Source organism: Oncorhynchus mykiss, chromosome 9 (genome assembly GCF_057628025.1).
Source record: "Oncorhynchus mykiss isolate SJ-2025 chromosome 9, ASM5762802v1, whole genome shotgun sequence".
In the NCBI taxonomy this organism is placed as follows: Eukaryota; Metazoa; Chordata; class Actinopteri; order Salmoniformes; family Salmonidae; genus Oncorhynchus; species Oncorhynchus mykiss.
In genome coordinates, this window is record NC_143030.1 from 42,665,070 (window position 1) to 42,737,158 (window position 72,089).

A 72,089-nucleotide genomic window follows, 5' to 3' on the forward strand; every position below is an offset into this window, starting at 1 on the left:
ACAATTAGTCTGGGTTTGGCTGTGGTAGGCCGTCATTGTAAGTAAGAATTTGTTCTTAACTGACTTGCCAAGTTAAATTAAGAAAGACTATGCGTACTTACAGAGGGTAGCTAGTTTCTGTATTACAGTTCTAACAAGTATGTATACCACTGACAGACTTTAATGAGCTGATTTGACTGCAACAAAGCATATATTTAAAGTCATTTTGATTTTGTACATGCTCATACCTAGTTGTAACCAGTTATGCTAAATAACAAAAAATTTAAAACCATGTATAATAGCAATATTCGAGTACATAAGGTGTACCATCTTTGCCGGAGAACTGTCTATCAGGTCAAGATCACTCCAACAGGTTCCCCTCCATCCTCTAAGGTTATATAACTTCATATTATGTCTCCTGAGAAACCTGGGATAAAATATATACTTTTTTAGATTTGCCCTACACTAATTTTCGGAGAATACATAGCTCCCCATCTGGTCAGAATCACTGACACAGGTCCTCCTCCACTGTCACGCCCTGACCTTAGAGAGCCGTTTTGTTTCTCTATTTGGTTAGGTGTAATTTGGGGTGGGCATTCTATGTTGTCTATTTCTTTGTTTTGGCCCGAGTATGGTTCCCAATCAGAGGCAGCTTTCTATCGTTGTCTCTGATTGGGAATCAAACTTAGGTAGCCTTTTTTCCACCTGTGTTTGTGGGTAGTTATTTTCTGTTTAGTCTCTGTTACCTGACAGAACTGTTCGCTTTCGTTTATTATTTTTTGATAATAAAATAAATCATGAACACTTTTCAAGCTGCGCTTTGGTCCACTCCTTCCGACGACAGGCGTAACATCCACCCTCTGGTCGTATGGATAACTTATTATTATGTTTCCATAGAAACTATAGATTAAAATATAGGTCCTATCTATCAAAATACTCTAAGCAGCATTAGGTGTTTTTGGCTGGGGTCAAAACGACCCCAAAGGACTTATTGTTGAGATTTATTAAGTGACAAGTTGATTGACAAAGTCATGAAAAATGTAATGAATTGAAAGGTTATTTGGTTAATGATCAAAAACATGAATGTGGTCAAAATGAACCCAGTCGGCGGTTTGAGGGTTTTTAAAGTTGTAATATTGTATAATATTACTAAGTGTAAAGGAATTCATCTAAACTATTCAAATGTCAGCCATCATGTTATAACCACCTCCTGGTTTATTTCAAGCTATTACTGTCTAAGAGGAAAAACTCATATAGAGTAATATGTGCGTGTGTGCGTAAGTACGTGCGTGTGTGTACAGTCGATTTTTGTGTAGAGAGAAGAAGTGTGGTGCATGAATGTGGCTGTATAAGAGCAGTATTAAAGGCGTGTTTAACGCTGTGCTGGTTTCCCTTGGCTCAGTGCATGTTGTTTCTGTGTGGGCCTGTGTGTGCGTGTGAACACTGTTCTTTAAATGCTGCTGTAATATTCACTGACATGCTAAAACACTGCTGCGCACCGGGTGGGTTCTCCCTGTCACATCGCCTCATCCTCCTCCATCTTCCCCCTTTCTCTCTCTCTTTCTTTCTCACCCTCCCCTCTCCTTCTCTTCTCCCTCTTTCTCAATCGGTCTCACAGACACTCCCCCCTCTCTTTCTTTCTTTCTCTTTCTTTCTTTCTTTCTTTCTTTCTTTCTTTCTTTCTTTCTTTCTTTCTTTCTTTCTCCACCCACTGTCTCTCTCTCACCCCCCTCTTCTCTCTTCCTGCCCTCTCTCTCAACCCCCCCCCCTTCTCTCTGCCTGCCCTCTCTCTCATCTATAATTGAGCATTCCCACAGTACCAACTTAATTTGCTGCCTGTGAATAATGAATGAGACACTTTTTACCCTCCGCTAGTTTGATAACTGATTAGTAGTTTATCCGTGTTATCTGTGACCAGGCCTCGCGGTGCGGATATCACCCAGGCCTCGCGGTGCGGACATCACCCAGGTTTGGGGGTGCGGGCATCACCCACCATGTGCCACCAAGGGAGGGAGACTACCAGGCAGATTACGTGGATGGAATCGCCTTGGGAAAAAACAAAACGGGCCAAAAACGCATGTCTCCCTCTTTAACAGCATTATTAGGAAGACGAGACAGATTAACAGTACTCACATAGAAGCCCATCATATTGCTACGTTATACTGTATGTTATATTGCTTTGATTAATAATTAGTTAGGAGGCAGGGCAGAGAGCAGACATTCACTGTACGGAGTTCGAGATGGTGCACTCTTTATGAAGAGTGCATCTGACAAGGGCAATGAATACGTTAGTGCAGGTGAACTCTATAACTTTACTTTAGTTTTAAACCCTAGTCACCTTATTATCTTTGGCCTACCTTAATGCTGTTATACAGTATGAACATTGCACACACACATATACACACACACACACTCATACACACTCAGTCATAGCACACTACTGTGGAATTCTATTGAGGCAAAAACAACAAAAACAACAAAACCTTTTAGGCTTTAACACCTCTGATCTGCTCAATGGACTTTCAAGCTGTGCTCTACACACACGTTTGCACACACACACACACACACACACACACACACACACACACACACACTCACTCACTCACTCTCGCACAGGCACCATGCTTATTAATAGCATGTTTCAGCTCCACAACGCCACGGAGAAGTGCAAGCGAGGCGGTTTAGAGCCGGGGGACCATAGATGACGTTACTCCTCTTGGGGTAAAGTTACGTAAAGTAACAGCTGATCACCGCCCCTTCCTTCGCAGAAGGCAAGTTGACATAAAGTGTAGTCAACTTTGTTCTGAGGGAAGAAAGAATCTGATTGGTTTACGGCAGCACAAATTGGTTTCTAAAAGGTCAATGGGCGGTGTTTAACAGATAGGGGTGGCAGGTAGCCTAGTGGTTAGAGCGTTGGGCCAGTAACCGAAAGCAACATGCTTAACTAATCAGAGCAAGCTATTGAGCTCAGCATTTAGCAACCTCTTAGCTACTCATGATAAATAAATAAATATAGTTAGCTAGCTAACTAGGTGTAAAATATAAAACCAAGTGAGCTAACAGTTCGTTTATTGAAATGTTAAGTTGAATAAGCCAATTGAATGTAAAAAACAAAACAAACAGGGCTTGACAGTTATGCTGCCCCAGGGACCGCAACGTATATTTCTACACTGAACACAAATTTAAATGCAACATGCAACAATTTCAAAGATGTTACTGATTTGTAGTTCATAAAAGGAAATTAGTCCATTTAAATAAATTTGCTGGGCCCTAATCTATGGATTTCACATGACTGGGAATACAGATATGCATCAGAAAACCAGTCAATGTCTACTGTGACCACCAGTGCAGCGCGACACATTTCCTTCACATAAGGTTGATCAGGCTGTTGATTGTGGCCTGTGGAATGTTGTCCCACTCCTCTTCAATAGGTGTGCGAAGTGGCCAGATATTGGCTGGAACTGGAACATATTGTCATACATGTCGATTCAGAGCATCCCAAACATGCTCAATGGGTGACATGTCTGGTGAGTATGCAGGCCATGGAATAATTGGGACATTTTCAGCTTCCAGGAATTGTGTACAGATCATTGTGACATGGGGCAGTGCATTATCATCCTGAAACAGGAGGTGATAGCAATGGATGAATGGCATGACAATGGGCCTCAGGATCTCGTCACGGTATCTCTTCGCATTCAAATTGCTATCGATGAAATGCAATTGTGTTCGTTGTCCCCAGCTTACCTTGCCCTGAGATTGTCGACTTTATTGTCCAGGGACTGAACATTAGCAAGTAATATATCCGGAAATGGTAGATGGTGTGCAGTCCTCTTGAGTCGGACTAAATGTCCACTCCAAATAGCTCTTCTCTGCAGGTGTCTTGGAGCAGCCTCTTGGATAAGTTTTAATCACCTTGGGGGGTACGAACAAAGGATCCAATTCAGAAAAGTCGTATTCCTGGTTGAAATGCTGGTGAGTTACCACCGCTCTTATATCCAAAAGTCCTTCCCTGCTGTATGCAATAATGCAAACAACAAAAAATACTGTAAAGTTGCTTAGGAGCCAGAAACATAGCGGTCATGTCTATCAGCACCATTTTTACTATGTTAGATGGGTAAAATTAATCATATCTGATATTGAATATCCCATTGAGCACGGTGAAGTTATTAATTGCACTTTGGATGGCATCACCACAATGATACTGGGGAGTTAAGGACTGGGGTGTTTTTCAGGATAAAAATGTACATAATGGAACTAAGCACAGCCAAAATCATAGAGGAAAACCTGGTTCCGTTTGCTTCCCATCTGTAATGTCTGCTTCCAACTCACACTCTCAAACACGTAGATCCCCTGAACGCAGCTCACTTTCCAGCCCACTTTCCAGCTCACAGGCTCAAACACATAGATCCCCTGAACGCAGCTCACTCTCAGGATCCCAATCAACTGAATTCTGATCACCTGTTCACACACCTGTATGTCATTATCACACAATATTTAGTTCAGTTCTTTGCACGCCATCATTGTGAGGTGTTGCTTGGTTTGTAACACATGGCTTGTCGGAGTGATGGGTTTCCTGTAATGTCATCATACCGTGTATGATAGTTTTGGCCTGCCTCACTAATGATGCCTTTTGCCTATTCCCTGCCTGTACTTTAGCCTATTGGATTTCCTGTTATCAACCTATTGCCTGATCTCCCGGATGACGTTACTAGTCTTTTCCCTGCCTGTACTGTTGCCTTTTTGGACCCCCTGTGTATGACCTTCTGCCTGCCCCTGGACCCAGCTACCTGCTTCCTCTGGTGTATGACCTTCTGCCTGCCCCTGGACCCAGCTACCTGCCTCCTCCGGTGGGCCTTAACAAATTAACACCTGCAGCTCCCTGCGCTTGAAACCAGCTCTCTGTCTCCCATCGGGTTCATTACACCACCAGGCACTGGGAGATGAATTCACCTTTCAGCAGGACAATAACCTAAAACACAAGTCCAAATCTACACTGCAGTTGTTTACCAAGTATATAGTGAATGTTCTGGAGTGGCCGAGTTATTTAAAAAATAAAAAAAATCTACTTGAAAATATATGGCAAGACTTAAAAATGGTTGTCGAGCAAATGATCAACAACCAATTTAACAGAGATTGAAGAATTTGGAAAAGAATAATGGGCAAATGTTGCACAAACCAGGTGTGGAAAGATCTAAGAGACTTACTCAGAAAGACACACAGCTGTAATCACTGCCAAAGGTGCTTCTACAAGGTATTGACTCAGTGGTATGAATGCTTATGTAAATGAGACATTTCTGTATTTCATTTTCAATAAATCTGCAAAAATTGAAAAAATTGTAGCAAACACACACTCGGACACACACACACACACATGTAGGCAGACACATGCACGCAGACACTCACACACACACACACACACACACCAGCAAAATAGCCACCACTCCCCACCACACTTGTCTGACAGCCTGGCCATTAAGGCCCAATATGGTGAGTCACTGTATAATGACACAGCAGCTGATCATCTCACTGGCTGTTGATGGATTGCCTGTCATTCTGTTTGTTTGCCTTTGTGTGTGTGTGCGCTAGATTGTGAGCGTGCTTGTGAGAATGTGAGCGTGCTTGTGTGTTTGCGCTTGCTTCCATTGTTGCATGTGTACATGATTAGCGCAATTATGGTGGGGATGATGATGGTGGTTATTGTTATTGCTCCCAGAAATGCACCGATGACTGCTCAATTCTTCCTTGACATATTTTTTGTCCAGGGTAATCTTAAAATATACATATAGTTACGGAACAATTTCTATTGAGTGGAGCCCTCACAACCGTTTTTCAGGGTAAAACCTAAGTTATGTTGAACATAATGTATCCCTGAAAACCGTAAATATCCCTTTTCTGCTGAACCCACGGCGAGTGCACCTCCAGAGACCTAGAGACGCACCCGAATCAATCCAATACAGCATGTCTGACAATGTCAGCAAACATTCACACAAAAACATTTTCTCTCTCTCTCTCTCTCTCGCTCTCTCTTTGTGTGTATCTCTCTATCAAATCCATTCTACCTCTGTTTCCCTTCATCTCTTTCTCTCTCTCCCTCAAAAAAAAACACACACACACACACACACCAAACCACACACACACACTTTATTTCTGAATCTAATATCCAATGTCAAGCCTGAGTCTGAATAAGTCTAAAGCTGCGGGGGCAGAGAGAGAGAGATAGAGGTGGAGGGAGAGATGGAGGAAGGGTGAGAGAGAGAGAGAGAGAGAGGAATAATAGAGAACATGCCTGCTGCTGCTGTTGAGTTCAGCGGGTTTACTAGTGGAGAAGAGAGCCGTGAGTGGAGAGAGAGGATGAGAGAGATGGGCATCAGAACTGAAAACCCAGCAGGAAAGACTTGGTGCGTGACTTACACACACACACACACACACACACACACACACACACACACACACACACACACACACACACACACACACACAAATAAGTTCAGGAGTAAAAACGTGTGCAATAATAGTGTTTAATGTGATTTTTGAATGACTACCTCATCTCTGTAACACAAACATACAATTATCTGTAAGGTCACTCAGAGCATTGAAATTTAAACAGATTGCAACCACAAAGACCAGGGAGGTTTTCCAAAGCCTCACAAAGAAGGGAACCTATTGGTAGATGACAAAAAAGCAGACATTCAATATCCCTTTGAGCATGGTGACGTCACTACAAAGATACAGGAGTCCTTCCTAACTCAGTGGCCGGAGAGAAAGGAACCTTTAAAACAGTTACAGAGTTAAACATTTTAGGGATAGGGGGCAGCATTTTCACTTTGGATGAATTGTGTGCCCATAGTGAACTGCCTCCTACGCTGTCCCAGATGCTAATATATGCATATTATTGTTACTATTGGATAGCAAACACTCTGAAGTTTCTAAAATTGCTTGAATTATGTCTGTGAGTATAAGAGAACTCATATGGCAGGCAAACTTCCAAACAGGAAGTGGAAATTCTGGGGCTGGTAGATATTCAACTCATCGCCTATTCACATCCCAGTAAGACATGGATCTGTTCGCACTTCCTATGCCTTCCACTAGATGTCAACAGTCAGTAGAATGTGGACTGAAGCCTCTAGTGTGATGTGGGACCGGATGGCAGCTATTTAAGTCAGTGGTCTGGCAGAATGCCAGATCCTGGTCAGGCGCATTTCTCACGATATCGCCATGCATTCCATTACTCAGTAGACAAAAACGAATGCTCCGGTTGGAACGTTATTGGATATATATGATAATAACATCCTGAAGATTGATTCTCTACCTAGTTTGACCAGTTTATTCGACCTGGAATATAACTTTTTGAAGTTTTCGTCCGAGTTCGCCTGGACCAGCGCCAGCTTTTGGACATGTGAGCTAAACGTGCTAGAAAAAGTAGCTAATTGGACACTAGTAATGGACATTATCGAACAAAACAACGATTTACTGCGGAACTAGGATTCCTGGCACTGCATTCTGATGAAAGATCATCAAAGGTAAGGGAATATTTATGATGTAATTTCGTATTTCTGTTGACTCCAACATGGCGGAGAAATGTTGTGTATTTCTGAGCGCGTCTCAGATTATTTCATGGTATGCTATTAAAAAAAATCTGACACAGCGGTTGCATTAAGAACAAGTGTATCTTTAATTATATGTAAAACATGTATCTTTCATCAAAGTTTATGATGAGGCATTTCTGAACGTGGCGCCAATGTAAACTGACATTTGTGGATATAAATATGCATATTATCGAACAAAACATAAATGTATTGTGTAACATGATGTCCTATGAGTGTCATCTGATGAAGATTATCAAAGGTTAGTGATTAATTTTATCTCTATTTCTGCTTTTGTGACTCTATCTTTGGCTGGGAAAAATGGCTGTGTGTTTTTTTTTATTTTTGTGGTGATCTAACATAAATATGTGCTGTGTTTTCATTGTAAAACATGTAAAAAATCGGACATGAAGGGTAGATTAACAAGATGTTTATCTTTCATTTGCTGTATTGGACTTGTTAATGTGTGGAAGTTAAATATTTCCCCAAAATATTTTTGAATTTCCCGCACTGCGGGGGCTGTGTTAATGGCTGTGATAGAAAACTGAGGAGGGATGAACAACATTGTAGTTACTCCACAATACTAACCTAAATAGCAGAGTGAAAAGAAGGAATATTTTTCAAAACATGCATCCTGTTTGCAATAAGTATAACATCTGAAGGATACAATTTGGCAAAAAGATGTACTTTATGTCCTGTATTCAAAGTGTTATGTTTGGGGCAAATCCCCCACAACACCTTATTGAGTACCACTCTTCATATTTTAATGCATGGTGGTGGCTGGATCATGTTATGGGTATGCTTGACATCGGCAAGGGCTAGGGAGTTATTCAGGATAAAAATAAACAGAATAGCGCTAATCACAGACAAAATAATTTTAAATTAATGTCAATTAATTAACATGTCTAAAAACATGTTTCAACTTTGTGGTCATAAGAAATTGCGTGTAGTTGGGTGAGATTTTTTATTTATTTAATCACTTTTGTTTTCAGGCTGTAACACAACAACATGTGGAATAAGTCAAGGGGTATGAATACATTCTGAAGGTACTGTACATGCACGCACTCTTACACTGCACACATGCACCTACACTACTGGTCAAAAGTTTTAGAACACCTACTCATTCAAGAGTTTTTATTTATTTTTACTATTTTCTACATTGTGGAATAATAGTGAAGGAATCAAACCTATGAAATAACACATAACACACTCTCAACGATCTTCGTCTAGAATGCTTTTCCAACCGCCTTAAAGGAGTTCCCACATATGCCAAGCATTTGTTGGCTGCTTTTCCTTCACTCTGCGGTCTGACTCATCCCAAACCATCTCAATTTGGCTGAGGTCGGGGGATTGTGGAGGCCAGGTAATCTGATGCAGCACTCCATCTCTCTCCTTCTTTGTAAAATAGCCCTTACACAGCCTGAAGGTGTGTTGGGTCATTATCCTGTTGAAAAACAAATGATAGTCCCACTAAGCCTAAACCAGATGGGATGGTGTATTGTTGCAGAATGATGTGGTAGCCAGGCTGGTTAAGTGTGCCTTGTATTCTAAATAAATCACAGACAGTGTCACCAGCAAAGCACCCCCACATCATCACACCTCCTCCTCCATGCTTCACAGTGGGAAATACACATGCGGAGATCATCTGTTCACCCACAATGCTTCTCACAAAGACATGGCAGTTGGAATCAAAAATCTCAATTTTGGACTCCAGACCAAAGGACACATTTCCACCGGTCTCATGTCCATTGCTCGTGTTTCTTCGCCCAAGCAAGTATCTTCTTCTTATTGGTGTCCTTTAGTAGTGGTTTCTTTGCAGCAATTTGAGCATGAAGGCCTGATTCACAGTCTCCTCTGAACATCTCCAATCCAAAGTTAAATCTAGAATTGGCTTCCTATTTCGCAACAAAGCATCCTTCACTTATGCTGCCAAACATACCAATGTAAAACTGACCATCCTACAGATCCTCGACTTTGGCGATGTCATTTACAAAATAGCCTCCAATACCCTAGTCAATAAATTGGATGCAGTCTATCACAGTGCCATCCATTTTGTCACCAAAGCCCCATATACTACCCACCACTGCGACCTGTACGCTCTCGTTGGCTGGCCCTCGCTTCATACTCGTCGCCAAACCCACTGGCTCCAGGTCATCTACAAGTCCCTGCTAGATAATGTCCCCTCTTATCTCAGCTCGCTGGTCACCATAGTAGCCCCCACCTGAAGCACGCGCTCCAGCAGGTATATCTCTCTGGTCACCCCCAAAACCAATTCTTCCTTTGGCCGCCTCTCCTTCCAGTTCTCAGCTGCCAATGACTGGCACAAACTACAAAAATCTCTGAAACTGGAAACACTTATATCCCTCACTAGCTTTAAGCACCAGCTGTCAGAGCAGCTCACAGATTACTGAACCTGTACATAGCCCATCTATAATTTAGCCCAAACAACTACCTCGCCCCCTACTGTATTTATTTATTTATTTTGCTCCTTTGCACCCCATTATTTCTATCTCTACCTTGCACATTCTTCCACTGCAAATCTACCATCCCAGTGTTTCACTTGCTATATTGTATTTACTTCACCACCATGGCCTTTTTTGCCTTTACCTCCCTTCTCTCACCTCATTTGCTCACATTGTATATAGACTTGTTTTTCTACTATATTATTGCCTGTATGTTTGTTTTACTCCATGTGTAACTCTGTGTTGTTGCATGTGTCAAACTGCTTTGCTTTATCTTGGCCAGGTCGCAATTGTAAATGAGAACTTGTTCTCAACTTGCCTACCTGGTTAAATAAAGGTGAAATAAATAAATAAATAAAAACAGTTGATGTTGAGATGTGTCTGTTGCTTGAGCATTTATTCGGGCTGCAACTTCTGAGGCTGGTAACTCTAATGAACTTGTCCTCTGCGGCAGAGGTAACTCTGGGTCATACATTCCTGTGGCAGTCCTCATGAGAGCCAGTTTCATCATAGCGCTTGATGGTTTTTCAAACTGCACTTGAAGACACATACAAAGTTCTTGAAATTGTATGGATCAACTGACCTTCATGTCTTAAAGTAATGTTGGATTGTCATTTCTATTTGCTTATTTGAGCTGTTCTTGCCATAATATGGACTTTTACCAAATAGGACTATCTTCTGTATACCACCCCTACCATGTTACAACACAACTGATTGGCTCAAACGCATTAAGAAGGAAAGAAATTCCACAAATTAACTTTTAACAAGGCACACCTGTTAATTGACATGCATTCCAGGTGACTACCTCATGAAGCTGGTTGAGAGAATGCCAAGCGTGTGCAAAGCTGTCATCAAGGCAAAGGGTGGCCACTTGAAGAATCTCAAATAAAAAATACATTTTGATTTGTTTAACACTTTTTTTTACATGATTACATATGTGTTATTTCGTAGTTTTAATGTCTTCACTATTGTTCTACAATGTAGAAAACAGTAAAAAATTATGAAAAACCCTTGAATGAGTAAGTGTTCTAAAACTTTTGACCGGTGGTGTATGTAAATACATACAAACACATAAAGTACACAGACTGTACACACATGAACAAATACAGTGTGGCAATACTGTGTTCCAATTCTTCTTGTACTTTCTTAAGTAATGCAGACATGACACAACTTATTTTCTGACTGAAAGATCAGAGCACATTACAACATTTCCCTCTTTAATCATATACGATTCTTAGCAAAGAATAGTCACACAGAAATCTACAGTTCTACACAATAAGAATCATCCTATTGTTATGCCTTCCATTGACAATTTCAACATGTTTTTTGGCAAATATGTTCTCCTACTGCATTTATTCTACTACAATGGGTGCTTTGACTCCATACCACTACTGTTTATCACAATTGCCAAGGACTAATTTCACTCACTGCGCTCATTGTGAGTAAATGTGACTCAGAATGCCCTCTAATTTCACTGAATTAAACCCTCACACATATGGGATAGATATAGTGAGACAAAGAGAAAGTACGAGGCAGGGTAAGAATGAGAGACAGAGACAGAGACAAACCTTGGCCGCTGTAAGTTGTGTGTGTTTGTGACTGATATCTTTCACAGAAGAATATGAAGGTTGTTCGACTCTGCCCTGTTCGACAGGCAGAGTCAAACTGATACTGTTAGTCAGCCGGCCTCAACAGCTTGCACTCTCTCAATGACTCACCAACCCTCATTTAGACACAGGACACTGCCCGCTTTGTCAAATATCACCATCCCCGTCACAACACCTAGTTAACAGAGACAACCTAACCAGGGCCCTTAAAAATAAAGCTTGTCAGAGTAGCAGAGCTGATTTAGGATCAGTTTGGCCTTTTAGGTCACATGGGCAGGTGTGACCTGATCCTAGATCAGCACTAGTACTCTGAGATGCATGATACATACTGCCCCAGATCTCATACGACCACAGTGCCTTAGATACATACCGCCACAATGCATTATGTCAACCCTACAGAGACATAACCCTACAGATATATATTAGAAAACACTGGAGACCTGAACACAGATCCATCACACCTAACACAGTGGTCTCACCAGATCTCACTAGCCACGACAGAGAAGATTGTGATCACACAGAAGCCCAGACGCTCACAGAAGTGCACAGACAGACACAAATCTGACTTGCTTTGGTTAATTTGATGGCAGACCAAGCTATGGTTTCCTTGGAGAAAGTGTCAAATGGATGTTCAACCAGTTTCACGTGACGTGACAGGCTTTACTTACTTACTTACTTACAGGTAGTCTTTAGCCAACATATAAAAGGACAAGGAATACCTCTCTCTGCATTTTTCTCTCTCACTTCTTTCTCACTCCCACAGTAGGGAAGGTGAGGAATGTGCAGTGTCTTTTCACCATTCAGCAAGCACAATCCTCTCGACCTTCCAGCAACACAACAGCTAATTATCACCTTCTACAGAACTGTAAGAGCCCTCTATAGAAACAAAGACAGCTAGGGCTGCTCTCACCTCACAGTCCTCACAGACCTAGCAGACAGGAATGAACAGATGTCTGTTACCGTGGTAACATCAAGAAGAATTTATTTTTCATTTTTTTTAAAGAGAAAGAGAAGAAATATACATACAGTACCAGTCAAAAGTTTGGACACACCTACTCATTCAAAGGTTTTTCTTTATTTATACTTTTTCTACATTGTAGAATAACAGTGAAGACATCAAAACTATCAAATAACACAGGGAATCATGTAGTAACCAAAAAAGTGTTGAACAAATCTAAATATATTTTAGATTCTTCAAAGTAGCTACCCTTTGCCATGATGATAGCTTGCACACTCTTGCCATTCTCTAAACCAGCTCCATGAGGAATGGTTTTCCAACAGTCTTGAAGGAGTTCCCACATATGCTGAGCACTTGTTGGCTGCTTTTCCTTCACTCTGCGGTCCAACTCATCCCAGTTGAGGTCAGGTGATTGTGGAGGACAGGTCATCTGATGCAGCACTCCATCACTCTCCTTGGTCAAAAAGCCTTTACTACATGATTCCACATGTGTTGTTTCACAGTTTTGATGGCTTCACTATTATTCTACAATGTAGAAAATAGTCCAAATGACGATAATCTCTTGAGTGAATAGGTGTGTCCAAACTTTTGATTGGCACTGTATATTGACTCTCAAAAGTCATGCAATAAAACAGAACTTCTGCCGTACTTGAAAAACAGCTTGTGTTGTCTGATGTATTTACTGAAGTCCACTGTATTTATGTAGTGGTAGGAAGCCTAGCGGTTAAAATCAATAAGCCAGCAATCCCCGCTGGTTCGAATCCCAGAGCCGACTAGGTGAAAAATCTGTTGATATGCCCTTGAGCAAGCCACTTAAGTCTAATTGCTCCTATAAGTTACTCTGGATAAGAGCGTCTGCTAAATGACTCAAATGTGTATGTTTACCACAACATGACTCACAAGCCACATCTGAGATTATGTTGCAGCACATTGAGACAACTCCACAGTTTCATACAGGAAGCCAGCACTGATAGAGCCCAACAAGCACACACACACAATAGTGTGTGGAGCATGCATTTTGATTCTGATCATGGTGCAGTAAAAAAAAAAAAAATCCCCCCAAAATATTATTTAGAACCTTTTTCAAATTGTATCAATTTATTAACACTTACAAAGTAATACCGGTTGTTATTCTCAGGAATGTGTTTTTGTTTGTGAATATGCAGGCTAGCTTGAGAATTATCAGCAGGTAGCAGGTAGCCTAGCGCTTAAGACATAACCAAAAGGTTGCTGGATCAAATTCCCGAATAAACTAGGTGAAAAATCTGCGATGTGCCCTTGAGCAAGGCACGTAACCCTAATTGCTCTTGTAAGTCGATCTGGATAAGAGCATCTGCTGAATGACTAAAATGTAAACGTGGAATTGTTTCTGATGTGTAATACAAAATGACCACCACTAGGTGCCAATATACACCAGCAAAAACAACCAAAAGCTAAGGCAATCTGTAAGGTTGTAAAGTGAGTACAAGGATTCCAATAGTGTCAATGTGACATTGTGGTTGCTGGTACAGTCTCTGTGTATCACAACGGCAAACTGACTGGTTCATTTCGGATGCCATTGTAATGTAAACCAGTTTAATTCAGTGTTGACCAATCTGTCATCTCCTTAGCTTGGTACAGTATTTCTGTAACTCTACCTGTGACTCTTTCTAAGCTTGTAATGGCTCTAGTTAATCATGGTGTGGACCTGTCTTAGTAGGACTCCCTCTGGTGATTTCTCAGTTCCACCAGCTTCATCTGTGGCTGTTGTAAAGGAGATTATAACATCTGATTAAAAACACTCTTTCACCCCACTGTCTCCTGCAATTCATTTTGCCACTGTCATTTCCCCCTCGCTCCTGATTCTCTATCGCTTCATCTCTTCTTCCCCCATGTCAGTATCCCTGCCCCTCTTTTCACTCTCTTCCCCTACTGTCCTTGTCTTATCAGACATACAGTATGTTATCCCAGTAGAAGGTACTCTAGTCTGTTAGATGATGTGTGAGTAGGCAGCTGGGAGAATACAATCCCCAGAACAGACATCACAGTAAAGATGAGACTGTGTCATACATCATAGCCCTATTCCCCTGTATAATTAGGATTGTACACAGTGCGCTACACAGTGAGTGGAAGTTTTAAGTGTTGGCGGTTCGCTGTAGAGCTGCCTCGTAATTTCCAGCTGCACATGTGTGATGTAATTGGCTGTTAGTAGCCCCTTATTACAGAGAGGGGAGTGAGGCCCTGTCAGAACCCCTCAGGCTCAACTTATTATCAACTCCCCAAGTGACCGTGTGTGTGTGTGTGTGTGTGTTTGTGCAACTCTTTATTTCAATTGTCTAAGGTGCAGCAGTCAAACTCACAATTACCATACAATGGAGCAGGCCACTTACAGTAAGAAACATGCTGTTTTAAAGACATACGTTGGATATTATGCACAGCATTGGACCCTTACATCATGCCCACTTCTGCTTTGCGCTGAGCCAGGCTGCTCAAGATCCACTTCAAAATCTGACGTCTGTCCAGGTACCCAGGATGTTGGGAAATGCCTTCAAATCCGGCCACTAAATGCAACGGTGAGCGCTATTACCATCAAGTAGGCTTGGGTTTTGCTAGGGCGTTGTGGACAGTGGTGTCGAATGGGCGTAAGCCCCAAGCTCTGGCTCCCAGGGTCGCATGATCAATCCCAATAATAGTAGTGCTGTGATGATACCAATATCGCAATATTTTTCCCATGTCAAAAATGAAAACACGAAGCAGACCAAACTCTTTGGTCCTTTAAAAACCTTCTGCATGTAAAATATTGTGTGCTATAAGCTTGAAAAATAAATGCGACTCTGGATGACAACAGAATGATGTTTGTTTCCAGCATGAGGGCCTTTTTTCTAATTGAGTGAGATCCTCTTTGTGTTTTGTTGCTAAATATACTGTAGGAAACAATGTCAGCCGCAAACTCCCAGTCCCTGGGAGTCCCTGTTCGCAAGAAAGGCTACAGGAATGATGTATATTTCTGGAGGAATGGGCGGTGTGCAGAGATGCTGAATGTATTGGGTTAGAAGGTCAGAGCTGGTGACCGCTGAGTTCTGCCCATCCAGTCCTGTCCTGTCATTCACTGCCAGAACAGGAAAAATAAGTAAAAGGACATGGACAGAGGTGTAAACCAAATATGAGGATAATATAAAGCACTTCTTGGTAGAAAGTGTCTTTTTGGTTTTAACAATATTTCCAATTTTCCTTCACTACCATATTTTCCTTATCTATACTTTGTTAGATACACAACCTTCCATTTTTTTTCCCCCACAATTGTCTCTTAGAAACATACAGACTTTTTTTCACACACAAAATACTTATATTTTCACACACTAACCCTGGAACATTCCTCCATATTATGTAAAAAGCACGGCTCAACCTTATCCTATCACATGCTGTCGCCCCTGTGGGTGTCAACTTGGTACAAGCCACAATGCCTTAACCCACACTCTCTCCCTCTGTCACTAAGCTGCAGCTCTGCACCGCTCTGCACTACCCTGTGAGTGAGTGAGTTAGTTAGTGAGTGAGTGAGTGAGTGAGTGAGTGAGTGAGTGAGTGAGTGAGTGAGTGAGTGAGAGAGAGAGCTGCTGAAAGAAATATTCAAAAAAGAACACAGAGAAAGGGAACTTCAGAAGCAAATGAGGTGAGAGAGTAGAAAAGAGATGATAAACAAGAGGAGAAAAAGAAGAAGCGATTTTCTGAGGCATATCTTACATTTTCTTGGTTTTAACCGTTCTCAAAGGATCCGGAGAGGAGATGGACAGGCTTCACACACCCGTGTCCTGTCCTGGAGCTTTGACAGGAATGGACACAGACACACACACACACTCTCATACACACACTCTCGCACACACAAACACTCTCTCTCTCACATACACACACTAAACTCAGCAAAAAAAGAAACGCCCTCTCATTGTCAACTGTGTTTATTTTCAGCAAATGTAACATGTGTAAATACTTGTATGAACATAACAAGATTCAACAACTGAGACATAAACTGCACAAGTTCCACAGACATGTGACTAACAGAAATTGAATAATGTGTCCCTGAACAAAGGGGGGTCAAAATCAAAAGTAACAGTCAGTATCTGATGTGGCCACCAGCTGCATTAAGTACTGCATTACATCTCCTCCTCATGGATTACACCAGATTTGCCAGTTCTTGCTGTGAGATGTTAACCCACTCTTCCACCAAGGCACCTGCAAGTTCCTGGACATTTCTGGGGGGAATGGCGCTAGCCCTCACCCTCTGATCCAACAGGTCCCAGACGTGCTCAATGGGATTGAGATCCGGGATCTTCACTGGCCATGGCAGAACACTGACATTCCTGTCTTGCAGGAAATCATGCACAGAACGAGCAGTGTGGCTGGTGGCATTGTCATGCTGGAGGGTCATGTCAGGATGAGCCTGCAGGAAGGGTACCACATGAGGGAGGAGGATGTCTTCCTTATAACGTACAGTGTTACAGATTGCCTGCAATGACAATAAGCTCAGTCCGATGATGCTGCGACACATCGCCCCAGACCATGACGGACCCTCCACCTCGATCCCACTCCAGAGTACAGGCCTTAACATTAAAATACTCAATTACTTATATCTGAAGACTTCCTTAGAACATATGCAAAAGTAATTGAGATATTTGAAATGGTATTTGAACACAGGTCTGGTAACCTACATACATAGAAAGGGGTTAACATTGTTACACAATTCTCTCACTAAGCCGGGAAGGACTGCCTAACAAACTCAGGTTAGACACTCTAGCGCGTGCAGTTGAAGTCGGAAGTTTACATACACCTTAGACAAATATATTTAATCTCAGTTTTTCATAATTCCTGACATTTAATCCTAGTAAAGACTCCCTGTTGTAGGTCAGTTAGGATCACCACTTAATGTTAAGAATGTGAAATGCCAGAATAATAGTAGAGAGAATGATTTATTTCAGCTTTTATTTCTTTCATCACATTCCCAGTGAGTCAGAAGTTTACATACACTCAATTAGTATTTGGTAGCATTGCCTTGAAATTGTTTAACCTGGGTCAAACATTTTGGGTAGCCTTCCACAAGCTTCACAGAATAAGTTGGCCCATTCCTCCTGACAGAGCTGTTGGAACTGAGTCAGATTGCCCGCACACACCTTTTCGGTTCTGCCCACAAATTCTCTATGGGATTGAGGTCAGGGCTTTATGATGGCCACTCCAATACCTTGACTTTGTTGTCCTTAAGCCATTTTGCAACAACTTTGGAAGTATGCTTGGGGTCATTGTCCATTTGGATGACCCATTTGCCACCAAGCTTTAACTTCCTGACTAATGTCTTGAGATGTTGCTTCAATATATCCACATAATTTTCCTGCCTCATGATGCCATGTATTTTGTGAAGTGCACCAGCTTGCAGCAAAGCACCCTCACAACATGATGCTGCCACCCCCATGCTACACGGTTGGGATGGTGTTCTTCGGCTTGCAAGCCGCCCCTTTTTCCTCCAAACATAACTATGGTCATTATGGCCAAACAGTTCTATTTTTGTTTCATCAGACCAGAGGACATTTCTCCAAAAAGTACGATCTTTGTCCCCATGTGCAGTTGTTGAGCGGCCTTTCAGGTTATGTCTGTCACGGCTGTTGAAAGGAGAGGACCAAGGTGCAGCGTGATGAGCATACATTTTCGTTTATTAATCAAAATGACACCGAACAAAACAAATAAAACCACAAAAACAAACCGTGAAGCACAAAGGCTATGTGCCCTAAACAAAGTCAACTTCCCACAAACACAGGTGGGAAAAAGGGCAGTCTAAGTCTGGTTCTCAATCAGAGACAACGATAGACAGCTGTCCCTGATTGAGAACCCTCTCCGGCCAAAACATAAACCTACCCAACTCACGCCCTGACCAAACCAAAATAGAGATATAAAAAGGATCTCTAAGTTCAGGGCGTGACAATGTCGATATAGGACTCGTTTTACCGTGGATATTGATTATTATCAGCATCTTTTCAAGGTCTGTTGTTCTGGAATTGATGTGCACTTTTCGCAAAAAAGTAAGTTAATCTCTAGGAGAGACAGAATGTCTCCTTCCTGAGCGGAATGACGGCTGCGTGGCCCCATGGTGTTTATACTTGCATACTATTGTTTGTACAGATGAACGTGGTACCTTAAGACGCTTGGAAATTGCTCCCAAGAATGAACTTGACTTGTGGATGTCTACAATGACGTCCAGCAAAGAGGCACTGAGTTTAAAGTTAGGCCTTGAAATACATCCACAGGTACACCTCCAATTGACTCAAATGAGGTCAATTAGCCTATCAGAAGCTTCTAAAGCCATAACATAATTTTCTGGAATTTTCCAAGCTGTTTAAAGTCACATTCAACTTTGTGTATGTAAACTTATGACCCACTGGAATTGTGATACAGTGAATTATAAGTGAAATAATATGTCTGTAAAACAATTGTTGGAAAAATGACTTGTGTCATGCACAAAGTAGATGTCCAAACCTACTTGCCAAAGCTATAGTTCGTTAACAATACATTTGTGGAGTGGTTGAAAAACAGGTTTTAATAACTCCAACCTAAGTGTATGCAAACTTCCGATTTCATCTGTAGCTACCTCCATGTAAACTATAGAAAAATATGTCTGGTTTAGCCACAGTATTTGCATGCTAACAGTAATCTGGGAGGTGTCAAGTGGAGACAAATTGGTTAAACAAGCTAAGTCCTCTAAAAGAGTACTGTTTTTTTGCGTCATGAAGACAATATGCTACTGTTAGCTAGCAAAATTCCTAAGATGTGTTTTTAATGTGTTTGTGTGTAGGGTGGGGGATGGGGGGGGGATAACTGGAGCTAACTCCAGACCATTTAATCTCTGGAGTTTTACTATCTCTATGCTAAGTGTCTGTGAAGTCTATGGAGACAGAGTTAGAGTCATGCTCTAAATTGAATTAAATGGACAGCCGTGTGAAGGGCTGAAGCCTCCATCATGCATTTACCCCTCACTGAAGTGCTTTAACAGCTCTGGGAATACAGGACTACAGGATAGACCAACGGTTTGCGAGTTGACCTCCCTCTTCAGGTCCAGGGAGAATAGAGTCAGGCACAGGAATCTGTTTTCAATAACTTCTCCTTGGAGAAATGGAGGGATGAGAAAGATTGACATATGGTGCATTCGGAAAGTATTCAGACCCCTTGACTTTTTCCACATTTTGTTACGTTACATCCTTATTCTAAAAAGGTAATACAAAAAAATAAAACATCCTCATCAATATTAAACACAATACCCCATAATGACAAAGTAAAAACAGGTATTTTAACATTTTTGCAAATTTTGAAAAAAACAACCTGAAATTTAACATTTACATAAGTGTTCAGACCCTTTACTCAGTACTTTGTTGAAACACCTTTGGCAGCGATTACAGCCTCGAATCTTATTGGGTATGATGCTACAAGCTTGGCACAGATGTATTTGGGGAGTTTTTCCCAATCTTCTCTGCAGATCCTTTCAAGCTCTGTCAGGTTGGATGGGGAGCGTCACTGCAAAACTATTTTCAGGTCTCTCCAGAGATGTTCGATCAGGTTCATGTCCGGGTTCTGGCTGGGAAACTGAAGGACATTCAGAGGCTTGTCCTGAAGCCACTCCTGCATTGTCTTGGCTGTGTGCTTAGGGTTGTTGTCCTGTTAGAAGCTGAACCTTCACCCCAGTCTGAGGTATTGAGCACTCAGGAGCCGGTTTTCATCATGGATCTCTCTGTACATTGTTACGTTCATCTTTCCTTTAATCCCGACTAGTCTCCCCGTCCCTGGAGCTGAAAAACATCCCCACAGCATAATGCTTCCACCACCATGCTTCACCATAGAGATGGTGCCAGGTTTCCTCCTGTCGTGACGCTTGGCATTCAGGACAAATAGTTAATTCTTTGTTTCATCAGACAAGAGAATCTTATTTCTCATGGTCTGAGAGTCCTTTAGATGCTTTTTGGCAAACTCCAAGCGAGCTATCATGTGCCTTTTACTGAGGACTGGCTTCCATCTGGCCACTCTACCATAATGGCCTGATTGGTAGAGTGCTGCAGAGATGGTTGTCCTTCTGCAAGGTTCTCAGATGAACTCTGGAGCTCAGTCAGCGTGACCATCTGGTTCTTGGTCACCTCCCTGATTGCTCAGTTTGGCCAGGTGGCCAGCTCTAGGAAGAGTCTTGGTGGTTCCAAACTTCTTCCATTTAAGAATGACGGAGGCCACTGTGTTCTTGGGAACTTCAATGTTATATGCTTTTTTTTTATTGTTACCCTTCTGTAGATGTGCCTCAACACAAACTCTAAGGACAACTCCTTCGACCTCATGTCTTGGTTTTTGCTCTGAGATGCATTGTTAACTGTGGGACCTCATATAGACAGGGGTGTGCCTTCCCAAATCATGCCCAATCAATTGAATTTACCACAGGTAGGTGGACTCCAATCAAGTTGTAGAAACATCTCAAGGATGATCAATGGAAACGGGATGCACCCGAGCTCAATTTTAAATAAGGTATTTCTGTTTACATTTTTATACATTTGTAAACATTTCCAGAAACCTATTTTCACTTTGTCATTACGGGGTATTGTGTGTAGATTGATGAGTGGAATTTAAAAAAAATACATTTTAGAATAAGGCTGGAACGTAACAAAACGTGGAAAAAGTGAAGTGGCCTGTATTCTTTCCGAATGCATTGTAGATGGACAGAGAGTTGGCTAGACGGAGGATGAATGACCGATCTCGTACAGTACCCTATGACCACTAAGATATGCCTAAAGGTAGTCTTCATAGCCTCATGATATACTGTATATACAAGTATGTCTCACATAACAACTTGTGGCGGGAGGTTGGTGTATTTAAAGTGCCCTAATGGTGATGGTGGTTGGGGCAAGGACAGTAGCAGCACTGACCATTATCACTCTACTCCCCTGTGTGAGTGTTGTACTAATTATCTATTTTTCACTGACCCTACGCACACTCATTAGACTATATATACACACTCACAAACACTACATTGACCCTCCCACACAAAACCCACACACATTCACTACATACACACATGCACACATAACACATACACACACACGCATACCGACACAACACAAACACACACACATTACACACACACACACACACACACACACACACACACACACACACACACACACACACACACACACACACACACACACACACACACACACACACACACACACACACACACACACACACACACACACAAACACTTTAACAGTCATCATTTTCTGCTCCTACTATCAGTTTTTTTTATTTGACTCTTATTATTATCTATCCTGATGCCTAATCACTTTATTCTGCCTTCATGTACATATCTACCTCTAATCCCTTGTAACTCCGCACATTATTATATTCCTATTGTGTTACTATTTCATTTTTGATTTGCATTATCATTTTCAAGCTCTGCATCATTGGGAAGGGCTCGTAAGCCAGTATTTTATGGTCAAGTCTACATCAGTTGATTTGATTCAAATGTGTGAAGGAGTAGGTAGCAGGCTGTTGTGGTGCTGCAGTGAGCTCACACTAATACATGATTTATCACTTGCCAGACTGCTGTGGCTGAGGGGAGAGGGAGAGAGAGGGATTGGGTCTGTAAATAATGGCAGAAATATGTAGAGATGGTCCAGCTAGAGACCGTAAAGAGGGTGGGGGAGACTATCGCTGCATCCTCAGGGGAAGAGGAGTGGATGTGAGCCGGCCATCAACTATCAGAGTGATAGAGAATCTCTACACTCTCTATTTCTCTCACTCTCAAACAAACACACACACATGGACAAACACAAACACACACACACAGAGACACGCACATATACATGCAAAAAGGATGACGAAGGATTCATTTTTCAAACAAGGGAAGCCAAATAAAAGACCATGTGTACTGCTTGGCCCTCACGAGATATGGTCAGAGAGACAAGCCCATTGAGCAGGGGAAGCCTAAAGGTAGGCAGTTTAGAGCCAGAGTTAGAGTGGAGAGGAGGCAGACAGGTATGACCACAAATGGATAACCATGGGGATGAGGGGTAATCATGTGGTCAGTCTCCCCTATTGGCCCTGGGCCTTTTAACCTGTACTCCCTCCCTCATCCCCCTCTCCTCTATCTCCTCCTCTCTCCTCTACATGCTGGGGGAAATTAATGGAGAGACTGATCTGCTACCCAGAGAGAAAGAGGCAGAAAGCTGATATACAAAGGGGATGGAGAGAAAAAGCTAACGGGATAGAGAGAAATGACATCAGTCAAAAAGAGAGGGAGGAAACATTTTGAGATTTGGATGCAGCTCTATGGGAAAACAATTTGTTTCATGGCCTGCAGAGTTTTGTGCAGCAATCAAAGTGTTTCATTGTGCAGAGCACTTAACCTGCAAGATTCATAAATCCAAACACTCACCTCCTGGTTTTCTATTGCATTCTATTCAGTTCTAGTTGGTTCTATTCGGTTTTAGTTTTTTTCTCAGATAAATACTGTAGATTCTCTTCTGTGCTGAAATAATGACAAATATGTTCCACTGTAAAACTGTAAGTACAACTAATTACTGACTTTCTAGCATTCTTTTGGTTGACCTCAATATACACAACGGCATTAAAATACATGAGATCATATGTTCGCCTGAGTGCTATTGGGTTAAGCACTAAAACACAGCTCACAAAGCCTTACAACGAATCGGTCAAATTACTAAAACATCAGGCATAATGCACAATAAGGCACAGACGCTTGGGTTGAGTAAAGTCCCTTTTCTTTAACTGACATGCACATATACACACACACACACACACACACACACACACACACACACACACACACACACACACACACACACACACACACACAAATAAATAAACAAGCTAAAACCTAGCGCAGAAGGATTGTCTGTGTGCTATGTAAAGGACTAAGGGCTTTAAGGTAATGATGGACCAGTATTGGGTGAGACAGGAAGGAGAGGATTGGAGGTGGCAGAGGTCTTGTGTTGGATCAAAAGTGTTGGAGAATGACTAACTAATGTTAGCTCTGCGGATGGCTAAAGTTCGACTAATGGCCTACTACTATGGGCCCAGTTTCCCAAAATAATCTTAAAGCTAAGATAGAACCTTCATGGGAACATCGTTAAATAGTCATTTAATAGCGATTACCAACTGCCTCAGACCATTTTTAGAACAGCTAAGGGTGTGGTTAGATGCTTTTTTTGTCCTTTCCCGTCACTTCATGCATTGAAAATCTCTACGAAACACACAATCAATATGTTTATCCGTCTCAGATAACTTCAGAGCAAAGTTAAATACAAATGCAAGGTTGTTACAATCCAGCGACGGATACAAATACACTTCAAATATAAACAGAGATTATTGCATTAATATACAGTGCCTTGCGAAAGTATTCGGCCCCCTTGAACTTTGCGACCTTTTGCCACATTTCAGGCTTCAAACATAAAGATATAAAACTGTATTTTTTTGTGAAGAATCAACAACAAGTGGGACACAATCATGAAGTGGAATGACATTTATTGGATATTTCAAACTTTTTTAACAAATCAAAAACTGAAAAATTGGGCGTGCAAAATTATTCAGCCCCCTTAAGTTAATACTTTGTAGCGCCACCTTTTGCTGCGATTACAGCTGTAAGTCGCTTGGGGTATGTCTCTATCCGTTTTGCACATCGAGAGACTGACATTTTTTCCCATTCCTCCTTGCAAAACAGCTCGAGCTCAGTGAGGTTGGATGGAGAGCATTTGTGAACAGCAGTTTTCAGTTCTTTCCACAGATTCTCGATTGGATTCAGGTCTGGACTTTGACTTGGCCATTCTAACAACTGGATATGTTTATTTTTGAACCATTCCATTGTAGATTTTGCTTTATGTTTTGGATCATTGTCTTGTTGGAAGACAAATCTCCGTCCCAGTCTCAGGTCTTTTGCAGACTCCATCAGGTTTTCTTCCAGAATGGTCCTGTATTTGGCTCCATCCATCTTCCCATCAATTTTAACCATCTTCCCTGTCCCTGCTGAAGAAAAGCAGGCCCAAACCATGATGCTGCCACCACCATGTTTGACAGTGGGGATGGTGTGTTCAGCAGTGTTGCTTTTACGCAAACATAACGTTTTGCATTGTTGCCAAAAAGTTCAATTTTGGTTTCATCTGACCAGAGCACCTTCTTCCACATGTTTGGTGTGTCTCCCAGGTGGCTTGTGGCAAACTTTAAACAACACTTTTTATAGATATCTTTAAGAAATGGCTTTCTTCTTGCCACTCTTCCATAAAGGCCAGATTTGTGCAATATACAACTGATTGTTGTCCTATGGACAGAGTCTCCCACCTCAGCTGTAGATCTCTGCAGTTCATCCAGAGTGATCATGGGCCTCTTGGCTGCATTTCTGATCAGTCTTCTCCTTGTATGAGCTGAAAGTTTAGAGGGACGGCCAGGTCTTGGTAGATTTGCAGTGGTCTGATACTCCTTCCATTTCAATATTATCGCTTGCACAGTGCTCCTTGGGATGTTTAAAGCTTGGGAAATATTTTTGTATCCAAATCCGGCTTTAAACTTCTTCACAACAGTATCTCGGACTTGCCTGGTGTGTTCCTTGTTCTTCATGATGCTCTCTGCTCTTTTAACGGACCTCTGAGACTATCACAGTGCAGGTGCATTTATACGGAGACTTGATTACACACAGGTGGATTGTATTTATCATCATTAGTCATTTAGGTCAACATTGGATCATTCAGAGATCCTCACTGAACTTCTGGAGAGAGTTTGCTGCACTGAAAGTAAAGGGGCTGAATCATTTTGCACGCCCAATTTTTCAGTTTTTGATTTGTTAAAAAAGTTTGAAATATCCAATAAATGTCGTTCCACTTCATGATTGTGTCCCACTTGTTGTTGATTCTTCACAAAAAAAATACAGTTTTATATCTTTATGTTTGAAGCCTGAAATGTGGCAAAAGGTCGCAAAGTTCAAGGGGGCCGAATACTTTCGCAAGGCACTGTATGTCAAAACCATCAATTATTAATTATTACCTCATCAGTCTCATTCTGAACGTAGCACAATTCGTGGATATCTGCACAAACACTAACCTAAGTGATGAATCAGTGATACACAAATTGGCTTAATTATTTATTTACTAACTAAATCATCACACAGAATATGTAAACACACACAACCTCTGTTATTGATTACATACATAATACAGTGAAAATAGGTCCTAGTGGACTAACAAAAGCATGACCGTTTGGTCACACAATGGAAGGGAGGGGTATGTAATGAGAGGGGAGACAAAGTGAGTCAACTTATCGTACATATATTTGGAAGCTACACTCATGGAAATATGAATAATCTGCACATGATCGACCACTCTTTCGGAAAATAAATGCAATGCACACTACCATTCAAAAGTTTGGGGTCACTTAGAAATGTCCTTGTTTTTGAAAGAAAAGCAAATTGTTTGTCCATTAAAATAGCATCAAATTGATCAGAAATACAGTTGTAAAGTATTTCAGTTGTAGACATTGTTAATGTTGTAAATGACTATTGTAGCTGGAAACTGCTGATTTTAAATGGAATACTTCTACACCTGCATTGCTTGCTGTTTGGGGTTTTAGGCTGGGTTTCTGTACAGCACTTTGAGATATCAGCTGATGTACGAAGGGCTATATAAATAAATTTGATTTGAATACATAGGCCCATTATCAATAACCATCACGCCTGTGTTCCAATTGCACATTGTGTTAGCTAATCCAAGTTTATTAGAAAACCCTTTTGCAATTATGTTAGCACAGCTGAAAACTGTTGTTCTGATTAAAGAAGAAATACAACTGACCTTCTTTAGACTAGTTGAGTCCACCAGCATTTGTGGGTTTGATTACAGGCTCAAAATGGCCAGAAACAAATACATCTTAGTGGCGCAGTGGTCTAATACACTGCATCTCAGTTTAAGATGTGTCACTATAGTCCCTGGTTCAAAGCCAGGCTATATCACATCTGGCTGTGATTGGGTGTTGCAAAATTGGCCCAGCGTCATCCGGGGTAGGCCGTCATTGTAATAAAGAATTTGTTCTTAACTCACATGCCTCGTTAAATATTTTGTACATTTTTTAAATCCCACCAGGACTTAATGTATAACCAAAATCAAATCAAATCAAATGTATTTATATAGCCCTTCGTACATCAGCTGATATCTCAAAGTGCTGTACAGAAACCCAGCCTAAAACCCCAAACAGCAAGAAATGCAGGTGTAGAAGCACGGTGGCTAGGAAAAACTCCCTAGAAAGGCCAAAACCTAGGAAGAAACCTAGAGAGGAACCAGGCTATGAGGGGTGGCCAGTCCTCTTCTGGCTGTGCCGGGTGGAGATTATAACAGAACATGGCCAAGATGTTCAAATGTTCATAAATGACCAGCATGGTCCAATAATAATAAGGCAGAACAGTTGAAACTGGAGCAGCAGCACGGCCAGGTGGACTGGGGACAGCAAGGAGTCATCATGTCAGGTAGTCCTGAGGCATGGTCCTAGGGCTCAGGTCCTCCGAGAGAGAAAGAAAGAGAGAAAGAGAGAATTAGAGAGAGCACACTTAAATTCACACAGGACACCGAATAGGACAGGAGAAGTACTCCAAATATAACAAACTGACCCTAGCCCCCCGACACATAAACTACTGCAGCATAAATACTGGAGGCTGAGACAGGAGGGGTCAGGGGCCATTGTGGCCCCATCCGAGGACACCCCCGGACAGGGCCAAACAGGAAGGATATAACCCCACCCACTTTGCCAAAGCACAGCTCCCACACCACTAGAGGGATATCTTCAACCACCAACTTACCATCCTGAGACAAGGCTGAGTATAGCCCACAAAGATCTCCGCCACGGCACAACCCAAGGGGGGGGGCGCCAACCCAGACAGGATGACCACATCAGTGACTCAACCCACTCAGGTGACGCACCCCTCCTAGGGACGGTATGAGAGAGCCCCAGTAAGCCAGTGACTCAGCCCCTGTAATAGGGTTAGAGGCAGAGAATCCCAGTGGAAAGAGGGGTACCGGCCAGGCAGAGACAGCAAGGGCGGTTCGTTGCTCCAGAGCCTTTCCGTTCACCTTCCCACTCCTGGGCCAGACAACACTCAATCATATGACCCACTGAAGAGATGAGTTCAGTAAAAGACTTAAAGGTTGAGACCGAGTTTGTGTCTCTGACATGGGTAGGCAGACCGTTCCATAAGAATGGAGCTCTATAGGAGAAAGCCCTGCCTCCAGCTGTTTGCTTAGATATTCTAGGGACAATTAAGAGGCCTGCGTCTTGTGACCGTAGCGTACATGTAGGTATGTACGGCAGGACCAAATCAGAGAGATAGGTAGGATTAAGCCCATGTAATGCTTTGTAGGTTAGCAGTAAACCTTGAAATCAGCCCTTGCTCTGACAGGAAGCCAGTGTAGGGAGGCTAGCACTGGAGTAATATGATCAAATTTTTTGGTTCTAGTCAGGACTCTAGCAGCCGTATTTAGCACTAACTGAAGTTTATTTAGTGCTTTATCCGGGTAGCCGGAAAGTAGAGCACTGCAGTAGTCTAACCTAGAAGTGACAAAAGCATGGATACATTTTTCTGCATCAGTTTTGGACAGAAAGTTTCTGATTTTTGCAATGTTATGTAGATGGAAAAAAGCTGTTCTTGAAATGGTCTTGATATGTTCTTCAAAAGAGAGATCAGGGTCCAGAGTAACGCCGAGGTCCTTCACAGTTTTATTTGAGACGAAGAAGATCTCTTTGTTTCTTTGGACCTAGAACAAGCATCTCTGTTTTGTCCGAATTTAAAAGTAGAAAGTTTGCAGCCATCCACTTCCTTATGTCTGAAACACATGCTTCTAGCGAGGGCAATTTTGGGGCTTCACCATGTTTCATTGAAATGTACAGCTGTGTGTCATCCGCATAGCAGTGAAAGTTAACATTATGTTTTCGAATGACATCCCCAAGAGGTAAAATATATAGTGAAAACAATAGTGGTCCTAAAACGGAACCTTGAGGATCACCGAAATTTACAGTTGATTTGTCAGAGGACAAACCATTCACAGAGACAAACTGATATCTTTCCGACAGATAAGATCTAAACCAGCCCAGAACTTGTCCGTGTAGACCAATTTGGGTTTCCAATCTCTCCAAAAGAATGTGGTGATCGATGGTATCAAAAGCAGCACTACGGTCTAGGAGCACGAGGACAGATGCAGAGCCTCGGTCTGATGCCATTAAAAGGTAATTTACCACCTTCACAAGTGCAGTCTCAGTGCTATGATGGGGTCTAAAACCAGACTGAAGCATTTCGTATACATTGTTTGTCTTCAGGAAGGCAGTGAGTTGCTGCGCAACAGCATTTTCTAAAATTTTTGAGAGGAATGGAAGATTCGATATAGGCCGATAGTTTTTTATATTTTCTGGGTCAAGGTTTGGCTTTTTCAAGAGAGGCTTTATTACTGCCACTTTTAGTGAGTTTGGTACACATCCGGTGGATAGAGAGCCGTTTATTATTTTCAACATAGGAGGGCCAAGCACAGGAAACAGCTCTTTCAGTAGTTTAGTTGGAACAGGTTCCAGTATGCAGCTTGAAGGTTTAGAGGCCATGATTATTTTCATCATTGTGTCAAGAGATATAGTACTAAAACACTTGAGCGTCTCTCTTGATCCTAGGTCCTGGCAGAGTTGTGCAGACTCAGGACAACTGAGCTTTGAAGGAATACGCAGATTTAAAGAGGAGTCCGTAATTTGCTTTCTAATAATCATGATCTTTTCCTCAAAGAAGTTAATGAATTTATCACTGCTAAAGTGAAAGCCATCCTCTCTTGGGGAATGCTGCTTTTTAGTTAGCATTGCGACAATATCAAAAAGGAATTTCGGATTGTTCTTATTTTCCTCAATTAAGTTAGAAAAATAGGATGATCGAGCAGCAGTAAGGGCTCTTCGGTACTGCACGGTACTGTCTTTCCAAGCTAGTCGGAAGACTTCCAGTTTGGTGTGGCACCATTTCCGTTCCAATTTTCTGGAAGCTTGCTTCAGAGCTTGGGTATTTTCTGTGTACCAGGGAGCTAGTTTCTTATGAGAAATGATTTTAGTTTTTAGGGGTGCAACTGCATCTAGGGTATTGCGCAAGGTTAAATTGAGTTCCTCAGTTAGGTGGTTAACTGATTTTTGTCCTCTGGCGTCCTTGGGTAGACAGAGGGAATCTGGAAGGACATCCAGGAATCTTTGTGTTGTCTGTGAATTTATAGCACGACTTTTGATGTTCCTTGGTTGGGGTCTGAGCAGATTATTTGTTGAAATTGCAAACGTAATAAAATGGTGGTCCAATAGTCCAGGATTATGAGGAAAAACATTAAGATCCACAACATTTATTCCATGGGACAAAACTAGGTCCAGAGTATGACTGTGACAGTGAGTGGGTCCAGAGACATGTTGGACAAAACCCACTGAGTCGATGATGGCTCCGAAAGCCTTTTGGAGTGGGTCTGTGGACTTTTCCATGTGAATATTAGTCACCAAATATTAGAATATTATCAACTATGACTACAAGGTCCGATAGGAATTCAGGGAACTCAATGAGGAACGCTGTAAATGGCCCAGGAGGCCTGCTATATAAAGTGATTGAGTAGGCTGCATAGATTTCATGACTAGAAGCTCAAAAGACGAAAACTGCATTTTTTTTTTTGTAAATTGAAATTTGCTATCGTAAATGTTAGCAACATCTCCGCCTTTGCGGGATGCACGGGGGATATGGTCACTAGTGTAGCCAGAAGGTGAGGCCTCATTTAACACAGTAAATTCATCAGGCTTAAGCCATGTTTCAGTCAGGCCAATCACATCAAGATTATGATCAGTGATTAGTTCATTGACTATAATTGCCTTTGAAGTAAGGGATCTAACATTAAGTAGCCCTATTTTGAGATGTGAGGTATCATGATCTCCTACAATAATGACAGGAATGGAGGCGGTCTTTATCCTAGTGAGATTGCTAAGACGAACACCGCCATGTTTAGTTTTGCCCAACCTAGGTCGAGGCACAGACACGCTCTCAATGGTGATAGCTGAGCTGACTACACTGACTGTGCTAGTGGCAGACTCCACTATGCTGGCAGGCTGGCTAACAGCCTGCTGCCTGGCCTGCACCCTATTTCATTGTGTAGCTAGAGGAGTTAGAGCCCTGTCTATGTTGGTAGATAAGATGAGAGCACCCCTCCAGCTAGGATGGAGTCCGTCACTCCTCAGCAGGTCAGGCTTGGTCCTGTTTGTGGGTGAGTCCCAAAAAGAGGGCCAATTATCTAAAAATTCTATCTTTTGGGAGGGGCAGAAAACAGTTTTCAACCAGCGATTGAGTTGTGAGACTCTGCTGTAGAGCTCATCACTCCCCCTAACTGGGAAGGGGCCAGAGACAATTACTCGATGCCGACACATCTTTCTAGCTGATTTACACACAGAAGCTATGTTGCGCTTGGTGATCTCTGACTGTTTCATCCTAACATCGTTGGTGCCGACGTGTATAACAATATCTCTATACTCTCTACTCACCAGTTTTAGCTTTAGCCAGCACCATCTTCAGATTAGCCTTAACGTCGGTAGCCCTGCCCCCTGGTAAACAGTGTATGATCGCTGGATGATTCGTTTTAAGTCTAATACTGCGGGTAATGGAGTCGCCAATGACTAGAGTTTTCAATTTGTCAGAGCTAATGGTGGGAAGCTTCGGTGTCTCAGACCCCATAACGGGAGGAGTAGAAACAAGAGAAGGCTCGGCCTCTGACTCCAACTCGCTGTTTAATGGGGAAAACCGGTTGAAAGTTTCTGTTGGCTGAATGAGCGACACCGGTTGAGCATTCCTACAGCATTTCCTTCCAGAAACCATGAGAAAGTTGTCCGGCTGTGGGGACTGTGCCAGGGGATTTATACTACTATCTGTACTTACTGGTGGCACAGACGCTGTTTCATCCTTTCCTACACTGAAATTACCCTTGCCTAACGATCACATCTGAAGCTGGGCTTGTAGCACAGCTATCCTCGCCATAAGGCGATCGTTCTCCTGTATATTATGAGTACAGCGACTGCAATTAGAAGGCATCATGTTAATGTTACTACTTAGCTTCGGCTGTTGGAGGTCCTGACAAACCATGTCCAGATAAAGCGCCCGGAGTGAAAAAGTTGAGGGAAAAAACTAAAATATAAACGGTAATTAAAAAGTAGAAGCCGTAAAGTTGTCAGGTAGCAAAATAGGTTGGCAACAAAACGCACAGCAACACGTAAACAAGTCTGCAAGTTGTCAGGCATGTGTTAGGGTTATTATTTTCGACAGTTGCATATGACAGCGAGTCAGAACTGCATCTCAGGACACGGATGCCGCGGGGCACTCCACCGCCACAAACAACCCACATCCTTCTTTCTCTCACTCTCTTTCTATTTTTTTCAACAGCCAATTGAAACCTGGTGTGTCAATTTAAGCTAGAGATGTCTGTTTTTTTGCATGAGCTGCGTCTCAATACACCGCATCCGCCTATGAGCTAGAGCGGTGTTTGTCAAACCATGAGACCATGTTTTCTGTTTTGCCCACTTGGAGTTTGCCAAAAGACACCTACAGACTCTCAGACCATCAGAAACAAGATTCTCTGGTCTAATGAAACAAATATTAAACTCTTTGGCCTGTATGCCAAGCATCACGTCTGGAGGAAACCTGGAACCATCCCTACGGTGAAGCATGGTGGTGGCAGCATCATGCTGTGGGGATGTTTTTCAGCTCCAGGGATTGGGAGACTAGTCAGGATCAAGGGAAAGGTGAATGGATAAAAGTACAGAGAGATGCTTGATGAATACCTGCTCCAGAGAGCTCAGGTCCTCAGACTGGGGCGAAGGTGCGTCTTCCAAAAGGACAATGACCCTAAGCACACAGCCAAGACAATGCAGGAGTGGTTTCGGATCAAGTCTCTGAATGTCCTAGAGTGGCCCAGCCAGGGCCTGGACATGAACCCGATCAAACATCTCTGGAGAGACCTGAAAATAGCTGTTGAGCAACGCTCCCCATTCAACCTGACAGAGCTTGAGGATGATCTGCAGAGAAGAATGGGAAAAACACCCCAAATACAGGTATACCAAGCTTGTAGTGTCATACTTAAGAAGACTTGCCGCTGTAATCACTGCCAAAGGTGTTTCAACAAAGTATGGAGTTTAGGGTCTGAACACTTGTGTAAATGGGTTATTCCGTTTTTTTGTTTTAATAAATTATCAAACTTTTTGCTTTGTCATTATGGGTTATTGTGTGTAGATGTAATGAGGGAAATGAGATTAGAATGAGGCTGTAACCTAACAAAATGGTGAAAAGGTCCAGGGGTCTGAATACTTTCCGAATGCACCGTATGTATGCAGTACCAGTCAAAAGTTTGGACTATTTATTTTATTTTAGTAATTTTTTATTTTACCTTTATTTAACCAGGTAGGCTAGTTGAGAACAAGTTTTCATTTGCAACTTCGACCTGGCCAAGATAAAGCAAAGCAATTCGACACATACAACACAGTTACACATGGAATAAAGAAAACATACAGTCAAACACACAGTCAATAATACAGTTTTGTTCTACTAATACAGTAGAACAAAAGAAAACAGTTAAGGAGTTAAGGCAACAAATAGGCCATGGTGGCGAAGTAATTACAACATAGCAATTAAACACTGGAATGGTAGATGTGCAGAATATTAATGTGCAAGTAGGGATACTGGGGTGCAAAGGAGCAAGATAAATAAATAAATACAGTATGGGGATGAGGTAGGTAGATAGATGGGCTATTTACAGATGGGCTATGTACAGGTGCAAGTGATCCGTAAATTGCTCTGACAGCTGGTGCTTAAATCTAGTGAGGGAGATGTAAGTCTCCGGCTTCAAAGATTTTTGCAGTTCGTTCCAGTCATTGGCAACAGAGAACTGGAAGGAAAGACGACCAAAGGAGGAATTGGCTTTGGGGGTGACCAGTGAGATATACAGCAACAGTGTGTGAAAACCTTGTGAAGACTTACAGAAAACGTTTGACCTCTGTCATTGCCAACAAAGGGTATATAACAAAGTATTGAGATAAACTTTTGTTATTGACCAAATACTTATTTTCCACCATAATTTGCAAATAACTTCATTAAAAATCCTACAATGTGATTTTCTGGAATTTCTTTTCTCATTTTGTCTGTCATAGTTGAAGAGTACCTAAGATGAAAATTACAGGCCTCTCTAATCTTTTTAAGTGGGAGAACTTGCACAATTGGTGGCTGACTAAATACTTTTTTGCCCCACTGTACCCGCTGGAGCGTGTGCTACGAGTGGGTGCTGTTATGGTGACCAGTGAGCTGAGATAAGGTGGGGCTTTACCTAGCAGAGACTTGTAGATAACCTGTAGCCAGTGGGTTTGGCTACGAGTATGAAGCGAGGGCCAACCAACGAGAGCGTACAGGTCGCAGTGGTGGGTAATGTATGGGGCTTTGGTGACAAAAACGGATGGCACTGTACCCACTTGAGAGAATGCCAAGTGTGCAAAGCTGTCATCAAGGCAAAGGGTGGCTACTAAGAATCTCAAATATACCATATTTCTGATTTGTTGAAAACTTTTTTGGTTACTACATGATTCCATATGTTGTATTTCATAGTTTTGATGTTTTCACTATTATTCTACAATGTAGAAAATAGTAATAAAATAAAGAAAACGCTGGAATGAGTAGGTGTGTCCAAACTGTTGACTGGTCCTGTATATAATCTGTTTCACCGGTCTTGTGCTTGTGTCCACCCCCCGCTAGGTGTCTCCCATTTCACCCCTTATCCTCTGTGTATTTATACCTGCGTTTTCTGTTTGTCTGTTGCCAGTTCGGTCTTGTTTTTGTCAGGTCTTACCTGCGTGTTTCCTGTTTTAAGTCGTTTTCTAGTCGTCCCAGTTCTGACCTTTCTGCCTGTCCTGACCCGGAGCCTGCCTGCAGTCCTGTACCTGCCTGATTCTGGCCTGGTTTACAAACCTCGGTCTGCCCTCTATCTGCCTTTTGCCTGCCCATTTGTTATATTAAATAGTCTGAGAGTCTAACTATCCGCCTCCTGCGTCTGCATCTCGGTCATATCCTGAGTCGTGATAATATATATTTCCGGAGCTTTCTTATATCTCAGAGATATAGGACAAGCACTTCAAAACCTTGTTCCTTGTGTTTTTTTTTACTGTGTCTGATGAATGTGTTCTTCAATGTGTTTCTATGGGCTATAGTAGTAAAGGCCAAATTCAATATTTGATCAAATATTTTTTATATATTTTTGGGGGACACCTAAAGGGGTCGTAACATCCTAAATCAAATAGCTAAATGATCCATACTATAACCATCTTAAAACAATTCCATATGTCATTTTAGAACCCCCCCCCATTGCTAATTCATCTTTCTCCCTCAATCTCATCCAGTCCTGCCCTTTTGAGGAGAGGCGTCAACAAACGCACATTGAAAACACATCTAAGAACTTACATCGTTTAAAGCAGTTTCCCATACACTTCTGTGCATTACAAATCCCTGCGAAGTTGGGCACCGCATAGCTGATGAGTCTTAACATTTAATCATTGATGGTAAATTCAACAATTAGATCCCATACTAATGACTCAATCTAATTGCCCTGGAGTGAAATGTCCCTGAATATCAAGGCCAGGCTTTAAAGTTGCCCACATAGAGATTACACTGCGCTCATTATATGGGCCATTCCGCAGAATCGGTGCCTTTTCCACCCCCAGGACAATACATGCATAAATATGCATGAAATGTATATGTTTAGTACATTATATTTTCAAGCAAAGTGTCCTGCACTTTGTCCTAATTGCAATTTGAAGATACATCATATAAAACTGTCATGAAAACTACCTAGAACACTGAAAAATAGGATTTTAGCCCATCTCCACTCTCTACCACTACACTTCACCATGAAACATAATGATTAGAATCCTTCAGAAATCTTATTTTTTTGGTATTATTGTGTTTCCAATTAAGACATAAAATACATTTTCTCATTGGAAATTCATAATATGTTAGTTAAAATACACATTTTAGTCATGTCCCCAGGTTTTCACTCAACCCTGACACATTCCCCCCTCAAAAGATTTGGGACATTCCACAAGTCACATGATCAACAGGAAGTAGCATCATTTGAGTCTCCTAAAGGCGATGGGAAGACCAAAAGTAAGTTCTCTCACTTTTATTTTAATCCTATTGTAAGTATGACTGAAAGTCCATCTCAATGTACAGTCCTGTTACCTAAATTATTTCTTAGACGTTTTTTTTAAAGATAGTTTTGGTAAACCATTTGCAGGTGCTAAGTGTTCTCATGCTATTATTATCAAATCAAATTTATTTGATTTTATCAAATTTAATTTATTTACAATCCGAAATTCCTTTTTGATACTGTCGCAAAGCTAACTAAAAAGCAGCATTCCCCAAGAGAGGATGACTTTCACTTTAGCAGTGATAAATTCATGAACTTCTTTGAGGAAAAGATTATGATTATTAGAAAGTAAATTTCGGACTCCTCCTTAAATCTGCATATTCCTTCAAAGCTCAGTTGTCCTGAATCTGCACAACTCTGCCAGGACCTAGGATCAAGAGAGACGCTCAAGTGTTTTAGTACTATATCTCTTGACACAATGATGAAAATAATCATGGCCTCTAAACCTTCAAGCTGCATACTGGACCCTATTCCAACTAAACTACTGAAAGAGCTGCTTCCTGTGCTTGGCCCTCCTATGTTGAACATAATAAACGGCTCTCTATCCACCGGATGTGTACCAAACTCACTAAAAGTGGCAGTAATAAAGCCTCTCTTGAAAAAGCCAAACCTTGACCCAGAAAATATAAAAAACTATCGGCCTATATCGAATCTTCCATTCCTCTCAAAAATTTTAGAAAAGGCTGTTGCGCAACAACTCACTGCCTTCCTGAAGACAAACAATGTATACGAAATGCTTCAGTCTGGTTTTAGACCCCATCATAGCACTGAGACGGCACTTGTGAAGGTGGTAAATGACATTTTAATGGCATCGGACCGAGGCTCTGCATCTGTCCTCGTGCTCCTAGACCTTAGTGCTGCTTTTGATACCATCGATCACCACATTCTTTTGGAGAGATTGGAAACCCAAATTGGTCTACACGGACAAGTTCTGGGCTGGTTTAGATCTTATCTGTCGGAAAGATATCAGTTTGTCTCTGTGAATGGTTTGTCCTCTGACAAATCAACTGTAAATTTCGGTGTTCCTCAAGGTTCCGTTTTAGGACCACTATTGTTTTCACTATATATTTTACCTCTTGGGGATGTTATTTGAAAACATAATGTTAACTTTCACTGCTATGCGGATGACACACAGCTCTACATTTCAATGAAACATGGTGAAGCCCCAAAATTGCCCTTGCTAGAAGAATGTGTTTCAGACATAAGGAAGTGGATGGCTGCAAACTTTCTACTTTTAAACTCGGACAAAACAGAGATGCTTGTTCTAGGTCCCAAGAAACAAAGAGATCTTCTGTTGAATCTGACAATTAATCTTAATGGTTGTACAGTCGTCTCAAATAAAACTGTGAAGGACCTCGGCGTTACTCTGGACCCTGATCTCTCTTTTGAAGAACATATCAAGACCATTTCAAGGACAGCTTTTTTCCATCTACGTAACATTGCAAAAATCAGAAACTTTCTGTCCAAAAATGATGCAGAAAAATGTATCCATGCTTTTGTCACTTCTAGGTTAGACTACTGCAATGCTCTACTTTCCGGCTACCCGGATAAAGCACTAAATAAACTTCAGTTAGTGCTAAATACGGCTGCTAGAATCCTGACTAGAACCAAAAAATTTGATCATATTACTCCAGTTCTAGCCTCTCTACACTGGCTTCCTGTCAAAGCAAGGGCTGATTTCAAGGTTTTACTGCTAACCTACAAAGCATTACATGGGCTTGCTCCTACCTATCTCTCTGATTTGGTCCTGCCGTACATACCTACACGTACGCTACGGTCACAAGACGCAGGCCTCCTAATTGTCCCTAGAATTTCTAAGCAAACAGCTGGAGGCAGGGCTTTCTCCTATAGAGCTCCATTTTTATGGAACGGTGTGCCTACCCATGTCAGAGACGCAAACTCGGTCTCAACCTTTAAGTCTCTACTGAAGACTCATCTCTTCAGTGGGTCATATGATTGAGTGTAGTCTGGCCCAGGAGTGGAAGGGTGAACGAAAAGACTCTGGAGCAACGAACCGCCCTTGCTGTCTCTGCCTGGCCGGTTCCCCTCTTTCCACTGGGATTCTCTGCCTCTAACATAGCCTGGATCCTCTCTAGGTTTCTTCCTAGGTTTTGGCCTTTCTAGGGAGTTTTTCCTAGCCACCGTGCTTCTACACCTGCATTGCTTGCTGTTTGGGGTTTTAGGCTGGGTTTCTGTACAGCACTTTGAGATATCAGCTGATGTACGAAGGGCTATATAAATACATTTGATTTGATTTGATTTTGATTCGATTTCTAGAGTCTCAAACAGCGTTAACTACTTGCACTATGTACTTGAAATGTAATCTCAACTGCAACCCAGGTCATTTGGTTGTGCTATTAGAAGAAGCACAGTGATAACACATAAAGTCGTTAAATAAATACAAAATTGCTGACATTGTAATCCCATTTGAACTTTGTTGTGCTTTTAAATGGTTGAAAGTGCAGTAATAACACATTGGGAATTTAACAAACTTCTGTCTGTATTCTTGCGTGGGTGAATATAAGTTGAAATCTCATTAATCAGGGTCTCAACCAAATAGTACCTAAATGTCCACGTTGAAATGATGTTGTGTACCCTGTCGATATGGACTCTGAAGCAGGTAGAATTGACATTTTTGGCTGAACTGACAGCCAAATCCAAAGGTACAGCAAGAGACAGATATATCTGTGTGTTAACTGAATGTTTATGAACACAGGCTGTCTCCCTCTCCTTGTAAATCATCTCACATAATGATGATGACATGAGTCACAGTGTCAGGTCATTTGCATACATGTGGACACACAAACACACACACACACACACACACACATACACACAGGGATGACATTGTAAGTATCAGCTCATTGAGCCCAGTGGAAGTTTGACTGGAGTGTGCTAAGGACAACCAAAACACAGCTGGTTAGACCAGGACAGGATAGGACAAGCCTAACTGGAGGTGTGCCTGGGGACATTCTTCCCATTCTCCTCGGTATAAATTATCATTTGTTAACTCAATTTCAGAATATCCCCAGAGAAATAGCTTACTGTATGTCCCTAAAATGCTATTTGTATTTTTCCTTCACGTCAGAAGTGCATTGTTATTGGTCTTCTCATTGTCATGAAATGACAAGAATCAGAGTATATCCAATGTGATTTAGATATATTGTTGCTAATGGATATTTATATAATCAATACATTCAAGACCAAATGCGTCCGATGGCATGGCTGAAAATGTTATTGTTTTATATCCCACTGTTGACCTGATGATGTACAGTGCCTTGCGAAAGTATTCGGCCTCCTTGAACTTTGCGACCTTTTGCCATATTTCAGGCTTCAAACATAAAGATATAAAACTGTATTTTTTTGTGAAGAATCAACAACAAGTGGGACACAATCATGAAGTGGAACGACATTTATTGGATATTTCAAACTTTTTTAACAAATCAAAAACTGAAAAATTGGGCGTGCAAAATTATTCAGCCCCTTTACTTTCAGTGCAGCAAACTCTCTCCAGAAGTTCAGTGAGGATCTCTGAATGATCCAATGTTGACCTAAATGACTAATGATGATAAATACAATCCACCTGTGTGTAATCAAGTCTCCGTATAAATGCACCTGCACTGTGATAGTCTCAGAGGTCCGTTAAAAGCGCAGAGAGCATCATGAAGAACAAGGAACACACCAGGCAGGTCCGAGATACTGTTGTGAAGAAGTTTAAAGCCGGATTTGGATACAAAAAGATTTCCCAAGCTTTAAACATCCCAAGGAGCACTGTGCAAGCGATAATATTGAAATGGAAGGAGTATCAGTCCACTGCAAATCTACCAAGACCTGGCCGTCCCTCTTAACTTTCAGCTCATACAAGGAGAAGACTGATCAGAGATGCAGCCAAGAGGCCCATGATCACTCTGGATGAACTGCAGAGATCTACAGCTGAGGTGGGAGACTCTGTCCATAGGACAACAATCAGTCGTATATTGCACAAATCTGGCCTTTATGGAAGAGTGGCAAGAAGAAAGCTATTTCTTAAAGATATCCATAAAAAGTGTTCTTTAAAGTTTGCCACAAGCCACCTGGGAGACACACCAAACATGTGGAAGAAGGTGCTCTGGTCAGATGAAACCAAAATTGAACTTTTTGGCAACAATACAAAACGTTGTTTGGCGTAAAAGCAACACAGCTCATCACCCTGAACACACCATACCCACTGTCAAACATGGTGGTGGCAGCATCATGGTTTGGGCCTGCTTTTCTTCAGCAGGGACAGGGAAGATGGTTAAAATTGATGGGAAGATGGATGGAGCCAAATACAGGACCATTCTGGAAGAAAACCTGATGGAGTCTGCAAAAGACCTGAGACTGGGACGGAGATTTGTCTTCCAACAAGACAATGATCCAAAACATAAAGCAAAATCTACAATGGAATGGTTCAAAAATAAACATATCCAGGTGTTAGAATGGCCAAGTCAAAGTCCAGACCTGAATCCAATCGAGAATCTGTGGAAAGAACTGAAAACTGCTGTTCACAAATGCTCTCCATCCAACCTCACTGAGCTCGAGCTGTTTTGCAAGGAGGAATGGGAAAAAATGTCAGTCTCTCGATGTGCAAAACTGATAGAGACATACCCCAAGCGACTTACAGCTGTAATCGCAGCAAAAGGTGGCGCTACAAAGTATTAACTTAAGGGGGCTGAATAATTTTGCACACCCAATTTTTCAGTTTTTGATTTGTTAAAAAAGTTTGAAATATCCAATAAATGTCGTTCCACTTCATGATTGTGTCCCACTTGTTGTTGATTCTTCACAAAAAAATACAGTTTTATATCTTTATGTTTGAAGCCTGAAATGTGGCAAAAGGTCGCAAAGTTCAAGGGGTCCGAATACTTTCGCAAGGCACTGTATGTTTGGTCCATCATTTAATAACTAAATAGAATCAATGTTGCTATCGAAGTCATTCCAAATGGGATTTTTAACAAAGCAAATGAAATGTAAGGATACTTCACATATCGTCAGTGATACTATTTAGGCCTATATAGCACTTGCGAAGTCATCAACAGCTGTTGTTTCAATTTGACCCAGGGTTTCAACTAAAAATAAACCAAGGCAGAAACTTTATTTAAAGTGCATTTAATGTTTGATATGATTTAGTCCTATTCTTTAGTGGACAAACACAATTAGTGGCACAAACACATTTAAAAAACAACCAAACACAATTCAATATCTATTTTTCAATATGGTAAATAGCCTATTAAACTCTTAAGTTAACAAATTATTTGTTGGATTCACATCTCCAACTAAACATAAAATAAATGTTAAAGAATAGGATTAAGCCAGTGGCTCAAATGAAACTATCCAAGGATTAGATACAACTCATTTAAATGTTGATATTTGGTTGCAATCTAAACCAAACACAATTCAATAAGACTTTTGTAATATAGTAAATAGCCTAAAGTTAATTAGGGTTATCTTACAAATGAAGGTAACAGTTTTTATTCAACCTTAAAATGAATAACACATCCATGGCCACATTTAAGGTTACTGTAAATATAAATGTCTTCGTATGTATCCTAATCATAGATAGTGTACATGGTCAAGATAGCATGCATATTGTAATGTACCTTTATTTATCGAGGCAAGTCAGTTAAGAACAAATTCTTATTTACAATGGTGGCCTATACAATGGTGGCAAGTCCTGGACGACACTTGGCCAATTGTGCACCGCCCTATGGGACTCCCAATCACGGCCGGTTGTGATACAGCCTAGATTCAAACCAGGGTGTCTGTAGTGACGCCTCAAGCATTGAGATGCAGTGCCTTAGACCGCTGCACCACTCGGGAGCGGATGTCGGGGTCTGCGGAGATCTTTACAATTGCTAGACTCTGTGCAGAGTCTCAAACAGCGTTAACTACTTGCACTATGTACTTGAAATGTAATCTCAACTGCAATCCAGGTCATTTGGTTGTGCTATTAGAAGAAGCACAGTGATAACACATAAAGTCGTTAAATAAATACAAAATTGCTGACATTGTAATCCCATTTGAACTTTGTTGTGTTTTTAAATGGTTGAAAGTGCAGTAATAACACATTGGGAATTTAACAAACTTCTGTCTGTATTCTTGCGTGGGTAAGTTGAAATCTCATTAATCAGGGTCTCAACCAAATAGTACCTAAATGTCCACGTTGAAATGATGTTGTGTACCCTGTCGATATGGACTCTGAAGCAGGTAGAATTGACATTTTTGGCTGAACTGACAGCCAAATCCAAAGGTACAGCAAGAGACAGATATATCTGTGTGTTAACTGAATGTTTATGAACACAGGCTGTCTCCCTCTCCTTGTAAATCATCTCACATAATGATGATGACATGAGTCACAGTGTCAGGTCATTTGCATACATGTGGACACACAAACACACACACACACACACACACACACACAGGGATGACATTGTAAGTATCAGCTCATTGAGCCCAGTGGAAGTTTGACTGGAGTGTGCTAAGGACAACCAAAACACAGCTGGTTAGACCAGGACAGGATAGGACAAGCCTAACTGGAGGTGTGCCTGGGGACATTCTTCCCATTCTCCTCAGTATAAATTATAATTTGTTAACTCAATTTCAGAATATCCCCAGAGAAATAGCTTACTGTATGTCCCTAAAATGCTATTTGTATTTTTCCTTCACGTCAGAAGTGCATTGTTATTGGTCTTCTCATTGTCATGAAATGACAAGAATCAGAGTATATCCAATGTGATTTAGATATATTGTTGCTAATGGATATTTATATAATCATGTTATTGTTTTATATCCCACTGTTGACCTGATGATGTACAGTGCCTTGCGAAAGTATTCGGCCTCCTTGAACTTTGCGACCTTTTGCCATATTTCAGGCTTCAAACATAAAGATATAAAACTGTATTTTTTTGTGAAGAATCAACAACAAGTGGGACACAATCATGAAGTGGAACGACATTTATTGGATATTTCAAACTTTTTTAACAAATCAAAAACTGAAAAATTGGGCGTGCAAAATTATTCAGCCCCTTTACTTTCAGTGCAGCAAACTCTCTCCAGAAGTTCAGTGAGGATCTCTGAATGATCCAATGTTGACCTAAATGACTAATGATGATAAATACAATCCACCTGTGTGTAATCAAGTCTCCGTATAAATGCACCTGCACTGTGATAGTCTCAGAGGTCCGTTAAAAGCGCAGAGAGCATCATGAAGAACAAGGAACACACCAGGCAGGTCCGAGATACTGTTGTGAAGAAGTTTAAAGCCGGATTTGGATACAAAAAGATTTCCCAAGCTTTAAACATCCCAAGGAGCACTGTGCAAGCGATAATATTGAAATGGAAGGAGTATCAGTCCACTGCAAATCTACCAAGACCTGGCCGTCCCTCTTAACTTTCAGCTCATACAAGGAGAAGACTGATCAGAGATGCAGCCAAGAGGCCCATGATCACTCTGGATGAACTGCAGAGATCTACAGCTGAGGTGGGAGACTCTGTCCATAGGACAACAATCAGTCGTATATTGCACAAATCTGGCCTTTATGGAAGAGTGGCAAGAAGAAAGCTATTTCTTAAAGATATCCATAAAAAGTGTTCTTTAAAGTTTGCCACAAGCCACCTGGGAGACACACCAAACATGTGGAAGAAGGTGCTCTGGTCAGATGAAACCAAAATTGAACTTTTTGGCAACAATACAAAACGTTGTTTGGCGTAAAAGCAACACAGCTCATCACCCTGAACACACCATACCCACTGTCAAACATGGTGGTGGCAGCATCATGGTTTGGGCCTGCTTTTCTTCAGCAGGGACAGGGAAGATGGTTAAAATTGATGGGAAGATGGATGGAGCCAAATACAGGACCATTCTGGAAGAAAACCTGATGGAGTCTGCAAAAGACCTGAGACTGGGACGGAGATTTGTCTTCCAACAAGACAATGATCCAAAACATAAAGCAAAATCTACAATGGAATGGTTCAAAAATAAACATATCCAGGTGTTAGAATAGCCAAGTCAAAGTCCAGACCTGAATCCAATCGAGAATCTGTGGAAAGAACTGAAAACTGCTGTTCACAAATGCTCTCCATCCAACCTCACTGAGCTCGAGCTGTTTTGCAAGGAGGAATGGGAAAAAATGTCAGTCTCTCGATGTGCAAAACTGATAGAGACATACCCCAAGCGACTTACAGCTGTAATCGCAGCAAAAGGTGGCGCTACAAAGTATTAACTTAAGGGGGCTGAATAATTTTGCACACCCAATTTTTCAGTTTTTGATTTGTTAAAAAAGTTTGAAATATCCAATAAATGTCGTTCCACTTCATGATTGTGTCCCACTTGTTGTTGATTCTTCACAAAAAAATACAGTTTTATATCTTTATGTTTGAAGCCTGAAATGTGGCAAAAGGTCGCAAAGTTCAAGGGGGCCGAATACTTTCGCAAGGCACTGTAAATGTCATCCTATACTACACATACAGTACAGAGAGAGGTCGTGAGGAGAAGACCCTGCCTCATGGCCACACAGTATAAGAGACAAAGGAATTTCTTCCACCTCACAGAACTTGAGGGCCAAACAAATTTCATGTTCCGGAGGAGGTATAAAAGATCGGTGAAGAATCCAGCTGCGAACTGGACCGTTTGTTACAACTTGGGGAAGCTCATGGGAGACGGTGTGGCCACATTAGCATAACGCTGTTTATATAATAACCTCAGATATGAGGTTTACATCTAATTGTTGTATAAGATGAATGAGTGAGTATGATACTGTTTGTAAAATTGTGTAGTGTGATTTTGGACTGTTTAATGAAGGAAACTCCAATTCCCTTTTGAGTTTAACTTAATCAGAGGACCGCCCATGAGACCAGTTAGGGTCAGGCATCCTGGGACACCCCCTTTTCTGCAATTCCGAATAAAACCCAACTTTGAGAAATCCTCAAGCAAACCATGTTTCTCTCAATCACGGGAGTACAAAGGTTGCAGACCATTGCTGAATCTTTTAACCATACCACATGCTTAAACTCTTAGACTCTCGATACCGACAGAATAAGAACAAGTCTTTGATATTAATTACTAGTCTGCAGCTAGGAATTCGGTATCATTGAACGCGAAGAACGACAACCGCCGATACGTCCATTCCACAATGAAACGAATGAATGTCACTCTGAACGATCCTTACCACAGAGAGAGAGAGAGACGGACAATTCGACAAAAGAAGCAAACTTTTCAACAGAGATCAAGACGACACACTGAGCGTAACGATATATATATTGATTGCAATTGTTCCCGAATGAGTGAGTGTTCATGTGTAAAGGATTAGCATTTCAATTGTTATAATTATCCACTTTGTAGTTGACCCCCACTTCCCTTTTTGTCCACCAAGCCACGATACCGGTTTATCCCACTAGGGAAACTCCGTTATCATTTCCTTGTAACTATCTACTGTTTGTTTATGCATTTCTGTGAATTACTTAGTAAATAAATTATTTAAGACAATTGATGTATGGATGACTCATAGTGAAGACTAGGTTCGTGCAGAGACTAACTTAAGGTAAAGTAAATAATTCATTAATCAGAAGATTATTTGATCAGATATAAAATATCTGAAAAGTTATTTTAAGAAATGATAACTTTGTAATCTGAATATTTTCCTTGCTGCCCCGACTTCCTAGTTAATTACAGTTACATGATTAATCCATTTGATCGCGTAATACTAATTACAGAGAATCTTTGATAAAAACGAAGTATTCAATTTAATGATAGTAAAGACACGACACTGGCTAAGCACTTCTCTAAGCGAGAAAAGGGTATATTATATATTTCTATATAAGCTATTTGTGCTACCATTTTATATCCTTGATCCTAATGATATAGGCCTAGGTGTAAAACAGCCGAGGTGATAGAGCAACGACTATGGAATAAAAAACAAAATTAGTATGGGTGGAGAGAGGATTGCTTTTACAGGTTTACTCACTCTGGATTGTCAGTACTGCATGTGTTCTTGGCTGTCGTGCCGTGGCTGTGTCGGAGTCGACTGTGAGTTGAACTTGGGTATGCCTTCCCATAGAGGGCTGCCTGGGTTTGGCTTGCAGTCGGTGCTGGAACAGCCACGGCACGATACAACAGGATATAATGTGAACCCTTAGACAAATCAAAATTTGACTTGCAGTCGTTAGCGGCCATTACAATCGATGTTCCTTTTCCCTTCTTTTTATACATATATTTGTTTTTTTCGGAATACAACAGGATATAATGAGGACTACATGAAATATGTCTTGCATGTAATGGATGATATATTTAGGTTGTTTTCTCTTCATTCTTTCAAAAATAATTAGAACAATTTAATCCAATGAAGTGAGCAGGCTGGGCTGACATGCTTATAGTCTTGCTAGGACTTTCTAATATGAGTATGCATTTATAGATTGTGTTGTTATTATTTATATTAATATTATCTATTATTGCTACTGTTTTTTTATTACATTTTTTAAATTGTTTTCCATGTTATTTAGTTAGTACTCTTAAGTATACTCATAGATATTTATGTTATCATGGGACTGCCCATATTTCCCTCTGTTTGTCGGCCAAGGGTTTGCCTTAGGACACAAAGGTGCGTCATTAGTCAGGGAGATGGTCTGATGGTCTTAGTGACAACAGACCTAGATACGGGGGGAGGTTTTAGTGGGTGGAATAGTAGGACAATTGGAGGTTTATAAAGTTGCAGCTTCAGTATGCTTAACAGTGCAAATTATTATGGTACAACTATATGGACACTTATTCATCATGGTGCTTTTTAATGGTAAGTTTACAAACTTTTGTTGTGGTAAGTATAATTGAAACTTGAGTATCATGGTAAGTGGGGAAATAAGTATAGCAAGTTATAATTGTAATGGCTTAGCAGATCATAAAAAAGAAGATTACATTTTTTACATGGCTAAAGTAATAGAATATCTATTGTTTACAGGAAACTCATTCTACAAATATAGATGAGGTTGGGTGGGAAAAAGGACGGAGGGAGAAATATATTTTTTTCATGGGCAAAGAAACTCAAAGGGGTTTTTATACTATTTAATACAAATGTTGATCTGATTGTGCAAACAGACCCAGAAGGAAGATGGATTATTTGAAATATGCTATTGGACCAAACACAGATTTGGATAATTAAATTATATGATCCACACTTTTTTGAAAATATATACAATAATCTATTGAGCTCACAAGCAATGACACAATCTATTATTATGGTGGAAGATTATAATACGGTACCTTAATGGATCGTAAAGGAAATCACTCTTCAAACTATCACCCTTAAGCACGTAAGGAGATCAAAGATCATGGATACATTAGAACTAGTGGATATATGGAGGTTGAAAAACCTTGGCCTTAGTGAGATATACACGGAGGAGGCTTAATCAAGCTAGCCGTCTTGACTACTTCCTAGTCTCGGTCTTGCTGGCATCAAAAGTATAACAAAAATATTAATTGGAGACCGAATGCGATCAGACCGCCATCTAATTGGCCTCCATAGAACTCTTACAGAATTCCCATGTGGACAAGGATAATGGAAATGTAACCAAAGCCTATTGGATGACAATTTGTTCTTAATTAACCAAGACAAAACAATTAATAATTTTTGTACAACATACAGCAGATCCCCTTATTGTACAGGACACTTTCAAATGTACTTTTAGAGGCCATTCAATACAATACTCAATCATTAAAACAAAAGCAGTTTAGGTCAAAAGAGATTAGACTAATAAAGGAAATAGAGGATGTCACATCTGCTCCTGCTATGTATGACCTCTGGTGGTCGTCCAGTGTCTCCTTGACCTACTGTTCTTTCCCTGTACTCTCTCTCTCCCTCTCTGTTTAATTGTGTGGTTGGAGACAGGTGTGCTGGAGTCGGAGCAAATCCCTACCAGCTGCAACTCATCCATAAATCAAGACCTCTACATATACCCATTCCTGTCACTTCCACTCTGTCAGATCGTAATCTCTGCTCAGTCAGTTATTATTCTAGCCTTTTGTCTTTTCTCAAGATCCTGTTGCTCTGCTGTGCTTGTTTCCCTGCCTTACACCATCTTTTGTCCTCTCCTTGCAGTACCGCTCTGTCTCTGGCTCCTGTTCCACATCTCACCACCAACCATCTTGCTCTTGATTTCACTCTTCGCTCCCTGTAACAGTACGATCTGGCCATACGATGAACTCAGCAGACTCTCCAACTCTTCACCAAATTCTTGTTGGTCAAGGCACCCTTCTGGCACCCTTGGCTGCATTTGGGGAGCAGCGCTCTCCTGGGCCATGTTTTTGCAAAAAAATATATATATATATATATATATATATATATATATATATATATATATATATATATATATATATATATATATATATTTCATAAAACGGCATTAGCACTTACCAGTCCAGAAGTACGTCCTGTCCTTGCAGAAACAGTTTGAATCATATCTGTGTTCACTCAAAGATTCCTCAAACAAAAAATCTGTCTCACTTTCCCGATCAGTCTCTTCTATAATCTGGTAAAAATCTGTATACTTAGACTTGGACTTTGCTTTTCCTGATTTATTTTTCATGATGTCTTCAATGAAATCGTTGAAAAAAACACTTTCCAAAATACTGCTTCCAAAATACTACTTTCCAAAACACTGCTGTGCGTAACAAGCATGACTGCAACTACGCGTGCGTTTACAAACAAGGGATGGTGGTCCAACCCATAACCATTACATACTGGCGTTTACCTCAGCTCATTGGCTATCTACCCAGCTAGATTTCAAGAAGACCAGTGATCATTGGGCAGAGATACAGTCAATCAATGAAGCTTCGCTAAAATTATTGGTGTCGTTGCTCGTTGTCTTCAAATCAGTTCACTTCGGTCAATACTCCCCGCAAAAAAAACAATCAACGTTTGGCTGTGTTGCAAGCATCCAGAGGATTGTAAAGAAACCAACTATGACTAGATAAACAATTGTTTAGTGTGTGTAATTACGTCGAATGCTCCGTAAAAGGTTGATAGAGATGGAATTCACGACACAAACGGTTTACAAAATGTTTCGTTTTAGGCTATAAAAATGGATTTTATCAAAGAAAACGGCACTTAATTTGATCACTGGGACCCTCAGGAAGAGAAAAAAGAGCAAAATATCAGAATGTAAGTCATAAATTTACGTTCAGATGTGAATGTGTCAAAACTGTCATGGCGGAAAATGTTTTTTGTTGTTGATCGCTCTTCTCAAACAAAAGCATGGTATTTGTTCTCTGTAATAGCTATTTTAAATTGGAAAACGTAGTTTGATTACCAAGATACTAATCTTTTGAAGGATGCAAGACACTTGCATTTTCAAGAATTTTTAAATTTTACGACGTTGTATTTCTAGTTAGTCACTCTGAAATTTCCCCCGATGTTGATCCCTGTACGGGGATCGCAGCCATAAGAGGTTTATAATTATTCAAGAACGATCAAGTGTAATGTATTACAAAAATTAAGCAAATTGAATCTTCAACATAGAAATTCTACCAAAAAGAATTTACAGAAACTCGTTACAAATGATGCAGTACCCGTGATTCACCAAAATATTTTAAGCATGTTTTCTTTCAGTCTCTTCCATTTCCACTGAATGATGTTAACGGTAAGGATTTCTTGCCTAATAATAATGTAAAATTAACACATTTACAGAAATACCTGTGTGAAGGCCAACTTACAGGAGAGAAACTTTGAGGCAATAAAATATTTTCAGTCTGGAAAAACACCAGGGCTTGACGGTATACCATCAGACCTTTTTTGATGTACTCACATATCCATTATTAGCATCTTTTAATTACTCTTATACAAATGGTAGTCTTTCAGGTACTCAACAAGGAGGTCTGATTTCATTACTGCTAAAACAGGACCCAGGTTTAAAAAACTGGAGGCCTCTAACACTTCAATGTTGCGATGGCGAAATGCATAGCACAGAATAAAGAAAGGTTTTACCAGATATTGTTCATCCTGATCAGGCATGTTTTTAACATGGATGACGTATTGGAGATATGAGAGCGAGATAGTAGCTGGTTGTGCCAGACAGCTATTTTTACCTGTCTGAGATTCGAGAGGGAAGGTATATGGCTAATTTAGCATGGAGGAATTTGTTAGGTACCTCTCGCCAAATGCCTCTTTGCCTAAGAGACATCAAAGTAAACCCTGATGAGTAGCATTTGGATTAATCCATTAATTCCCTCACTATCAAGACACTAAGAAGGTGGTCAGGTTAATTAACATTGAAAGTCAATATATATAAAAAAATATTGAAAAAAATAAAAAGAGTTCTTAACAGGGCGTGTTTTTTTTTACCCTCGCAGGTGTTCACTGTAGACCTACACTGTTATCTGTCCATGCAGGAAGTTGTAAATTAAACATTTATGTTAAATATTACATTGTAAATGGATGCCTTATCCGACAAGTGCACCTGGAAAAAAGCTATATGCCCCACCTATCACCAAGGGATTTAGCTCATCAGTTCATTCCACCTTTCCACCAGTTTATTTATTTAATTACAGCAACACTTTTAATCTCAAATGTCATGGCAGTGCAACTGAGGACATACTGTTGTTCACACAATACTGAGAAAATGATGAGGTACTGAGAAAGGATGGTAAACTCTAAATTATATTTCAATTGATCCCAACTAGGGCTGTCCGCTTGATACAAATTTCTATCAGTGGTAATTGTAGTCTTTTTCATTTTTACCTTGAACGTCACTGTCATGACGTTTGGTTCCTTTTTCTATTCCTTCCTACTCATCTCTCCTGTCTACTCCTCTCTTTCACATCAGAGGTAGACAATGAAGGGGGCGGAACCGACAATGTGGTCCAATCAGATGAAGAGGAGGTGCACGCCGACACCCTGCTGCTGGCCTCCGTGCCCCGAATGAAAGATGAAGAGACAGAAGAGAAAGAGAAGCCTGTCCACTCCATCTTAGAGACACAAGTCAATCAGCTGTTCTGACAAGGAAATGTAAACAGACTAACTCAGAGATCGATACATTTACAATGTATGTTCTGTATTGGTTTTATCATTCTGCAATAAATAAATACAAATCCCTGACATTTCAGATGACATTGTAGGGCTATCTATGCGTGAAACAAGAGTTGTGAGTACAAACAGAGCATCTTTCCTCCCTGTAGCCTCCTCCTGAGCTGAGTGTTGAGCATTGGATAATGTAAAGTATACACCAGCCACGTGGCTCACAAATTGGTTTACTCAGCTCTATGTTAATAAAAGGTGTGTATTATAGAAGGGAAAGGTTTGGGAATAATAATTGAAATGTAAATGTTTTTTAATAAACTTGTTAGGGCTAGGGTCCTTTTTTCTCAATTTCCGCCTGACTGACGTGCCCAAAGTAAACTGCCTGTTGCTCAGGACCTGAAGCAAGGATATGCATATAAATTGGTAAGATCATTTTTATGATTATTTCTTTGAGTTGTGCGCCCTCCAGTTTCACAGGAAGTTGTCCTAGCGGGACACCTAGCCTTTAAAGCCATGGAGTCGCTGAAAGAAGCACACAAGCATTCTACCAATTCGGCTCAAATATGGGAAGAATTGAGCAAACTGGATAATTTTGGGAGACATTTCCCTGCTGACGGAGAATTCAAATCAAATAAAGAATTCATGGAGACAATTATGACTTGGCACAATCACATAAAACCAGAATTAAAAGCTTAATATTCCAGTGTTTTGATGTCAGCATTCTATCAACAAAACATACAAACTGATAAACCCGGAAGTAGAATTACTCAGCCACAGAAAGACTGGGTATGAGATTGCCTTGATATAATTTGCACTTCTGCTTTGATGGCAGGTTTGAACCCTGTGATCAAAACTGTAATTAGGAGGGTAGTGGATGAAATAGAGCAGGATGTTTTGAGAGTGGAATATAACTCTGCTCACTTCGCAGACATGCGAGGGGTTAATAGGGCCACAGGGAAAGTCACTAATTATACTTTCAAGTGTTTTAGGTGTCGGGCTATTGATCATTGGAAAAGGGAGTGTATAAAGTGGGAATGGAACCTGCTGCATTCTAAGAAAATGCCGCTATAAATGTGTTTGCATCTTTTTCAAAAGAGCGGTAACGGAGAGGTAACGAGGAATTAGTAATGGGGTTACTAAACCTAAAATTAACTTTACATTTTTTTTTGTTAGTTCATGATCATTGTGGTGCGGTGGTTATAGAGAATAGTACATGCTAAATAAAAGATACATACATGTTGGTGGATTGAAACAATCATTTAATGATAGGAGAAAGGACAGTGGATTAGGTCAGTAAGTGATATTCAGCAGTTTTAAGTAAAAAAGTACCTGGATTAGGCCATAAACAGAGTTCCAGGTAAGTGAGGCCCGTTCATGTGTGTTCTGGACCTATGGTTCACCAGCAGCAACACACAATTTACCGGTTACGTATAGGCGTTAGTGGTGTAGATACAGTGGGATTTATTTTTTCAATTCAGTTTTAAATTGGGTATGCAGAAGGATGGCATTTTTTGGAAAGTTTTGAAATGGTTTCTAAAGGACAGGGACTTTCCTTGTCAAAAGGGATAGGACATATTTAATGGTGTCAAATGCCCTGTATCCTGGCGAGTCCTGATCGATCTCACTAGAAATGATAGACACAGGTGGGAGTTATTTATAAAATGAATGAGAAACACCAGTCTCTATTCAAATTGTGCCATTACTTTATGAGATACTACTATTTCCTTAGGGAGTTATAAGGAGTTGTAAATTCTAAGTTGATTAGTTATTCAAATCTGTTTAGTTTTTGAATCATGTGGTAGAAGGGGAAAATTGCCTGTTCCCTGGGGTCATAGTCTTTGGGTGAATATGCTTTGTTCAGAAAAATATGTTAAATAAGGATGACAGTTACTCTAAATGCAGTGTGATATGTATTGCTGATTTCATTTTCATTTTTGTTTTGATTCAAATTGATCTGGTAACTCTTCCAAGAGGTCGCCAGTAAAATAAAAGGAGTATGAACTGATTTGGAAAATGGTTTTAGCAGTAACAATATGTTGTTATGCTCTTTGACTTTTGTCATAGAGATAATGCTATTAAGAAAAGTTCAATGTAATGATTTGTCATATAGTCAATGCTTGTCTGGATTTCCTGAAACAGAAATTAATTGAGCTAAACTGTTGTTCTGATCCGTGCTTTTTTGCGGTTATCATGGAATATGACGTCAGATCGTGTCTTAATGCATGGTAGGAACAAGTTGACCACAAACAGTGTATGTGAACCTCAGAACACTCCCTAACTGGCTGAAGAAAGAAGCAACAAAGGCGTTTAATGTGACAGTGACTTTTAGAGCTTCTATCTGAGTCTGAGACATTGAACTCCGGTATTTGGGAAATATTATTGACTGAATATTTCCACGACAGTAGTCATGGGGCTATAGCGGCGGGACAGCGCATCCGGCGTGACATTCTTGGATCCCGATTGGTACGAGAGGGAAAAGTTGAACCGTGTGAACAGCAGGGCCCACCCGGCTTGACTGGAGATGAGGCGCTTGGTGGTGCGGAGATACTCCAGGTTCTTGTGGTCAGTCAACCCAATGAACGGATGATTTGCATTCTCCAGCCAGTGTCTTCATTCCTCTAACGCCATCTTCACAGCGAGAAGCTCCCGTTTCCCCACATAGTAGTTCCTTTCCAAGGCGATGGGAGAAGAAGGTGCAGGGAAGTAGCTTGAGGTCAAGGACTTCCAAAGCATCGGCCTCAACCATGAACTGACGACACTCCCAGCAGAGATGATGGACACTCCCAGCAGAGATGATGTAACCCAGAAAGGGGATGGTGGAGCGATGGAACTCTAACTTCTCCGCCTTCACAAACAGCTGATTCTCCAAAAGGCATTGCTGGACATGGAGCACGTGTTCTTGAGGGGAGCAGGATAAGACAAGGATGTCATCAATGTAGACGAAGACGAACCAGTTCAACATGTCAAAGAGAACATAATTTACAAGAGCCTGGAACACAGCAGGGGTGTTGGTGATGCCAAAGGTCATGACCAGATACTAGTAGTGGCCACTGGCCGTGTTGAAGGAGGTCTTCCATTGGTCCCCCTCTCGTATCCGCACCAGGTGGTAGGCGTTCCGTAGATCCAGCTTGGAAAACACAGTGGACCGCTGGAGCGGTCGAAGGCCGAGGTGATGAGTGGTAGCGGGTAACGGTTCAAAACCGTAATGAGTCCCCGGTAGTCAATGCACGGGCGCAGGGTCTTGTCCTTTTTCTCCATGAAGAAGAAGCCTGGGCCGGTGGGAGAGGAAGAGGGACGGATAAATCCAGCAGCTAGGGAGTCCTCATTGTATGTATCCATAGCCTTAGTCTCCAGGATCTGACAGAGAGTACAGACGTCCCCAGGGAGGCTTGGTGCTAGGGGGAAGGTCAATCCCGCAGTGATAGGGTCGTTGCAGTGGAAACGACGTGGCCCGAGCCTTGCTGAACACCTCCTGGAGGTCCTGGTACTCTGCGGGAATGGCAGAGAGGTCCGATGCACCTTCCGAGCCCCCAGGAAGACTTCCTGGGGCAGGTTATGCTGACTTCTGGGCTTAGAAGAACGGGCTCCAACCCCAATGGCACCAGTATACCAGTTAATGAGGGGATTGTATTGTTGGAACCAGGAGAATCTCAATACCACGGGAATCAGAGGGGACTTGTGAGCAGGAACTGGTTATAACCTCGCTGTGGTTCCCTGACACCAATAGGTGACTCGGCCTATAGAGCGCCCGTCCAGCGCTCTAACGTCCACGGGATTGGAGAGGGGCTAGGACGCCAGGGTAGCGTCCAAAAAACTCTCTTCGGCCCCAGAGTCAATGAGAACCTGGAGAGATTTGGACTGATCTCCCCACAGCAGAATGGCATGAAAGGGGGTGTGAGCAGGGGAAGCAGGAACATTGTCCATATTGCTCACCAGTGTCCTTTCTCCTACCTGTGAGCCTGGCTTCTTTAGGGGACAAGAGGACACGAAATGACCAAGAATCCCGTAATCCCATAAGACAGACAGCTCTTTGTGTTGACCCTGTATTGCTATTCCGCTGGCGACAGCCCAGCTTTGCCTAGTGGCATAGGCTCAGGAAGCGGTGATGTGGCCGTCTTCGGCAGCCCTCAGGGCAGGTCGGGAAGCCACGGGTCCTCTCGGCAAAGAGACCGTCGAAAGCTTCCGGGTTGACTTAGAGGCAAGGTGGGATCCCTGGGTGTGCGAGCAAAATCGAATTTCCTCTCTTTCTGTTGTTCCCGTAGTCGGCCATCGATTGATGAGCTTCTTTTGTTGGCACTCCAATATGTCCCATAAACATCACAAATGGTCCTTTTGTTCGATTAATTCCGTCGATATATATCCAAAATGTCCATTTATTTGGCAAGTTTGATCCAGAAAAACACAGCTTCCAATTTGCGCTACACAACAAAATATCTCAAAGGTTAGGTGTAAACTTCGCCAAAACATTTCAAACTACTTTTGTAATACAACTTTAGGTATTTTTAAATGTTAATAATCATTTAAATTGAAGACGGGACTATCTGTATTCAATACAGGAAGACAACAAACTGACGCTACTTTTCGTGTCATGCGCCTCGTTTCCCAATGAAAATCATTGAATAGACAGTGACCTCATAAAAAAAATCAGAATGGTTTGTCCTCGGGGTTTTGCCTGCTAAATAAGTTCTGTTATACTCACAGACATGATTCAAACGGTTTTAGAAACTTCAGAGTGTTTTATAATATGCAAATCTTATATTCTGGGGATGAGTAGCAGGAAGTTGAATTTGGGCACGCTATTTATCCAAAAGTGAAAATGCTGCCCCTATCCCGAAGAAGTTTTTAATGATAACAAACGTGGACTGAATACAAAAAAAGAGAAGCAACTAATAAGGAAACATAAACAATACTACCTGATGACTAACAGAAAAGAGTGCTAGATAAATGGTAAGTAATCAAGGTAGTAATGAAGTCCAGGTGTGACTGATGATGGGGTGCAGGTGTGCGTAATGATGGGTTGCCAGGACCAGTGGCTAGTAAACCAGCAATGTTGCACGCCGGAGCGGGAGTAGATGTGACATATTGACTCAAGACATTTTAGCTTTTAATTTTGTATTAATTTGTAAAATACTCTAAAAACATTATTCCACTTTGACATTATGGGATAGGCCAGTGACACACAACCTCAATTAATCCATTTTAAATTCAGGCTGTAACACAACAAAATGTGGAAAAAGTCATGGGTGTCAATACTGATCTACAAGAACCTGTGTACACAAAATAACCTGAGTACATTGAAAGACTACATCCTAGATACAATCCTATCCATTCGTTAACGCTGCTATTTAAACACTGAATTTAAACACTGAATTCTTATGTAATGTAATAATGGCGCCGGACAAGAAGGAAGACGTTTTTGTTCGTTGATTTGCATATTTTGTAACTTGTTTTTTTACTTATTTTGTACATAATGTTGCCGCTACCGTCTCTTATGTCCGAAAATAACTTCTGGACATCAGGACTGCGATTACTCACCATGGACTGGCAGAATCCTTTCTTTCCTTAAACGAATCTGATGAGCCCGACGCGAATTTCTCGGGAACAGGCCCAGATCCCCGTGATTTGCTTGAAGAGGAGCCGGAGAAAAAGGGGCCAAATGGCGGACTATCTTCTAAGGATTCGTAGGCGATCAAATAAACCCCTACTTCCTTCCATTCTGCAAGCAAACGTGCAATCTTTGGAGAATAAAATAGATGACCTACGCGCAAAATTAAACTCCCAATGGGACATTCAAAACTGTAATAACTTTTGCTTCACGGAGTCGTGGCTGAATGACGACACTATCAACATACAGCTGGCTGGTTATACGCTGTACCGGCAGGATAGAACAGCGGTGTCCGGTAAGACAAGGGGCGGTGGGCTATGTATTTTTGTAAATAACAACTGGTGCAAGATATCTAAGGAAGTCTCAAGCTATTGCTCGCCTGAGGTAGAGTATATCATGAAAAGCTGTAGTCCACACTATCTATCTAGTTTTCATCTGTATTTTTCATAGCTGTTTAACATACCACAACAGTCAAAGGCTGGCACTAAGAAAACATTGAATGAGCTGTATTTTTCCATAAGCAAACAAGAAAACGCTCACCCAGCCCCAAGTTCTATTTTACTATCCAGGTCTGTACCAAAACAATTTGAGCTTCTACTTCTAAAAATTCACCTTTCTAGAAACAAGTCTCTCACCGTTGCTGCTTGCTATAGTCCACCCTCTGCCCCCAGCTGTTCCCTGGATACCATATGTGAATTGATTGCCCCACATCTATCTTCTAAGCTTGTGCTGCTAGGTAACCTAAACTGGGACATGCTTAACACCTCGGACATCCTAGAATCTAAGCTTGATGCCCTCAATCTCACACAAATTATCAATGAACCTACCAGGTACAACCACAAATCCGTAAACACGGGCACCCTCATAGATATCATCCTAACTAACTCGCCCTCCAAATACACCTCTGCTGTTTTCAACCAAGGTCACAGCGATCACTGCCTCATTGCCTGCATCCGCAATAGGTCTGTGGTCAAACGACCACCCCTCATCACTCATCACTTTCAAACGCTCCCTAAAAAACTTCTGCGAACAGGCCTTTCTAATTGACCTGGCCGGGGTATCCTGGAATGACATTGACCTCATCTCGTCAGTAGAGGATGCCTGGAAATTCTTTAAAAGTGCCTTCCTCACCATCTTAAATAAGCATGCTCCATTCAAAAAAATTAGAACTAGGAATAGACATAGCCCTTGGTTCACTCCAGACTTGTCTGCCCTTGACCAGTACAAAACATCCTGTGGCATTCTGCACTAGCATCGAATAGCCCCTGTGATATGCAACTTTTCAGGGAAGTGAGGAACCAATATACACAGGCAGTTAGGAAAGCTTAGGCTAGCTTATTCAAACAGAAATGTGCATCCTGTAGTATAAACTAAAACGTTCTGGGACACTGTAAAGTCCATGGAGAATAAGAGCACCTCCTCCCAGCTGCCCACGGCACTGAGGCTAGGAAACACTGTCACTACCAATACATTTCAATAAGCATTTTTTACGGCTGGCCATGCTTTCCACCTGGCTACCCCTACACCGGTCAACAGCCCTAAGCTCCCCACAGCAACTCGCCCAAACCTCCACCACTTCTCCTTCACCCAAATCCAGATAGCTGATGTTCTGAAAGAGCTGCAAAATCTGGGCCCTTACAAATCAGCCGGGCTAGACAATCTGGACCCTCTCTTTCTACAATTATCTGCCGAAATTATTGCAACCCCTATTACTAGCCTGTTCAACCTCTCTTACATATTGTCTGAGATTCCCATAGATTGGAAAGCTGCCGCGGTCATCCCCCTCTTCAAAGGGGGAGACACACTAGAACCAAACTGCTACAGACCTATATCTATTCTACCCTGCCTTTCTAAGGTCTTTGAAAGCCAAGTTAACAAACAGATTACCGACCATTTAGAATCTCACCGTACCTTCTCCGCTATGCAATCTGGTTTCATAGCTGGTCATGGGTGCACCTCAGCCACGCTCAATGTCCTAAACGATATCATAACCGCCATCGATAAGAGACAATATTGTGCAGCCGTATTCATCGACCTGGCTAAGGCTTTCTACTCTGCCAATTACAACATTCTAATTGGCAGACTCAACAGCCTTGGTTTCTTAAATGATTGCCTCGCTTGGTTGACCAACTACTTCTCCGATATAGTTCATTATGTCAAATCACAGGGCCTGTTGTCCAGACCTCTGGCAGTCTCTATGGGGGTGCCACAGGGTTAAATTCTCGGTCCGACTCTCTTCTCTGTATAGATCAATGATGTCGCTCTCGCTGCTGGTGATTCTTTGATCCACCTCTACGCAGACGATACCATTCTGTATACCTCTGGCCCTTCGTTGGACACTGTGTTAACTAACCTCCAGATCAAATCAAATCAAATTTACTTATATAGCCCTTCGTACATCAGCTGATATCTCAAAGTGCTGTACAGAAACCCAGCCTAAAACCCTAAACAGCAAGCAATGCAGGTGTAGAAGCACGGTGGCTAGGAAAAACTCCCTAGAAAGGAACCAGGCTATGTGGGGTGGCCAGTCCTCTTCTGGCTGTGCCGGGTGGAGATTATAACAGAACATGGCCAAGATGTTCAAATGTTCATAAATTACCAGCATGGTCCAATAATAATAAGGCAGAACAGTTGAAATTGGAGCAGCAGCACGGCCAGGTGGACTGGGGACAGCAAGGAGTCATCATGTCAGGTAGTCCTGAGGCATGGTCCTAGGGCTCAGGTCCTCCGAGAGAGAGAAAGAAAGAGAGAAAGAGAGAATTAGAGAGAGCACACTCAAATTCACACAGGACACAGAATAGGACAGGAGAAGTACTCCAGATATAACAAACTGACCCTAGCCCCCCGACACATAAACTACTGCAGCATAAATACTGGAGGCTGAGACAGGAGGGGTCAGGAGACACTGTGGCCCCATCCGAGGACACCCCCAGACAGGGCCAAACAGGAAGGATATAACCCCACCCACTTTGCCAAAGCACAGCCCTCACACCACTAGAGGCATATCTTTTACCACCAACTTACCATCCTGAGACAAGGCCGAGTATAGCCCACAAAGATCTCCGCCACGGCACAACCCAAAGGGGGGCGCCAACCCAGACAGGAAGATCACATCAGTGACTCAACCCACTCAAGTGACGCACCCCTCCTAGGGATGGTATGAAAGAGCCCCAGTAAGCCAGTGACTCAGCCCCTGTAATAGGGTTAGAGGCAGAGAATCCCAGTGGAAAGAGGGGAACCGGCCAGGCAGAGACAGCAAGGGCGGTTCGTTGCTCCAGAGCCTTTCCGTTCACCTTCCCACTCCTGGGCCAGACTACACTCAATCATATGACCCACTGAAGAGATGAGTCTTCAGTAAAGACTTAAAGGTTGAGACCGAGTTTGCGTCTCTTACATGGGTAGGCAGACCATTCCATAAAAATTGAGCTCTATAGGAGAAAGCCCAGATGAGCTTCAATGCCATACAACTCTCCTTCCGTGGCCTCCAACTGCTCTTATATGCAAGTAAAACTAAATGCATGCTCTTCAACTGATCGCTGCCTGCACCTGCCCTGTCCAGCATCACTACTCTGGACGGTTCTGACTTAGAATATGTGGACAACTACAAATACCTAGGTGTCTGGTTAGACTGTAAACTCTCCTTCCAGACGCACATTAAACATCTCCAATCCAAAATTAAATCTAGAATCGGCTTCCTATTTCGCAACAAAGCATCCTTCACTCATGCTGCCAAACATACCCTCGTAAAACTGACCATCCTACCGATCCTCGCCTTCGGCGATGTCATTTACAAAATAGCCTCCAACACTCTACTCAACAAATTGGATGCAGTCTATCACAGTGCCAACTGTTCTGTCACCAAAGCCCCATATACTACCCACCACTGCGACCTTCTGATCTCGTTGGCTGGCCCTCGCTTCATACTCGTCGCCAGACCCACTGACTCATGGGGGTCAAGTCTTTGCTAGGTAAAGCCTGCCTTATCTCAGCTCACTGGTCACCATAGCAGCACCCACCCGTAGCACACGCTCCATCAGGTATATCTCACTGGTCCTTCCAGTTCTCTGCTGCCAATGAAGTCATTCTAATTCTCCGGTTGGAAGTTTATTCAAGATATATGTAAACAACATTCTAAAGATTTATTCAGTACATCGTTTGACATGTTTCTACTGACTGTTACGGAACTTTTGGACATTTCATCACGTTATAGTGGACGCGCTTTGTGACTTTGGAATTAACCCAAAGTAGCTAATTGGACATAACTAACGGACATTTTCGAACAATACAAGCATTTATTGTGGACCTGGGATTTATTGGACTGCATTCTGATGAAGTTCATCAAAGGTAAGGAAACATTTATCATGTATTTTCTGGTTTCTGTTGACTCCAACACGGCGGCTAATTTGGTTAATGTTCTGAGCTCCGTCTCAGACTATTGCATGAGTTCCTTTTTCCGTAAACTTTTTTTGAAATCTGACACAGCGGTTGCAGTAAGGAGAGGTATATCTATAATTCCATGGGTGTAACTTTTATTATCATATACATTTATGATGAGTATTTCTGTTGAAATGATGTGGCTATGCAAAATCACTTGACGTTTTTGGAACTAGTGAATCTAACGCGCCAATGTAAACTCCGATTTTTTTTATATAGATATGAACTTCATCAAACAAAACATGCATGTATTGTGTAACATGAAGTCCTATGAGTGTCATCTGATGAAGATAATTCAAGGTTAGTGATTAATTTTATCTTTATTTCTGGTTTTTGTGGATGCTATATTTTGCTGGTAAATGGCTGTGCTTATTGTGGTTTGGTGGAGACCTAACATAATTGTTTGTAGTGCTTTCGCTGAAAAGCCTATTTGAAAATAGACACTTTGGTTGGATTAACAACGAGAATAGCTTTAAAATGATATAAGACACATGTATGTTTTAGGAATTGTCATTATGAGATTTCTGTGGTTTGAATTTGGCGCCCTCTATTTTCACTGGTAGTTGTCATATCGATCCCGATATCGGGATTGCAGCCATAACAGGTTAACTTCTTGGTAATTCAACCACGTTGTCAGATTTCAAAAAGGCTTTATCTGAGGACAGTGCCCCACACCAAAATACTTTTCCAACCCATATCAGGCGTCACAAATGTAACAAACAACGCTAAAATAATTAACTTACCTTTTGAAGATCTTCCTCTGTTTGCAATCCCAAGGGTCCCAGCTACACATGGAAATTGTTGTTTTGTTTGATAAAGTCCTTCTTTATATCCCAAAAAGATCAGTTTAGTTGGCGCGCTTGTTTCAGTTATTCAGTCGTTCAACATGAATACAAACAAATCCAAAAAGTTAACAGTAAAGTTCGTCCAAACGATGTGTCTAATTAATCCTCAGGTACTCTAATATCTAAATAAATGATACAATTTAAGACGGAGAATGGTATGTTCAATAGGGAAGATAAATAACGAAGAGCGCGCACCACATTCACAAGCGGAACAACACTACATTTCTAATGAGAGACAGTGTTTTCTATCCAATGATAACAATTTTATGCACATCCTAGCTTCTGGGCCTGATTAACAGGCAGATTACTTTGTCATTCAGTCATTCATCCAAACTTCCCAACAATTCCCCCTAGCCCTGAGAGGTTAAAACTCATTTTTCAACCACCACAAATTTCTTTAGTAATTTTTCCAACAAGTAATTTTTCCAACAATTGTTTACAGAAATATTATTTCAGTGTATCAAAATTCCAGCGGGTCAGAAGTTTACATACACTAAGTTGACTGACTTTAAACAGCTTGGAAAATTCCAGAAAATTATGTTATGGCTTTAGAAGCTTCTGATAGGCAAATTGACATAATTTGAGTCAATTGGAGGTGTACTTGTGGATGTATGTCAAGGCCTACCTTCAAACTCAGCGCCTCTTTGCTTGACATCATGCGAAAATCAAAAGAAATCAACCAAGACCTCAGAAACAAATTGTAGACCTCCACAAGTCTGGTTCATCCTTGCGAACAATTTCCAAATGCCTGAAGGTGCCACGTTCATCTGTACAAATAATAATACACAAGCTCAGGAAGGAGAAGCGTTGTCTCCTAGAGATGAACGTACTTTGGTGCGAAAAGTGCAAATCAATCCCAGAACAACAGCAAAGTATATTGTGAAGATGCTGGACGAAACAGGTACAAAAGCATCTATATCCACAGTAAAACGAGTCCTATATCAATATAACCTGAAAACCGCCATAAAAAAGCCAGACTACGGTTTAGAACTGCACATGGGGACAAGGAATTTACTTTTTGGAGAAATGTCCTCTGGCTGATGAAACAAAAATAGAACTGTTTGGCCATAATGACCATCGTTATGTTTTGAGGAAAAAGGGGGATGCTTGCAAGTCGAAGAACACCATCCAAACCGTGAAGCATGGGGGTGGCAGCATCATGTTGAGGGGGTGCTTTGCTGAAGTAGGGACGGGTGCACTTCAAAATAGATGGAAATTTATGTGGATATATTGAAGCAACATCTCAAGACATCAGTCAGGAAGTTAAAGCTTGGTCGCAAATGGGTCTTCCAAATGGACAATGACCCCAAGCATACATCCAAAGTTGTGGCAAAATGACTTAAGGACAATAAAGTCAAGGTATTGGATTGGCCATCACAAAGCCCTGACCTCAATCCCATAGAAAATGTGTGGGCAGAACTGAAAAAGCATATGCTAGCAAGGAGGCTTACTAATCTGACTCAGTTACACCAGCTCTGTTAGGAGGAATGGGAAGCTTGTCGTGGGAAGCTTGTGAAAGGCTACCCGAAACGTTTGACCCATGTTAAACAATTTAAAGGCAATCCTGCCAAATATTAATTGAGTGTATGTAAACTTCTGACACACTGGGAATGTGATGAAATAAATAAATGCTGAAATAAATAATTTTCTCTACTATTCTGACATTTCACATTCTTAAAATAAAGTGGTGATCCTAACTGACCTAAGACAGAGAATTTGTACTAGGATTAAATGGCAGGAATTGTGAAAAACTGAGTTTAAATGTATTTGGCTAAGGTGTATGTAAACATCCGACTTCAACTGTATGTGAGAATGCTGTTCATTGACTACAGCTCAGTGTTCAACACCACAGTGCCCTCGAAGCTCATCAATAAGCTAAGGGCCCTGGGAATAAACACTTTCCTTTGCAACTGGATCCTGGACTTCCTGACAGGCAACCCCCTGGTGGTAAGGGTAGGTAACAACACATCCGCCGCACTGATCCTCAACACAGGGGCCCTTCAGGGGTGCGTGCTCAGCCCCCACCTGTACTCCCTGTTCACTCATGACCGCACGGCCAGGAACAACTCCAACACTATCATTAAGTTTGCCGATGACACAACAGTGGGAGGCCTGATCACCGATAACGACGAGAAAGCCTAACAGGGAGGAGGTCAGAGACCTGGTAGTGTGGTACCAGGATAACAACATCTCCCTCAATGTGATCGAGACAAAGGAGATATTTGTGGAATACAGGAAAAAGAGGACTGTGCACGTCCCCATTCTCATCGACAGGGCTGCAGTGGAGCAGGTTGAGAGCTTCAAGTTCCTTGGATGTCCACATAACCAACAAACTAACATGGTCCAAGCACACCATGACAGTCGTGAAGAGGGCACGACAAAACCTTTTACCCCTCAGGAGACTAAAAAGATTTGGCATGGGTCCTCAGATCCTCAAAAGTTTCTACAGCTGCACCATCGAGAGCATCCTGAAAGGTATCATCACTGTCTGCTATGGCAACTTCTCATCCTCCGACCGCAAGGCACTACAGAGGACAGTGCAAACGACCTAGTAGATCACAGGGGCTAAGCTCCCTGCCATCCAGGACCTCTATATCAGGCGGTGTCAGAGGAAGGCCCTAAAATCTATCAAAGACTCAAGCCACCCTAGTCATAGACTGTTCTCTCTGATACCGCATGGCAAGCGGTACCAGAGTGCCAAGTCTATGTCCAAGAGGCTTCTAAACTGCTTCTACCCCCAAGCCATGGGACTCCTGAACACATAATCAAATGGCTACCCACACTATTTGCATTGCCCCCCCCTCCCTTTTAGACCGCTGCTACTCTCTGTTGTTATCATCTATGCATAGTCACTTTAATAACTCTACCCACATGTACATACAGTGCCTTGCGAAAGTATTCGGCCCCCTTGAACTTTGCGACCTTTTGCCACATTTCAAGCTTCAAACATAAAGATATAAAACTGTATTTATTGTGAAGAATCAACAACAAGTGGGACACAATCATGAAGTGGAACGACATTTATTGGATATTTCAAACTTTTTTAACAAATCAAAAACTGAAAAATTGGGCGTGCAAAATTATTCAGCCCCTTTACTTTCAGTGCAGCAAACTCTCTCCAGAAGTTCAGTGAGGATCTCTGAATGATCCATTGTTGACCTAAGTGACTAATGATGATAAATACAATCCACCTGTGTGTAATCAAGTCTCCGTATAAATGCACCTGCACTGTGATAGTCTCAGAGGTCCGTTAAAAGCGCAGAGAGCATCATGAAGAACAAGGAACACACCAGGCAGGTCCGAGATACTGTTGTGAAGAAGTTTAAAGCTGGATTTGGATACAAAAATATTTCCCAAGCTTTAAACATCCCAAGGAGCACTGTGCAAGCAATAATATTGAAATGGAAGGAGTATCAGACCACTGCAAATCTACCAAGATCCCTCTAAACTTTCAGCTCATACAAGGAGAAGACTGATCAGAGATGCAGCCAAGAGGCCCATGATCACTCTGGATGAACTGCAGAGATCTACAGCTGAGGTGGGAGACTCTGTCCATAGGACAACAATCAGTCGTATATTGCACAAATCTGGCCTTTATGGAAGAGTGGCAAGAAGAAAGCCATTTCTTAAAGATATCCATAAAAAGTGTAGTTTAAAGTTTGCCACAAGCCACCTGGGAGACACACCAAACATGTGGAAGAAGGTGCTCTGGTCAGATGAAACCAAAATTGAACTTTTTGGCAACAATGCAAAACGTTATGTTTGGCGTAAAAGCAACACAGTTGAACACACCATCCCCGCTGTCAAACATGGTGGTGGCAGCATCATGGTTTGGGCCTGCTTTTCTTCAGCAGGGACAGGGAAGATGGTTAAAATTGATGGGAAGATGGATGGAGCCAAATACAGGACCATTCTGGTTGAAAACCTGATGGAGTCTGCAAAAGACCTGAGACTGGGACGGAGATTTGTCTTCCAACAAGACAATGATCCAAAACATAAAGCAAAATCTACAATGGAATGGTTCAAAAATTAACATATCCAGGTGTTAGAATGGCCAAGTCAAAGTCCAGACCTGAATCCAATCGAGAATCTGTGGAAAGAACTGAAAACTGCTGTTCACAAATGCTCTCCATCCAACCTCACTGAGCTCGAGCTGTTTTGCAAGGAGGAATGGGAAAAAATTTCAGTCTCTCGATGTGCAAAACTGATAGAGACATACCCCAAGCGACTTACAGCTGTAATCGCAGCAAAAGGTGGCGCTACAAAGTATTAACTTAAGGGGGCTGAATAATTTTGCACGCCCAATTTTTCAGTTTTTGATTTGTTAAAAAAGTTTGAAATATCCAATAAATGTCGTTCCACTTCATGATTGTGTCCCACTTGTTGTTGATTCTTCACAAAAAAATACAGTTTTATATCTTTATGTTTGAAGCCTGAAATGTGGCAAAAGGTCGCAAAGTTCAAGGGGGCCGAATACTTTCGCAAGGCACTGTATTTCCTCAATTAACCGGTGCCCCCGCACATTGACTCTGTACCGGTACCCCCTTCTATATAGTCTTGCTATTGTTGTTTTACTGCTCCTCTTTAATTACTTGTTACTTTTTTTTCTTATTCTTTTTCTTGTTTATTCTTTTTTTAAACTGCATTGTTGGCTAGCGGCTCGTCAGTAAGCAGTTCACTGTAAGGTTGTATTCTTCGCATGTGACTGATAAAATTTGATTTGATTTGAATTCTAACACACTGATACATGATGAATCTCTTTGCTGCATGATTGGGATCAGTTAGTGGTAGTCATAAGCAGTTTGGTTTCATTTGTTCTCAGTCAAGTAATTTACTGTACCTCCCTTCATATGACAGTTGAAAGGGATCCAAAATGTGGCAACATAATACATCAGTCACTCACACTCTACATGTAGACTGGATTTTCTGATTTGGTTTCTGGTTTTACTATTTCCTCCAGCTCAGCACACCTTAATCACACCAATTTTCTTTGAACTTGAGAGGGTGAGAAAGAGGGTGAGCAAGATCAAAGAGTGGTATTTCAACATTAAAAGAAACAACCCAGTGTGGCACTCTCCCAAGTAAATAGGCCTGAGTTAGGAATTCACCAAGTCAACACCTCACCAGAACAACACCTTGGTAAAGGCCTCTATATTGCTTTGATAATTCTGCAATGAAGTGCATCGTTTCCAGTGTTCTCCCGGATATTTCAGATTGCATTGTGGGCCAGGGTTTCCCAAACTTGTTCCTGCAACAAGGTTTCCCAAAACTCGGTCTGGGTTTTTGGTTTTTGCCTTAGCACTACACAGTTGGTTCAAACAATTAAAGCTTGATGATGAGTTAGTTATTTGAATCAGCTGTGTGGTGCTAGGGCTAAAACCCAAAACCCAGGACCGACTTTGGAAACCCAGTTGTAGGCTTATCTATGCATGAAACAAGAGTTGTGTGTACAAACGTGTTGGAACACTACCGTCATTCTTATCCACTAGGAAAATTGACTGATGTTGTTATAGGTTGAGGTTCATTCCATTGACTCCACATATGCCTCTGTTTGGTTAAGTTATCAAGTTTGGTTAAATTTGATGAAAACACCCATGGGGCCAGGGCAGTTTGAGGGTCCTCCTTCGAATACTGCTGCATGCATATAATGAAGATTACAGCCTAGGATTGTGCTTTCTCTGATCTCAAATCATTTCAACAGTCTGGGAATCACATTTGCCGCCCTGGATCCGGAGGTTCCTCCTTCGTCAATGGTGGCTTCCCAATCAAGATCGGATCCGGAGGTACCTGCGTCTTCGTCCTCGGCTCTGTCTCCCTCTCCGGTGGCTTCTACCTCAGGTTTAGATCCTCGGAGCTCCCAGCCTCACCAGACCGTGAGGCTGCATGAGAGACCGGCCCATTCAACATTAATCCAACACCTTCCCCATCTCTGCCATGAAATCCTCCAGATGACGACAAATGGCAAATTGTTGCACTCAAACTGCCGTAGCCCAGGAGAGCGCCCTTCCTGACATTAGTGTAATAATATACACTATCTTTGATAGGTCCGAAGGAAATGAAGATGGCTGTAGCTCAAAAATAAGGGAGCACTGAGAAAGAAAACCCCGGCAGGTACCAAGATCCCCAGAATATCGCTCCAGAGGTGGTAAGCAAGGTTCTCAGGGAGCCAGGGTAGCATGTACAAACTCACCGGTAAAAAGTTACTAGGTGGTTGGGGGTTCTCCGAGGTGGCAGGCTGCCTATGAGCTAACTCCCTGATTTGTTCCGTAATAGCAGCTCCTCATGCCTCCCAATGGTGGTTCCCGGCTTTGAAACAGTGTAGCTGAGCTGGTCCAAGTCTGCTGGGGCCGTCACACCCTGATCTGTTTCACCTGTCCTTGTTATTGTCTCCACCTCCTCCAGGTGTTGCTTGTTTTCCCCAGTGTATGTATCCTTGTGTTTCCTGTCTCTCTGTGCCAGTTTGTCTTGTACGTTTCCAAGTCAACCAGTGTTTTTTCCCATTCTCCTGCCTTTGCTATTCTCCTTTTACTAGTCCTCCCGGTTTTGACCTGTTTCTGGACTCTGTACCCGCCTGCCTGACCATTCTGCCTGCCTTGACCTTGAGACTGTCTGCCACTCTCTACCTACTGGACTCTGAACTGGTTTTGACCTTTGCCTGTCCACGAGTCTTGCCTACTCCTTTTGGATTATTAAACATCTTAAACTCCAACCATCTGCCTCCTGTGTCTGCATCTGGGTATCGCCTTGTGTCACGATAGTTCGCACTATAAGGGCACAAGGCGAGACCCAGATGCAGACATGGGAGGCAGATGGTTTGATTGGCAAATGTACTGCAAATTAAGAAATCATGTGACTAAACTAAATAAAAATAAGCTACACTATGAAACAAAGATAACTTATATAAAGAAGGATAGTAAAAAGCTTTGGGGCATCTTAAATTAAATTTTGGGAAAAAAGCCAGCTCGGCTCATTCATCACAAAGCCCACTAATATTGCAAACTACTTTAATGACTTTCATTGGCAAGATAAGGAAACTTAGGGATGACATGCCAGCAACAAACGCTGACACTACACATCCAAGTCTATCGGACCAAATTATGAAAGACAAGAATTGTACTTTTGAATTCTGAAAAGTCAATGTGGAAGAGGTGAATAAATTATTGTTGTCTATCAACTATGACAAGCCACCAGGTTCTGACAATCTAGATGGAAAATTACTGAGGATAATAACAGATGATATTGCCACTCTTCAATTTAAGTCTACTAGAGAGCGTGTGGTCTCAGGCCTGGAGGAAACTAAAGTTATTCCACTACCCAAGAATAGTAAAGCCCCCTTTACTGGCTCAAATAGCAGACCAATCAGCCTGTTACCAACCCTTAGTAAACATCTGGAAATTGTGTTTGACCAGATACAATGCTATTTTTTCAGTAAACAAATTGACAACAGAATTGGGAAGGACACTCAACAAGCATAGCACTTACACAAATGACTGATGATTGGCTGAGAGAAATTGATGAAACAATTATTGTGGGGGCTTTCTTGTTAGACTTCAGTGCAGCTTTTGATATTGTTGATCATAGTCTGCTGCTGGAAAAACATATGTGTTATTGCTTTACACCCCCTATAATGTGGATAAAGAGTTACTTGTCTAACAGAACACAGAGGGTGTTATTTAATGGAAGCCTATCAAATATAATCCAGATAGAATCAGTAATTACCCAGGGTAACGGTTTAGGCCCCTTGCTTTATTCCGTTTTTACTAACGGCATGCCAATGACTTTGAGTAAAGCCGGAGTGTCTATGTATGCGGATGACTCAACACAATACACATCAGCTACTACAGAGATTGAAATGACTGCAACACTCAACAAAGAGCTGCAGTTAGTTTCAGAGTGGGTGGCAAGGAATAAGTTAGCCCTAAATATTTCTAAAACTAAAAGCATTTGTATTTGGAGCAAAACACTCACCAAACCCAAAACCTAAACTAAATCTTGTAATAAATAAAGTGGAAATTGAGCGAGTTGAGATGACTAAACTGCTTGGAGTAACACTAGATTGTAAACTGTCATAGTCAAAACATATTGATGCAGAAGTAGCTAAGATGGGGAGAAGTATGTCTATAATAAAGTGATGCTCTGCCTTCTTAACAACACTAGGGTCCTACAGGCCCTAGTTTTTTCTCACCTTGACTACTGTTCAGTCGTGTGGTCAGGTGCCACAAAAAAAGGACTTTTGCAAGAAAATTGCAATTTGCTCAGAACAGGGCAGCACGGCTGGCCCTTGGATGTACATAGAGAGCTAATATTAATAATATGTATGTCAATCTCTCCTGGCTGAAAGTCCTTTTTTTTCAATACTTTTTTTTATGAGAGGTATTGACATGTTGAATGCTTAGAGCTGTCTGTCTAAACTACTGTCGCAGAGCTCGGACACCCATGCATACCCTACAGTGGGTAGAACAAGTTTTTGATACACTGCCGATTTTGCAGGTTTTCCTACTTACAAAGCATGTAGAGGCCTGTAATTTTTAAATCCAGAAAATCACATTGTATGATTTTAAGTAATTAATTAGCATTTTATTGCATGACATAAGTATTTGATCACCTACCAACCAGTAAGAATTCCGGCTCTCACAGACCTGTTAGTTGTTCTTTAAGAAGCCCTCCTGTTCTCCACTCATTACCTGTATTAACTGCACCTGTTTGAACTCATTACCTGTATAAAAGACACCTGTCCACACACTCAATCAAACAGACTCCAACCTCTCCACAATGGCCAAGACCAGAGAGCTGTGTAAGGACATCAGGGTTAAAATTGTAGACCTGCACAAGGCTGGGGATGGGCTACGGGACAATAGGCAAGCAGCTTGGTGAGAAAGCAATAACTGTTGGCGCAATTATTAGAAAATGGAAGAAGTTCAAGATGACGATCAATCACCCTCGGTCTGGGGCTCCATGCAAGATCTCACCTCGTGGGGCATCAATGATCATGAGGAAGGTGAGGGTTCAGCCCAGAACTACACGGCAGGACCTGGTCAATGACCTGAAGAGAGCTGGGACCACAGTCTCAAAGAAAACCATTAGTAACACACTACGCCGTCATGGATTAAAATCCTGCAGCGCATGCAAGGTCGCCGTGCTCAAGCCAGCGCATGTCCAGGCCCATCTGAAGTTTGCCAATGACCATCTGGATGATCCAGAGGAGGAATAGAGCTTTTTGAAGACAAAAATAGAGCTTTTTGGTCTAAACTCCACTCACCGTGTTTGGAGGAAGAAGAAGGATGAGTACAACCCCGAGAACACCATCCCAACCAGACCTGAACCCAATAGAAAATCTTTGGAGGGAGCTGAAAGTCCATATTGCCCAGCGACAGCCCCGAAACCTGAAGGATCTGGAGAAGGTCTGTATGGAGGAGTGGGCCAAAATCCCTGCTGCAGTGTGTGCAAACCTGGTCAAGAACTACAGGAAACATATGATCTCTGTAATTGCAAACAAAGGTTTCTGTACCAAATATTAAGTTCTGCTTTTCTGATGTATCAAATACTTATGTCATGCAATAAAATGCTAATGAATTACTTAAAATCATACAATGTGATTTTCTAGATTTTTGTTTTAGATTCCGTCTCTCACAGTTGAAGTGTACCTATGATAAAAATTACAGACCTCTACATGCTTTGTAAGTAGGAAAACCTGCGAAATCAGCAGTGTATCAAATACTTGTTCTCCCCACTGTACGTGACATGCCACAAGAGTTCTCTTCACAGTCCCCAAGTCCAGAACAGACTATGGGAGGCACACAATATTACATAGAGACATGACTACATGGAACTCTATTCCACATCAAGTAACTGATGCAAGCAGTAAAATTAGATTTTTTTTAAACAGACTGGGACTGTGAAGCAACACAAACATTGGCACAGACACATGCATACACACAGACAGATACGATAACATACGCACTATACATACTGTACACATGGATTTAGTACTGTAGATATGTGGTAGTGGTGGCGTAGGGGCCTGAGGGCACACAGTGTGTTGTGAAATCTGTGAATGTATTGTAATGTTTTAAAATGTTATAAACTTCCTTAATTTTGCTGGACCCCAGGAAGAGTAGCCACTGCTTTGGCAGCAGCTAATTGGGATCCATGATAAATACAAACACATTCAAAAACAAAAAGAGCTATCCAGAGAACCAACCAATTTTCAGTTTGCATTCAACCTTCAGGAGTCTCTTCCTGGAATTGAGGTTGGGTGGAACATAGATTTGTTCATCACTGGTATGTTTTAAAGCCCAGAGGCACTAGTGGAGCTGATGATGAGAGCGAGATAGT